Here is a 72,089-nt window from a genome sequence, read left to right as displayed (position 1 = left end):
CATGCCTGTAATCCCACGACTCAGGAATTAGAGTAAAGAGCATCATAATTCATGGCCAGTCTGGGCTACACAGCAAGACATATGATCAAGCTATACCAACCCTGGGTGTGAGCCAAAAAAAAATGAAAGTTAGCATACATTAGAGATGCCTGCACATACATGTTTATTGTGGAACTCCTCACAATAGCCAAGTTATGGAATCAGCCTGTGTGTCCACCAACAGATACGGATAAAATAAACTTGGTTATATATAAACAGTGGAGTGCCATTCAGCCATGAGAATGACAGAAATCACGTCAGTTCCCATAAAGTGCATAGAACTGTAGATTGTGTTAAACCAGGAACAGAAAGACACATATTAAACATTTCCCTCATATACAGAATCTAGACCTTAGCTCCCAAGGGGAGACTGCTTCTGTGAGGGGATGCCCATTGATACGAGACCAGAAAAGAGACTCCATCCAGGTTGCTAGCAGAAGATGCTGTAACTGATGCCATAGAATTGCAGTGATGCTGGGTCACCAAAGAATAAAAACATTTCTCCAAACGGGTTCTTAAAGGCAATTCATTGGGGTTTTTATTTTTCCTTTTGCTCCTAATTTTAGACATGAAGTAATTATAAATTTTTTTCTTTAATACATAAAGCATCAGTGTTTCTGTTTGAGATAAAGTGAGCAAGCAGTACAGTAAGTAGAGATCAGATGTGCTCATGACTCATGTTTTACTTAGCTGAGCACTGCTAATCGCCATATGGTTTTGCTCATAATAGTTTTAGATTGTTTTTCTTCTTAGTCATAGATTGTGTCATTTCTGCTTCTGTGGACTGATGATTATAAGCACAGAGAATGAGGAACACTCATTTTAGAACACAAGAGGGTTAATGAGGAGCATAAAATGAGTATTGGCCCTGAAAATGGTCTGCATGCATCTTGTAACTCACAATCTTCTTATCAGAATGTTTATTTTATAAATGTATCAGTCTCTAGGACTATAAGAGACTATTTAAAAAGCTAACTGCTGGACTCTGTAATAGAGTGCTCAACATACAGAAGATAAACAGATGACAGATCAACAGAGGGATAAAATTAGATGCAGATGATAGATAGATAGATAGATAGATAGATAGATAGATAGATAGATAGATAGATGATAGATAGAGAGAGAGAGAGAGAGAGAGAGAGAGAGAATCAACTTGGCTTTTCATCCTTTGATCTAGCTATACTTCACAATACCATGCAGAGAACTGCACTAATTTTAAAATTCAGAAGGTAATTCTTGATCTTATATATAATTGTGAATGTGGTTTAAGCCAGAAAAGGTAAGGAAATATCACACTGGACAGAAAATGTCACTATTAAATTTTCACTCCTCCCTTTGTGTTAATAAAGAGAACCCCAAACTTTCAATAGTCTTAACCAAAATCCCACTGTGCAGTTTTCAACCCCAAATACTCAAAGCCTCACCTGGGAGCCCTTGAAAAGCACCTGAGTCCTGAAAACCCTAATTCGGTTCCTTTGGGGTAGAGTCTGGGGAGAATATTATTGTCTCATCCAAGGTGATTCTAGTGCACCCATCCTAACTAAGCAACCGCTTCTTTTTTTGATAGGAGAGTTACATATTGACAAACAACATCAACAAAAAATATTTAAATCCAATTTTATTCTGAGAGTATTTAGGAGAAAGAAACATGGGCTCAAGAGCTGAGAGCCAGAGATGCCCTTTTCTGGCTGCCAGCGTTTGAACATCAGCACCTCCCTGTCTTTAACACCAGTGCCAAGTTCTCCCTAGTAACACCAGAGCCCCTTTTCAACATGGTTCAGTTCACTAGTAGACATTACCATGAGTCCTTTACCCAAAGCTTCTGATCATGCAGCAGTCAGAAAAACAGATTAACACTGATAAAAGTAAATGAGGAAAGAAGAGCGGATGGAGGACGAATGGCAGTCTTTGCCACAAGAGTAAAGACAGAAGATGAGGGTCAGGATAAAGACGACTCAGGCCACACGCAGGTAGAAAGTTTCCGCTGGCCTCCTTTCCCCATCAGTAATAGTTGAGATTCCATTTCTGCAGGAATTTGGAGACTACCTATCTCCCTACTTTCCAGCACAAACACAGACTCATTCAAGGCCAAGAAGCCAAGTACTCCTCAAGTTCAGTTGATTATTTCCTTAAACAGAAGGGTTGGTTTTGTTTTTATCGTTTGTTTTAGGCTGTCAAGTGAAAGCTGGGCGTGGTGTTGCACGCTTGCAATCCTAGTGCTGGGAACGCGGAGACAGGAGGATCTTCTGAGCTCCTGGCCAGCTAGTCATGCCGATTAAGAGAGTTCCAGGTGCAGGGAGAGAACCCAAAAATAAGGTGGGGAGAAATAAAGAGAGACACCCAAGGTCAACTCTGGCCTGCCTACCTGTATACACACATACACGCACATTAAAAAAATAATTAGGATCAATTCAGACCAGGCCTATGGCAAATATCTAATAATTATCACCTATGCTTGTTATTAGCACAGCTGCTTCCTGGAGAACCTTTAGAGCTTATGAATTACATAACTTCAGACAGTTTGCATCTTCTCTCATTTCTGCCTCCTCAGCACCTACTATGGTTCTGGGCTCACATCCAGTGCCATTCAACCTAGGTAATTATGCATCCATTATGTGCCGCATGCCAATACGAGTCCTGGGACCCAGTGATGGCTAAATCCTTGATTCTTGCTGAAGACCTTAGAGTTCAGTAGATGCCCCTTAAAGATCAGTAGAAGGGAGGACAAGAGAATGAATGGGGGAGGAACAGAAAGGAGGAAAGGACAGGCTTGGAGTTAGATCCTAACTGCAAAGGCTCTCACAGGCACTGTCTTAGCAAGGGTTTCTACTTCTGTGATAAAATACCATTGATGAAAATCACCTTGGGGAGGAAAAGATTTATTTCAGCTTACAAGTCTTAGATCAGACTTCCCTGAGGGAAGTCAGGGCAGGAGCTGATGCAGAGGCCATGGAAGGGTGCTGCTTACTGGCTTGCTCATCCTAGCTTCCTCGGTTTGTGTTCATCCCTGGATCACCTACCCACAATAGGCGGGGCTCTCCCACATTAATCACCAATCAAGAAAATGCCCTAAAGGGCTGGAGAGACGGCTCACTGGTTAAGCGCACTGGCTGCTCTTCCAGAGGTCCTGAATTCAATTCCCAGCAACCACATGGTGGCTCACAACCATCTATACTGGGTTCTGATGCCCTCTTCTGGCATAAAGTTGTCTATGCAGATAGAACCCTTATACACATAAAATAAACAAATAAATCTTTTAAAAACGAAAGCAGAAAATGCTCTACTCAGAGAGTCTGACAACACATAGAACACCTGCGCAGGTTCAAACCAGATAAAATCCCAGCATGGAGAAGAGGAAGTTAACACAAAGTCCCACTCCTAACTAAGAAGATATTTGCAATTAATAGCTGGTTAGCAAGGGAGAATCGGTTTTCTCCAATAGAGTGTCACTAGGTACCTCAGCCATTCTTCAGAGCAGGCCCGCTGCCCAGGCGCAGTTATTGGTCACCACAAAACACACTCCGTGTTTTTTCTGTGCTTTTTGTTTTTGTTTGGGTTTTTGTTGTTGTTCTTATTGTTGTTGCTTGGTTCTTTGTTTTGTTTTATCTTATTGGATTCCTGTTTGTTTGCTCTATTTTTGGATTTTTGTTGTTGTTATTGAGAGACTGAGAGAGAAAGAGAGGGGGAGGTAGAGAATATGAATTTGGGTGGGTAAGGAAGTGGGATGAGTTAATCTGGGAGGAGTTGAGGAGGGGAAAGAGTATGATCAAAATATACTGTATGGAAAAATTTCATAAAAGAGAATTTTTTTAAAAAGAAAATTAAATTAAAAAGAAAAGAAAATTTCCACAGACTTTAATCCTGTAGGGGCATCTTCTCAATTAAGATTCTTTCTTCCAACTGAAAAAAAAAACTATATGTCTGTCAAGGGATGGCTGGATAAAGAAAATGTGACATATTTATACAATGGGATATCTCTCAGTCATAAAAAATGAAATCATGAAATTTGCAGGTAAATGGATGGAACTAGGAAAAAAATCATCGTAAGTGGGGTAACTCAGACACAGAAAGACAAATATGGTATGTACTTGCTTATATGTGGATGTTAGCTGTTAAGTCATTGATAAGCAAGCTATAATCCATATAACACAGAGGTCGGGTAGAGAAAGGGACTGGGGGAGGGATGAGTCTCCCTAGGAAGGGCAAAGAGAATACATAGCTAGGGAGGTGTGAGGTGGGAAACTGGAATGGGAGGATTCTGCAGGGAATGGGAGAGAAGAGGGGGGCTAGGGAGAGAACATGGGGAGGGATAGCTAAAACTAAGGGCCATCTGAGAGGTCATATGGAAACCTAATATGTTAGAAGCTTCCTATAATATATATGAAGATGATCCAAATGAAATCAACAAATAATGGGGAAGACAGAGCCCCACCTGAACCTCTCATCATCAAATGAAGCTTCCAGTGCCAGGAATGGGCTACATCTAATGGAGATTTGGACAAAGAAAGTCCCATGGGAACCCCCAAACAACTCAGACAAACATTCACCCCTATGGACGAGTGTTCGTAGTACTGGGAGGTACTTAACATGCTACCAAAGGAGAAATAAAACACCAACCCAGCTACAAACCCTTTGATCTACAAGAATAACCTGCCTGCAAGTTGCAATAGTGGCACAAAGCTTACGGGAGTAACCAACAAATGGCCTACTCCTCTGTGAGATGCAATGCTGCTTGGGTGGCCTAGAACCTGAGACCACATAGCCTAGGGACCCACTGGAAAACAAAATGCTACTGCTCAGCTAAAGGAATGTAGCAAGAAAATGACTCCTAGATCTGTCACTGCTCAGCTATCAGAGAAGATTCCTCCAACAGCAGATGGGAACAAATCCATAGAACCACAGCCAGACAATACTCAGAGGGTAAGAGACCTTGGAAGATACATCCCTAAAACAGAGGTCTCCTTCAAATCTCTCCTCTAGGAGCTCAGGGAACTCTGCAGGAAGAGGAGGCAGAAGAGTATAAGAGCCAGAGGGGATGAAAGACCCCGAGGAATCAAGGCTTTCTAGACAACAGGGCTGGCATGCATGAACTCGCAGAGACTGTGGCAGCGTGCATAGGACCTGTGTGAGTCTGCACCAGATTGAGGTCCTAGAGCTGAGAAGAGACGTGAACACACACCCTCATCCCTAACCCAGAAGCGATCTCCAATTGCTGGCCACCTGGAAATGAAAAATAAGTTTCCTCTAAGAGAGTCTCCCTGGGGTAACAAAACACTCTTAAGGGAAGGCCCCATGTGCAGCCGTAGACGGCCAACAGAAAACACACTCAGTGGCATCTTAGTCATGTAATGCTAAATCAGGGCATTTTGTTTCTTTTTTTGACCTTATAGGTCCTCTTAGTATATATTATGTATATTATGGCTTCTGGTTTGGGGTTTTCACAAGATTCCTGAGTGTGTGACCATGTGTGTCTCTGCATCTATATATACATTTCTTGTGCATTTTCTTCTTTTTTTCCTTGTTTGGTTATTTTTTCATTCTGATATGTTTGCTTTTTAGTTATCTTATTTTGATATTTTTCCTTAGATGCCTGATTATTTTCTAATGAGAGACGGGAGAGGTGTGGATCTGGAAGGGAAGAGAGGTGGGGAGGAACTAGGAGGAGTAGAGGGAGGGGAAACCATAAATCAGTATATTTTATATGGGAAAATATCTATTGTCAATAGGAGAAAAAAAATTCCTTCTTCCCAGATGACCCTACCTTGTGTCAAACTGACATAAAAACTATCCGGTACAGGCACTGAGTAAAAGCAAATACTTCGGGAGTGGAAAAAATAAAGATGCATGTTAGCCTCAGGTAATATTGGCTGCAACTCTGAGGAGCCAGCTCAGGCTCGCCCTTCAGCCATGCAGTCTTAGCCATATCTGCTGAACACTGTCCCCTGGGAGCCCAGATGGTATCTGCTGAACCAAAAGTACCTGCGTGAAGATTGGGCACAAACGGCCAGCATCTTGCAGCACACCTTAGCCAAACATTGGTGTATTACTCTAAGAACACGGCTACAGCCCTCTAGCCAAAGTCAGGAGAACATAGATACACAGCAGAAAAAAAAAAAAAAAGATCTACAACTCAGTAAGCGTGACAGAAAGTAGTTTGAATAGGATAGGCCAACTATTATGACAGTCTCAAACCTAGGGTCATGGTCGCAGCCCAAGGCAAGAATGCCCTGTGGTTTTCAGTGATACGGGTACTCCATCTGTCTCTCTGGTCCCTTACATCTCACAGCTCCTGCCAGATCTGGCTGGAAGTCAGGAAAGGGAAAAGAACATGGAGAAGCCTTTCCTGGCCTTCGCTTTCTTAGCTGGAGCCAAACGCCTTTCCTACCCATGATTCGTAGCAACAGGACCACATCCAGATGCAAAAGATGTGGAGAACAAGTTTATCAGTTGTGTTGAAACAGTGGGTTTGAGAAGCATTTAATGAGCTCCTGCCAGAGAGGATTTGAACCGTTTTTAGTGTGGCCGAAATGAAATGAACTCATGGGCCTGTGCAAAAAGGAAGGAAAGGCGCCGTGCGCAGAAATAGCCATGGGTGTCCTAGAACAGGAGCTGTCTGTGAGAAAAGTCCTAGTGAGTGGGCCTCGATCATTCAGAACCTCTCTGAGCACTTACTTCTTGCTATCTCTGTGGAGACAACAGTAGCGCTATGACTCCGGAGAAGTACTTGCGCACAGGTGGAACCCATTGTGACAGGTTCCGATGTGAACACAGATCGCTTCGGTCACGGGGCAGAGCTATCTGGCTCAGCTGGGTAAGTGAGAAAGGTGTATGAACGCTCGGCCGCCCGGCCCCGCCCACAGAGCTCTTACCCGGCATGTTTATGCTGGGCATGGCAAGGTTGAGCAATGCCGAGCTGGGACAATACCATTTCCTGGCAATATAGGAACGCGGATGGAGTCCAGATTCCCCCGGGGTGGCTGAGTCTGCAGTGTGTAAACACTGGAGTGGTTGGAGGCCAGGCTTTACACATTCCAGACTGGAAAAGCCAAAGAACCAAGTGTGAGAAGACGCAAGTGTGAAGCCGCCTTGCTAAAAGTAGGCTGGAGAGTCCCAGTGTTCATTGTGCTGCCTCTGAAGCTAATCAACCTCTCCCTTGAGCTCCATTAACACTGTAGGACCCTTTATAGCAATGACTCCTTCAAAGGTGCTCAGTGTACGTTACTTTACACGGTGCTGCGGTAAAAAGCAAAAGCAACTTCAAGAAGGAGCAGTCTCTTTTTGGCTCACAGACTTATGGTACAATCCATCGTGGTAGGGAAGTCGGGGCAGAGGCTCCAGACAATAGGAAACAGAGGGATGAATGTGGATCTCCGCTGGCCATTTCCTTTTCATTCTGTCTGGGACCCTAGCCCATGGGATGGTACCACCCATGCCAGAATGGGTGTGCCTAACTCCACTAACCTAATCTAGAAACTCCACAGACACTCCCAAAGGTTCGTTTCCATGGTCATTCTCAGGTTGACAATAGGATTAGCCTTCTTCAAAGTTTAGCTGTTTCTCTTGCCTCTAAGCAATCAGGAGTCCTGATAATCATGAATGTTGTCAACCAGCATCTTTCCCAGGCAGGGTGGAAGGGTCAGCAGGAGACAGAAGCCAGTTACAGGGCACATGAGCCTGAAGCATGTCGCTATATGAAAAAAATGTATGCGATGTGCCTTTAATAGGGAAGGAAGCCAGAGGCGCACAGAGACAGTATTTGAAAAGCAAACACACAATTTTGTGTATTCAGGGAACGTTTGTAGGGGACCCACAGGAAACACTACAATGTGGGTCCAGGGAAAGGAGCCAAGCATTGTGTGATGATTTCCCTCTCATATTTTATAGTCTTCTGGTTTTCTTCATGCTAAGCATGTGCATTACTTTGAGGGGTATGGAGGGCAGAAGATCATAACAGCAGAAAGAGCGCATAAAGAACGGAATCCAGGCCAGGTGGCAGTGGCACATGCCTTTAATCCCAGCACTCGGGAGGCAGAGGCAGGTGGATCTCTGTGAATTCGAGGCCTCTGTACACGGAAACCTGAGAAAGCCGGTTCTAACATGAGTGAGAGAAACAGCAAAATAGCAGGATAGAGAGATGAGCTGGCCAGTCAAAGCAAAGGCCTAGTGAGGAGGGGACCTTTCTTTCTTCCATGTCCTTTGGTCTGGGCTACTACCAGGAGGTGCCACCCACAGTTAGAGAGGGTCTTCCCATTCCCATGAGACAAACAAGACAACCCCCCCACCACCTTGTTTTAGCTTGCTCTTTGCTGTTGTGATAAAATATTGGTCAAAACCAACTTTGGAAAGAAATGGTTAATTGATAAGCTCCAGTTGATCGTGAAGGAAGCCAGAGCAAGAACTCAAGGCAGGAACCTGGAGGCAAGAACTGAAGCAGAGACCACAAAATGCCCCCGCTTACTGGCTTGCTCCAGGCTCACAATTACCTTTCTTACACAGCTGAGGCTCGCCTGTCTAAGGACTGTACCACCCACAGTGGGCTGGGCCTTCTCCCGTCAATTCACAGTGAAGAAAATGTCCCGGTAGACATTCCTGTAGTACAATTAATAAAAACACAGAGATAGATACTGCAGTTCAATCTGAAGGTCAGAAAAGCAAAACAGCCAGCCACGGGCTCTTACCTCTACCTCAGTCTGAAATGGCGATCCTGCCTCCAGGAATCTCAGAATGAGACTGACTGAGAGCTGTCTCCTCCTGTTTTATAATCCTCTCTAGGATTGGGATTAAAGGCGCGCACCACTACCGCCCAGTTTCTATGGCAAACTAGTGTGGCTACTGGGGTTAAAGATGTGTGTCACCACTGCCTGGTCTGTAAGGCTAGCCAGTGGGGCTGTTTTATTCTCTGGTCTTCAGGCCAGCTTTATTAAAGTACAAATGAGGTATCATTACATATGCCCACTAGCCACACCAATAGAAACAATTCCTCAAGTGAGGTTCCCTGTTCCCAGGTGTGTCGAGTTGACAACCAAATCTTAACCATGACACTCACAAACACACCCACAGCCCAACACGATGCAGACAATTCCTCACTAGGGCTCTCTTGCCAAGTGAGTCTAGGTTATGTTCAATTGATAATTAAAATTAGCCATCATGACTACAGGGGACAATTGTGTGAGCATAACCTCTCATTTACTGGAGACCTGCCAGGTCGGACTTGAACGAAGTGTGCGTCACCGAGCTCTGCGGGGTTTTCTGAGCTTTAAGACCCATGGCTGGAGTTAGGGAACAAATGAATACAGAGAGGCTGCCACCCATTGGAGGCCTCGTTGTCCCTGTCCCTTTCCTGTCATTTTTAGCCCTCCCCACTGGAAAACAATGTCTGCTACTCCAGACTGACTGGCAACCTCATTGATTGGCTCATTGGTGCCTGAGGTGGTTAATTCTAGCTAGAAAATGGCTGTAATTTTAGGTTCAGAGAACTCTCATTTACATATCTAAAAATGAAGTCTCTTTTTTTTCTTGTTTTCTTTTTAAGCTTCATTTATATAAGGAAGCAACTGTCGGGGGTTACATTATCAAGCAGACAAACTGTTGTTTACTAAAAAAAAAAAAAAAACCTGCAAGACATTGGGCAGGACAGTTTCCAAGGTGACTGCATGCATTCAATCGCCGTGAGAACTGAGGATGGAGACGAGCTCCCTTTGGCTGGGACCTCAGAGCACCCAGATTTTATGCTATTGTTCTCCTCGCTGGTAAGGCTCTGCACACCCCGCTGATTAATGGTTTCTGCAAAGCTTTTGTCAAAGGGGGAAAACTGCAGGCCTTGCAGGATTGCTGTCCAGGTCTAGAGGCCACAACTCAGCCAGGCTCAGGGCCCTCTAGAGCCTGCTGCCAACAGCAGAAACATGACTTCATTAACACACTCAGGTCCCAGGTCCTGGCTTCAGTGGGTTTCTCCTGGCAGCTTTATGCTTCTGTGTCTGTCAGGTTATCTGCAATTACTTTCACAATCCCCAAAGATATTTGGGGCTGTGTTCTACGTGCTCACTTTGCTTAATTAACTAGGAGGTGATGTGGGCTAATAAAACCGGCGGCCCTTTCCCATGACTAGAACTAGAGAGACAGAGACAGTGCTTGCAGAGCCTTGTGAATGTCCTCAAGGTCCCTGAAAAGGATTATGTTTATGTTGACAAAAGTAGATTCATTTTATCTTGTATTTAACAAAATATGAATTACATGCAGCTATCCTGAAATGAAAAAGCAACAGACAAGATGCTCCTTGTCGAGTTTTTTGTTTTTGTTTTTTTATTCTTTTGTTTTGTTTTGTCTTTTTCTGAAAGAAAGAACTGTGTGGCAAAGCACCCAGTAAAAGAAAGTCCCTTGGTTAGCATCTGACTTTGAGGCTATAGACCCAGGTCCTTTGTATTTTCCCAAGATGCAGAAATATGTATTAAAGATGGCTGTCGACTGAATTGTATAACACAGCTCTTGAAGACCTAGACAATCAGGGTTAGACTGAAGTGATGAGGTTGTATCCTTATAGCGCTGGTATCCTAGGAGAGAGGGGAAAGCATGGTCTCATCTGTCTGTCTGTCTGTCTGTCTGTCTGTCTGTCTGTCTGTCTGTCTATCTATCATCTATCTATCTATCTATCATCTATCTATCTATCATCTATCTATCTATCTATCTATCTATCATCTATCTATCTATCTATCTATCTATCATCTATCTATCATCTATCTATCATTTATCATCTATCTATCTATCATCTATCTATCTATCATCTATCTATCATCTATCTATCTATCATTTATCATCTATCTATCTATCATCTATCTATCTATCTATCTATCATCTATCATCTATCTATCATCTATCTATCTATCTATCTATCATCTATCATCTATCTATCATCTATCTATCATCTATCTATCATCTATCTATCTATCTATCTATCTATCATCTATCTATCTATCATCTATCATCTATCTATCATCTATCTATCTATCTATCTATCTATCTATCTATCTATCTATCATCTATCTATCTATCATTTATCATCTATCTATCATCTATCTATCATCTATCATCTATCATCTATCAATTTGTCTATTTATCATCATCTGTCACCTATCATCTATTATTTATCTATCCATCATCTACCTATAACCTATCATCTATCAACCTATCTATCTACCCAATATCTATCTGCAGTCTATACATGTCTATCTTGAAAGTCCTGCGCAGAGACAGTAATAGCATCGGCCTCTATAAACCAGTAGGAGAGCCAGCACTAGCATCACCGTGCTGTTTAAGTTAGGAAGACTGGAGTCTTTTGTTATGACAGCCCTAGCAGACTAACACAAATACAGCATCCACTCCCCTCACCCCACTCCACAGCTACTTAGAATCTTTTAATATTCAAATCATATTCATTTACTGTCTCATTTTGTCACTGATATTTTTCCTCTCTCGGTAATTGTCCTAATGCCACCAATTCCTCATAGGTCAGTTGGCTTTGTGTGGTCCAGCAGGTTCAACAGCACTTGTCATCTACTTCCTGAGGTCAGCCATCTACTTCCTGAGGTCAGCCATCCACTCATTCACTCATGTGAGCGCTAAGCACCAACTATGTGCCAGGCGGGATTTGTGTTTACATTTCACAATAGCTTTTCAATTAAATTGTGGTGTTTTTAACTCAAGTCAATCCTGCACGCAGAACTCCTGCCCACTTCCTCTTTCCCTCTGCTCTTCAGTCCCGCCTGCTCTCACCTTGATCCTGCACCAACTCACTGCTTTACACGCTCAAACACTATCCATGTCCCTTCCTAGCGGAGAAGTCTCTGGGATTCTTGGAGTCAATGCAGCTTTTTTTTCATTTTTATTATGTGATGTATTCAATGCTTTGTCTTATTGTGATGTTCCTGAAACATGCGGACATGATATCTTCATGCTGACAATTCTTCAACAGGTTTTGAACCAATGCATTAACAAATTGATACCAGCAGGTCTATAAAACCGTAAACTCCAACCCAGCAGCACTCACTGCCTGGGACAGACAGTGTTGCTGTGTGGGAAAGACACCGCTGCTCATTCCATGGGGAACGGGAGGGGGGCTCCCTGCCCTTTGGGGTCATTCAGTTCACAGATAGCTGGCTTCCCCACCATTTTCCATGAGCAGATTCCACAGGACCTTTCTGCACAGGCTGCAGCCTGGATGACCTGCTGCTGCCTGGGGACACAGCATTCTGAGTTCACTTGGCTTCTGTTCCTTACGCAATTGCACACTCAGATCAAAAGAGCTGTCACTGACTTGATACCCGCAGGCTTACCACTGAAGTCAAACTCCTATCGAAGGTTATAAAACAAAAGCGGCTGGATATAAATGTTTAGATCGACAGTAAAAACAAAAGCAAAATCAGTGCTTGTTTTTCATGAACCTCAACAGGATGCCCATATCCGCATAAAGATAGCAGCTCTCACACCGAAAGATTCTGTTTGCCGCCCCAGCCCCCAAGTCTCCATTCTGCTTTCTGCAGAAAGCCCTTCAAAGGGTGATATATGCACTAGCTTGTTCCTTGGATAGGAGAAGCAGGGACCCCATGATCCATCCACAGAAGGGGGTGGGAGAGGAACAAATGTTACCAAACCCCAGCAGGGACCGGGGCAGGGATTCTGCTGTGGTGCCAATGGAGTCAGAAGGGTGATTTGAAGTGTGAAAGGACCATAGCATAATTCAAAATGAACCCTTGACCCATGTGGCCTTCGAGCCCGGCTCTCCCTTCCTGGGGTCTCAGTGACATTTAGAGATTTTGCTTTAATCGGTTTTTGTTGCTTGGGTTAGCCAGGTTTGGTCTCTGTCCCTTGTAGATTTAAAGATCCAGATAGATTGGCATCAACCCAAATAAGTCTCCATAGCAACAGGGACAGATGGATTCGGTAACGGAAGGTGAGACGGCTCACCTGACTGTCCATATGCACAGGTGGTCTGAGGATAGGGGCTCACCAGCTGGGCCTTGGGTTTGTGAGATTCAGCAACCCGCCCCACCAACTAGCCACCCCAGAAAGAGATGGACAGGGAGCAGACGCCCTTCCTCATTCTGCCAGTGTCAATCATGACTTAGGTTGGGGACACACATTAATGTACAACACAAAAACCTTCACTGAGAATTCAGACGAGGCACCAGGACAGTGATCCAGGGACCTTAGAAACAAACACTGGAGACCAAAGCACTGGCAGGATATCAGAATACACAGCCCCCTTCTCTGCTTTAATCCCCTTCCTCTCCCCCTTCTTTCTCATTCCCTCCTTTCTGTCCCCCACTCCTTTCCCTTCCTTCTCCTCCCTTCCCTCTCTCCTCCTCTCCCCTCTTTCCTCTCCTCCCCATTTCCTAGACCTGCTCTGAGTGGTTTCACATTCACTCTCTGGGCTTCAAGGCCAAGTCTTTAGATTCTAAAGGATGGTCTTAAATTAATATTCCCTCCACAACATGGGCTCAGGGCCTCAACACACCTTCTATGGCACCCTGAGGTCTCTTGTCTTAGCCTCCAAGTTCATGTGTTTAGCCAGTAACTGTGTTAATGTCAGCTGCCAAGCCCAGGCACTTGCTGTTCCCGGAGTCCAGTCCCACGTGATATGACTGTTTTCCCCTTGCTAGTCAACACTTACAAAGCAGCCGTGTGTCCTGTCCTCCACTGTTTCACCTATTGCCCAGCCCTGCAGGAGGCACAGAGCAGCTGGCAAGACTCGGGGGTCAGCACTGCAGGTCCATCACTGAGAAAAGTGGTCTCTGGGACTGAGAAAAGTGGTCTCTGGGTTTCCTTCCCTGGCTGTGCCTTGGAACTTGAGATCATCACTGTGCACCCTGGGAGCAAAGGGCAAGATCTTCACTGTCTGCCAAGGCCCCTGTAAAATACATAGACTCCCTTGGTGCACAGCCCATCGAGGACTTAGTGAGCTCCTTCTCCAGTTTCGATGACTCTTGCTTGAGCTACAGAGGATTCAGTTTGTTTTTTTTTTTGCTTCCAATAGTCCCACAGAAAGAGCCGGTGGGGATTGGAAAGATGGTCCAGCAGTTAGTGCTTGCTGCCCAATCTTAAAGGCTGATTGTCAGGATTCCAGTGGCTACATAACAAGCCAGGCATCCTGCAAACACCACTCCAGTTCCAAGGTATATGGCGCCATCTTCTGGACCCTATAGGCACATGCACCCGTCCCCCACCACATGCATACTTTAACACACACACACACCTGTGAAAGAGGTTTTTCTTTATTTTTTTAATAAAAAAAAATTCCATTGGTCTGACATATCTGTCCATTGTAGGGCCACATGACTCAGGATAACCAATCAGATCACCTCATCACTCTGCCCAAAGTTCAGGTACAGAGGCCCAAACTAACTTCTTCACTGGGGCTTCTAGGAAAGCAGACTTGGTCTTTGGGAAGAGAGAACAACATGGACACAGAAGATGAAGTAGGTGGGGAGAAAGAACAGGATTTCTATCACTTGTCCCCAAAAGTTGCCAGTTGCCTAGCACGAGGCTATGGGTACAAGAGTCAGACCACAAAGAGAGTCAACCTGCAGGCCAGCCCAGCACACACACACATCCAGGACCATGAAAACCACAGCATGTCTATCCTCTACCATATGCCTGCACCCCAGCACCCTTCCTATTCCTATGACCCACCCAAAAGTCACCTGCAGCTCTATGTGCCTGTGACCCTACTGTGACCTCTCCTCTGGCTAGGAAGGATGCTCAGCCTGCTGGCAGGACTGGTAAAAATGCTACCGTTAACACCTGCTGGAGCAACTCAGCCACAAAGAGGGGGTGAAGGTAAGGAAGAAACTGCCAGTTCCTTACTACTCAGAGGGGCAAAGCTCAGGTGACCCTGAAACTTCCTAGGGGAGCATTTGGGGACCCTCTTCCTTATCCACTCTTAACGGTGTTTCTCCCCTCCCTTCCCCCACTCAACATTCATCATAAAGACACCTCCATAATGAACTATCTGCACCCAGTCCTTGGCATCTGGGTCTCTTTTGCACATACCCCCCACCCCCAGCACCAAAGTACATCTTCAAATTCTAAGTAAAACATAAGATGTCAATTTGAGGTGGCTCATCCACTCCACCTCACGCAGACTCACAGAAGGAAGAAACAACTCTCATCACGTAACCTGAGCTGAGGACAAGAGGATGGAACCCCGGAGCACACGTGGGAGCAATAGGAAGCAGGCTTGCGAGGAGGCCCCAAGAGTGTGAGTCACCTCCATCACTGCCACCCAAACACATTCCAGCCACCTTCTGAGAAGGCTGTATTGTCTTCCATACTGGAACCTTGACTCTCGGAAACGTATTCAGAAGCAGCCTAGGCTATGAATCCTGAGGCTCTCAATGTTGTTTTCCAAGTAAACCCAACAAAAGTTAACAGCAGTAGGGATGGGGAACCAAAGAGAAGTGTGACTGAACCCTGCTTATCCTTTTTAAAAGAGAACATAGGCGATTTCCTACTAGGAACAAGGATAGGAAAAGCGAAACAGTGGCACCCGCGGGGAGAGAAGAGGGTGTCTTAGAAGGCGCGGCCTGGAGAACTCTCCAAGCCTCCCAAGCTCACAGCAGCTCAGGGACACAGTGCCAGGGAGCAGGACAAAGGCCTTTTACAACCCAGCTGTCCAACATTGAGAGATGAAGTAAAAGAAACGTTTCCCTGGGTTGCCATGCCCTTCTGGCGTCTGGTTTTCCTGCAGTGAGGTTCAAAGGACAGAGAGCCAACACTGCACAAACAGCTGTTGGGGATTCTGCCCGGGGGCTGAGTAGAAGCCTGTTTGGAAAATGAAAAGTACTCGTGGTTTCTGCTGGGCAAAACAAACAAAAGCCACAAGACACGTGAAAAGGACTCCTAACAGGTTATGAAGCTCTGATCTTTTCTCACGCGCTAAGAGAAAAACCACAGCCGTGATGACTGGCTTCATCAACTCAACCCAATCTAGAGTCACTTGAGAAGCTCAATGCACTGTTGTCTAGATCCGGTCGGTCTGGGAGAGTATCTGTGGATGACTGTCTTGATTGTATTAACTGACATAGAAGACCCCACCCACCGTGGGCGGCCCCATTCCCTGGCTTTGCATCCTGCAATTGGGTCATTCTCACACTCTAAAGCCTGAGGCAGGAGGCCAGCCTGGACTACACAACAAGACCTTGAATCAGAAAGAAAGAAATATTCAAACTACAGCTGATCCTAATTTCATCCGGTGGTTTGATTTGAGCCATTCGCCTGTGAGCTGAATTTCTTAACAAGCAACTTTTGGTTTATTCCATTGGTATTGGTGTGTCACTAAAGACTTTTATCAAGATCTTTTGAGACAATGTATTTGCCTGACGCTCACCAACTACACAGGGAAATGATTAAATTTCCTGATGATGTTTAAAGTGCATTTTCAGAGCACATATTAAACATATGAAAACATTTCTTAAGTCTTTTGAACTGCATCCTTTAATTCTGCAAAATGAAGACCAGCTTGAGCCCAAGCTTACACAAACTAAAATGCTGAGCTGTGCCCATGTTGTGTAAGTGTGTGGAAAATGAGTGGGAAAGCCTACCAGGAAAGCCCTCTATTTTATCTCTGAGCAGATACATTTGCTTGACATCTTCTTCCTCTTTTTTTCTTCCATTAGTTTCCAGTTGACTACACTGAATGTCAGGGAAGAAAAGAAAGACTAATTCAAAACTATTTCCTAAAATAGAAATGCTTTAAATGGTTATACAGGCTACTGCTGGTGGCACTTTTTAAACATGTATCTCCCTAATCACACTTAGGAAGGTTGGTAGTCAGTTCTCAAGCTCAGAGAGCTTTAAATACATTGTTCTGGCAAGATAGCTGGGTGGTAAAGGTGCCTGCTGCCAAGCCTGACAACCTAAGCCCAACGCCCAGGACCCACGTGGTGAAAAGAACTGAACCTTGGATGTTGTCCTAAGACCTCCACACAAGGACACACACACACACACACACACACACACATACACGCACACACACACATTTCTGAAAATGTTAAGGAGTTTTTAAATGTATTACATTTATTGATATTGACTGCATTGGAGAATAAAAATGAAGAAAAGTAAATGTCTGCTTATTAGTTCAGCTCAAATTACAACAACCTTACTGCATGTGAACATATTTTACAAAAAAATAGCTACCTTTGCCCCACACAAAGGAAACTGGCTGCAAGGAGCAGCATTGCTCTCCGTGTTCGTGGTCAGCCGAGTTCTCATCCACATCTTCAATCTGTCGGTTGTGCTACCCTATTTCATATGAGGCCCACTATAGATACATGTCCATCACGGACCAGGGGAAGGTAGGCCTAGTCATTGCAGGCACTCAGGGTGATGGAGGCCCCCATCTTAAATGTTAGCTGCTTCACTAGAAAACGGGAGATGTAGATAGATCTTTCCAGAATGGATACCATTAAATCTATCGACCCTTGGCCAGATGAATCATAGGACCCAGTTCAATCACATGATGGTAGACCATGTGATTCTCCCATGGTCTAGGAAGGACAGCAACTGGAAATAGTTGGCAGCTAGCCTTATGGCCTACCACAGGAGTTAGAGAGATGACTCCATGGTTAAGAGCACTTGCTGCTTTTACAGACGACCCAAATTCAGTTTGCAGCACCCACACTGGGTAGCTTACAACTGCCTGTAACTCCAATTCAAGGGATCCAATGCCTTCTGGCCTCCATGAACACTGTACACGTAGGGAAGACACAAATATACTCAGGCGTACATATATACACATGCAATAAAAAAACATTTAAAGAGAAAGACTAGAAGAGAGGACATTGAAAGTTTGCACCATGTCGGGGTGTCCCAGAGACCAAGCCCACCCACCCCCATTCCATACCTGCTGCCCAAACAGCACAGCCTATTTTGCCATTGCTCTTGGTTGTCTACCAGAACATGATGGTAAGATCCTATTGCTGAAAACATCATACCAGAAGTGTTATGTAGACTACTGGGGGTGAAATGCCATCAGCAGTCTTACCCCGCTGTGAACATGTGAGCTACAATAAAAACCAGCCTGACACAGACAAACACATGGAAGCAATAGTGGCAGAGACCTTATGGAGATAATAAACCATGCTGTGGTTGCATTTAAGGCCCACTCCGTAGGAGCAAACTCATATTCGATGCTGTAAATCTGACCAAAAATCCATGGCTAGGGAACTCATATGCCCCAGGGATGAACTATTATTTTGTTAAGTGATCATGGTATCTAGCTATCCTCTAAGTATGTATCTCTGTACCATAGATTGATGCATCTCTCAGAAGTTATCAGAGATGCTTCTCTGTGAGTGGATGGTGATTAACACAAACTCACTTGTCCAAGTGCAGAAAATAAATGTCTGTGGAGTGCTCATCTGTAAATAGAACATCTGTATCACACATGCACACACGCCCACACAAAGGTTCACACACACACACACACACACACACACACACACACAGGTTCACACACATTAAGGGTCACACACACACACCTCATGGGACATTATGGAAGAAGGTGGTGGAAAGATTCTAAGATCCAGAGGAAGAACAGGACCAAACAGTGTCTTCTGGACATGACAGGACCACTGCACCCCTGAATTCACAATGGCTGTCTGTCTAAGACCAGCACAGGATCAGGGCAGTCAGCATTCCAGCATAGCCCCTACCCCCAGCTGAGAGTTAATGACAGTTGAGGGTTGGCTGCTGAGGGAAGGACAGTCCATTTTCTTAGGGTTACAGTAGAGGATATCAGTTATGCATCAATGGATGGCCGCACACCCGCGAGTGACGAGCAACACAAACGGAGCTCGGTAGGGAATTTTAAAAGACAGTAGGGTGCTAGAGGGTGGGGAGTAGGAAGTACCTATGAACAAAGTACATTGTATGTATAAAATTTTCAAAGAATTTAAAAGATATTTTTAAAAACACCTCTGAACAGCCTCTTCCCCAAAAGTTTTTCCCATGATGCTTAAGACTGATGTTAGTCAGACATAGGTATTGGGTACTGCCCACAAATATCAACACTAAATAAATGAGATTCTATTAATATGTATGTTTTACATTTCATGTGTCAACTAAAGGTCTAAAAAATAATTTAGAATTCTTTTCTCATGATATTCATAATAAAACAAGTTGTAAGTCATTCCAGTCTTATTTCTAATCTTGTTTCATTCATCTTTGCATTTTTAGTACACAAACATATCTGATAGTTTAAATGTCTTCCCATCCCTTTAAACGTGACTATCTCTTATTTGATGCTTTAGACTAATTTTTGACAGATTTTAATTCTATTGTTATGTCAGTAGTGGTGGTTTAAGTGGGGGTACATGTGCCATTTCTAGCTGTGGGAAATATTGCATCCAGTAATTCAGTAATAGTCTAAATTATGGAATAGATTCTATAGTATCCAGGTTTTACCTTATAATCTATTGGTAGGGGACAGAGCTATGTATGCTCATGCATATATAAATAATATATATGCTTTGTCTGCATTAACCAGGAGGGCTAAACACTGACCACGGTCAAAGCAGAATGAGCATTCTCTCTACTTTGTGTATGCACCTTAATAAAATACAAGGCTGTAAGAGTTCTGATTGGAGAACAATGAATTTTTGCTCACGGCAGGAAGCCACTAAAATCACAGAGATGAGAAACAAATAATCCATGAAAAAACTAAGAGGCTTGCAACCCAAATCACTGGACATGAAGATGAAAGATTATCCGCAACTGGCAGGTGGCTTTGCAGAGCAGAGGAATCTGGTAGTAAGAGAAGAAAGCAAACCCAACCACCCCATCATCTCGCTGGGATACTGTAGAGAAACTGAACCAGAGGCAGGAGTATGACAGGGAACCTATGCTCTATGCAAACTTTTTTCTTTCTTTTCTTTTTTTTTTTAATTTTAAACATTTTTATCACCTGAAAATCTCATGTGTTTTATGGTACTCAATCCCCCAACTCTTCTCAGATCTTTGGTATAGAAAGCAGGCTGAGTAAGCTTCTAGGAGCAGGCCAGTAAGCAGCACTCCACCAGCCCTGCATTAGCTCCTGCCTTGTAAGAGTTCCTTCCCTGCCTCCCGCAGCAATGGCCTGTGTTGTCACAGCAAGGACCACCAGGCCAGGGTGGCACCACCCACAGTAAGCTGGGCCCACCTACATCAATCACTAATTAGAAAATGTTCCCACAGATGTGCCCACAGGCCAATCCAGTGGAGGCATTTTCTCAACTGAGGTTTCCCTTTCTCAAATGACTCTAGCTCATCAAGCTGACACAAAACTAGCCAGCACAGAGACATGAACATCCATGGCCTGGCAATTTCCCTGGAAATCTGATATTAGAACATTTAAAAGTTAGTTGAAAAAGTACAGGAAAGTCAGGCTGAAAAGCACAGGTGTATTTAATATTAAGAACAAAAGTCTCCAAAAATTAGACACTCTCCATGATAACTTGATCAACACCACAGTTTATTTGTAAACATGTTATTTGTGTCAATAATCAAATTGACAAGACTTTATATACAATTTTATTGTATAATATTAACATCATAACAGAAAACAATCCACTGTATTGAGTTACAGTTTTGGTACTTTAAAATCCTTTAATACAAAGTGTATTTGAAACACTGAACATAAAAACTGAAGGTGAATGGCAGAGAAAACAAAACACCCAGGAAGAGAGATTCACTTCCCTCAAACAAACACAAACCATCTGGTTACATATTTTAAACAAGAAAGGCTTTAAGGCAGTGGCTCTCAACCTTCCTAATGTTGTGACCCTTTAATACAGTTCCTCATGTTGTAGTGATCCACAACTATACAATTACTCTTGTTGCTACTTCAGAACTGTAATTTTGCTACTGTTATAAAGCTGTAATGTAAATATTGGATATGTGACCTCTGGGAAGGGGTTATGACCCACAGGTTGAGAACCGCTGTTCTTAAAATTAACTGCCCCTAACTTCTTCAGACACATCTGTGAGGTGAAACTGGGCCCCACTAAACTGTATGCCCTTTATGATATTAGCAGCTCTTTTCTCTGGGTTTCTAAATGTTTGCTTGCTTCGTTCAAGTTACAGTAAGGGTGAGGGATGGAAAGGAGGGGTGCAGAGCAAATGAAATTAAACATTTGCAAAGTAACAAGATACAACCTCTATCCATTTTCTTTGGCAAAGAACAAAGTCTATGTATATTTATTTATTTTTAATCAACTTCACAGAGGTATCTCTGCACGAGCTAACATGAGTAGAACAGGTCATATTCATAAAGCAAAGCACAAACACTCACAGCATCTTAGCTGCTCTAAAAATGCAAAGAATCCCCTCACGAGAGAGGGGACATCAGCTGGGAACCTGACGGTTTCACTCTCTCCACTCACACAAGAGACTAGAGATGAAACGTATCTTTTTAGAACTGTCCCTGAAGTTCATGATCATGGTTAGGTTCCATCTCTTCCTTCAGTGTTTCGCAAAGGAATTATAGCAGCAAATCACTCCCATATTTTAAGCTATAAACTCAGCAATAACTGGACTCATTGTCGTAACTACAACTGTTCAATTCTTTATTAGTGTACATGTCATTGGAGTTGGCGTTCGGCTGCTAATACAAGGATAAATACCTACAGGAAACTCAAACAAAGCAAATGAGATTACAAAGCCCTGATCAAAAGAAATACTCTCACCTTTCAGTTGAAGCGGCAAAGTCACACACACATAACCAGCAGCACTAGGAATGTACAGTATTAGTTACTGGAAAAATAAACGAGTGATTCACAGTCGTAGAAATCATTTTAATATTACTATGTATTTTTCCTTCTACAGACAAACATGACACACATACACAGTTCTACCTTATACAAGACAAAGTAGAAAACTAAACATTACTGCATTTACCCCAAACACAGCACTAACTGTGTTACAAGTAACCTGGTCCAGAATATTCAATTCTACAGATAGGTATTAAATACATGGCCACTTTAACAGTTTCAAGAAAGGCATATACTTCCAGAAGTTGTTAAATACACAAAGTTCAGTTGCATAAATAACAAAAGCCATCAGCAAAACTGTCAGGCTCAAACATTCTCGAACAGTCTAATGCTTCGAGTGTTCCAAGTACACTGTTGACCAGTTAGCTTGGTTAGTTAGTTTCACACCAGCAAGCTAACAGGCACCCTCTAGGGGGAGTTCAATTAACACTGCACAACCCAAGGAAGGTGACCTGAAAAGTCACATAGTCTGACATCTGAGACACTGAAAGAACTAACTCCTAAAGAAGCACGTGAAGTGCTTCCCCACTGTCCCCAGAACTGTGTCCCAGGCTGTGGGTCCAGGTCTATGGATGCAGAATCGCCTTCCCATGGAGCTGAGCTGTGCTGCTACTGCGCAATTCTCAATCCCACCCCTTGCTTTGAAATCAGTCAAGTGTCCTAACAGTTCATTAGTAAAGCTACAAGACAAAATGAGACATGCAACAGCTTCAACTACAAGTGGAAAATAAATTCTATTTTTCCATAAAGACTCCAAGAAAATATAAAGCCCAAAGTTGAGTGCCAACAGAAGTCCACATACAAACATCATTTAAAAATAGAATGTTTTTCAAAGCTTTTCATGAGATGTCAATGAATAGTCAGTTAAGTTCACACCACTATGCTGACCAGGAGTCACTATGCATGACTCAATCATGTTCACTTGGCATACATGATTTATAGACATCCACAGGAACCCTTAATGCCCTGGTATAGACCTCTCACTGCTGGATGCTTGCCACTTTCTAGCGTGACTACCTCAAGAACCAAGAAGCCTGTCAGAAGAAGAGTTCTATCTCCTCCTGTGATCCCCTTAGTGTAGGTAACAAAATATAAAATTAAACCAGGTTTATGTCTGAGAAACTAACATATAAAACTACCACTGCAATATTCATAATGACTGCTTATAAACATAACAGTCATCTAAAGCCTATATAAAGTATATCCTTAGTTTTATAAAAGAAATGTAGATTGTCTCAAGGTAAAAATACAGAGCTGGCTGCTGAAAAGCACTTTGCTGCAGTGAGGTGTGCAACACCGCGGCTTCAGAAAACAGGCACACATTCTGAGCACTTCCTACCAGTGACCACAGCCTGCACTGCAGCAGCAGGACGCTCTTGGTGGCTGACACTGTAAAGCCAAGATTAAGAAAGGAAAAAGGCAGAACGTGTGAGCAGTAAATGGTGTGATCAAATTATTGCAGATGGAGATTAGCGATGAGAAGGGAGGAAGGTGAGCGTCCACTCCACTCCGATAAGATGCCATCCTTAAAGATTAAGTTTTTGGCGGGAAGTGGAACTCCCGTATCAGCACAGGATGACTGTGAAAGCACACTTGGGAAGCCGGGCTCCGAGTGAAGATCCAGAGCTGAAGCACCTTCCTAAAATCCAAGGAACAAGAGAACTAGTTCACATTTAGTTTCAGCAAAGAGACAGAACAGATGAAAAATACATGGACCCAATTACCTGAGAAATGTTCATAGCATGTAAAGTACTATGGAAGGCAAAGAGAACAACCAAAAACAATGGCAGATATTAATATGTGCAAAAATGACAAGCACTTACAATAAGTGCTTTTAAAACAATCAGAAACGGCTTATGAGATGATGGGGGAAAATTAGTTCTCAGCAACTGGACCTAGACCAAAGTACCGAACAGGAGGCCAATAAAAATGCTGTCACCATACTCCACACCTGAACAGGCTTCCCAGATGAACATGTTCAGAGCCACGTTCCCAAGCACGCCTAGTGTCTGACCACAGTTCTAACGTGTCCTCCCTGCACACTCTTACCAGACCCACCCCCACTTCTTCCCCAGCCTTCCCCATTCAACTCCTCTGGCTAAACAAGCATGAGAATCAGTCTTGACTCTTTCCTACTACACCCTCATTATTTCCTTTATTTAATTCATCAAGTTTTACAAATCTATCTTCAGAACATAGTTCAATGATTCAGCATTCACCACAGCCAAGGCTAGTGGATCCCAAAGTGGTGCACAGTATGGAGAATCTCAGAACGGCACCACTGTCCTATGGATCCTTACGTTACACTTCCGTATTACAGTTCACTGGTGTGATGGTCCATGTACAGTACACAGCCCTTCACTAGGAGTAACGCACTTTTTAGTGAAAAGCAGGCTCAGTCACAGCACGTCTTCCTCAGGCATCTGACTGACCCTGCCTCTAGCCTGGGCCTCCCCAATGCTAACACACAGTTACAAGCCTGCCCAAACAGTCTCCCTCCTTCACCAGCCTTCGGCCATGGCTCTCGGCATTTGATATAAACACAAGCTCTTCCACAAGCTCAGGAAGGCCCGCCCCTCTTCAACCTCACCTGCTGTCACTTTCCTTTTTTAGGGTGCTTCTACCATCCGGTTGCCTTTTGCTCCTGTGTGCCAGCGTGTTCCTGACACTAGGATCTCTGCACCTCCTGTCTGTCTGTAACATTCTCTTCTGCCCTACATACAGGCTTCAGTTTACATACTGATCTTTTAAGGTAAGGGCCTCCTGCAGACCCTATCAGAGTACAGCTCCCTCAAAGCACTGACTAAAATCTATAATTACTTACAAACATTAATGTTTGACTTAGTCTACACAATACCACATGCTTCACTAATGTCTTCCACATCAGATTCCTTGACACTTGGTAAAGGGCCTGGCATAGGATAGACTCAAGTATTTATTGAATGAATGAAAAAAAACTCTAAAATACTGTGGTGTGGGACAATGGTCTGTATTCTGTCCATTATATTTTAAATAAATGCCGATTGGTCAGTAACCAGGCAGGAAATATAGGTGGGACAACCAGACAGAAAGTAGAGGCGGGTCAATGAGAACAGGAGAATTCTGGGAAGAGGAAAGCTCTTTCTGCACTCCTTTATCCAGCCAAAGAAGAAGCAAGATGTGACTGCCTCGCTGAATAAGGTACCGAGCCACATGGCTAACATAGAAAGAATAATGGGCTAGTATATGTTATAAGAGTTAATAAAAAGACTGAGCTAATGGGCCAATCAGTCTATAACTAGTGTAGACCTCTGTGTGATTTCTTTGGTACTTAACGACTGTGAGAATCAGGCAGGACCGAAAACTGCAGTCAACAATATTGACTTCAAACTGTTGAATCAGATATTCTAAACAGAAATATTCTATTCTCCAATTTTATTTATGAATCTATAAAGTCTAGGATATCCTTTTTCTCCATACCATTGACCTTAACTTGCACACTGCCCCTCCTGGCAGTGAAGCAGGATCTCGTTTTATTGCATCAGGCAGAAACTTATATGAGGCTGAGATGGGGGGTGGGAGTCTTGGGATGGGGAGAGGTGGAGTAAGGAATAATGGCCAACACAATGTCCTGCCACGTTAGCAGTGGCTGGGCAGAGGTGGGTTTAGGTCGGGCTGTGCTGAGCCACTTATATGTAGAAGTTAAGGCCAGAGAAGGGTCACCAAACTCGAGCTAGGCTCGGGAAGTTACACTGGGCCTCACACGGGACCTCTTGAGGCCCCAAATCTCCCTCTTTTGTTTTTATTAGAACAATGGAAAACATGGTCCATCTTAGTTAACATATTAAATCATGCTGATTACATATCTTGCTACTGAGGGGACTCAAAATCAAACAACCAAAAACAAAACAAAACACTTTCCACATGTTACAAAGGTCTATATAAGCACTGTTTGCATGTTTTGGACTGTGTTACCTGGAATGAATGAACAAAGTTAAGGACTTGTAGAGAGAGCTTTCTACTGGAATGCAAGAGACTTTGAAGGCTGGAAAAAAAAAGAAAATATTTTTAACTAAATGTAATGATGAAAAGTAAACTTTTACAAGTTAAATTTTATCATTTTAAGTAATTTATGTATGAATATGCAATGCAATAAAACCACAAAGTTCTTTAAGTAACTGTGATGCGTTATATCAAAAATGTTTACGTTTTAATAGGAGCTAGCTCTATATAAAAAGGAGGCCATTCTGAAATAAAATATCATACTTTAAATCTAAGTTAAAATATAAGTTTATGTGGTGGTTTGAGTAAGAATGGCCTCATATCATTCATATACTTAAATAGTCACCAGGGGAGTGGTATTATTTGTGCCAGAACAAGGTCCAAGAATGAAATCTCAGTCCAAGGAGTCACGTGAGCAGAATTCTGAGTGCTTGTGAGAAAACTCCATGAAAACAAACAAAAGTCTTGTGACTTCAGTTTCCTTAAAACACAGACTTGTTCTTGGAATGTGCTTTTGTGCCCCACCCAGGTGTGGCCAATAGGAATGAGTTTACTGTAGATAACTTATTATAGCTGGCTAATGCTATTTGTTTATACGCCTCTATGGAAAAACATGTTTTGCCACATGCAGCTTGTCCTTATGATTGTATACAGCTTGAACTCATGAAAACTTTACGTGTGTGATTCTTAACCTCAGAGCACAAACTGTCTGATGCTCTGAATAAAGCTGGCTATTGCATGAGACTTCTGTCCACCTTCCAGGTTCATACCATCTATTAGAATGGTAAGCAATGTTGAAGTGTGTCACTGCGGGTGGGTTCACCAGGATGCTGCTCCTGTCTACTTCTCCAGCACTGTGACTGAGACCGAGCTCCCTGCCATGAGCACAATGGACTGAGCCTCTGAAACTGTAAGCCAGCCCTCAATTAAATGTTTTCCTTTATAAGAGCTGCTGTGCTCAGTGCCTCTTTACAGCAAACACAACAGTGACCAAGACAGAAGTTGGTACCAGGAAGTTATTTTTTCCAAAAGAACTATTTAAACTGTTAAAACATTTAAGCTATTTACACATACAAATATTAAATAAAACAAGCTTAAGTCTCTGACACATTTAACACAACTTACCCATACATAACTTTCCAGATATGTGAATTAGTACAAATTATAGTGATAATCTTTGAAGTTTCATACTTAAAAAGTACTTACGCTTTTAGAAACATGGTTGCTATTGGAATATATATAGATATGCATTCTGGTTACTCTCTACCCATACCTTCCTCCCCCATCACCCTTACCTCCTTACCTCCTTTCCATCCTCTCTCAATCCCTACTGTTCCTTTCCCAACTTCATGACTTTGGTGACTCATTAAGTTTACCTAAGGCCATCTGTGTAACCACTGAATTGTAACTAAACGCTGGAGACTGGAGGGGCCACCAGTTGGTACACAACGAAGGCAATGCTTTCCCTCTCCATGGATCTATCAGCAGTAAACAGTCCAAAAGTGAAGGGTGGGATCTTCTCTGCTTCTCTTCCATCTATGCTTGACTGTTGATGGGTTCATCCTTTTACAAAAACAGTGCAGATATCTAAAATGATCTGCCATCAGTTGTGATTACAATGGCTGTGTCTCGCCCAAGAGATGACATTTTATATTCAGTTCTCTTCTTCAACATTCCTTGACCCTTCGGAGCTATAAATCTGGTTACTATAAATCTGATCAAAACCACAGCAGAAGAAAGAATAGGTCTCAGAGAAGAATGACCACTGCTTAGCGAACAGGCAGTGTCAAGATGCTCTTATACCCACAGGCATATGCTGCACCCAGCCTTAAAATCGCAGAAGTTTCTCTTCCCAGAAATAGTAGTGCATGCCAAAATTCGTGGGTGCAGAGAATAAATAACGGGTCTCAGCCCCAAACTAGTATTTATACTTTTATTTTTACATGCTATTTTAGAGAACGGTTGTTGACATTATCAGTTGAACACTCTTTTACTTTATAAGTCAACTTATAAAGATAAACTTAAGTTTATCTGCTGGCCAACTTTGTTTTCCTAAGTTTAAAAAAAAAAAGAGGACTCTATGAGTATCTCTTCTAAACCACCCTTTGGTGACAACTGGGCTCAGTGACTCTTTCTTCCATTGCCTCAGAAGCTACTCCCTAAGAACTGGAGCTGCCATGAGGTAAAACCTGCCTACCATCTCTGAAAGGCAAAACATGAATTTCAAAATAATATATATAAAAAAAATTAGAAAGTCACCAGAATTCTAACTTAAGTTAGATGGAGTAGGTGTGGCCTTATTGGAGGAAGTATGTCACTGTGGGGGTGGTCTTTGAGGTCTTCTATGCTCAAGCTATATCCACTGAGTCAGACCACTTCCTGTTACCCACATATAAAGATATAGAACTCTCAGTTCCTTCCCCAGCACCATGTCTACCTGCATGCTGCCATGTCCCACCATGATGATAATGGACTGAACCTGTGAACGGTAAGTTACCCAATTAAATAAATGTTTTCCTTTGGAAAAGTTGGCGTGGTCATGGTGTCTCTTCACAGCAATTGAAATCCTAAGACAATGTGTGGATTAACAAAAATTCAAGCTAGAGAAACAGAGATGGCAGCCTAAAATCTGAGATGGAGAAGACGAGCCCTTACCTCTCTTTTCTGCAAAGGCCATGTGTTGCTATTTTCTGACAAACTTTTCGGTTTAATTCAGAACTGAACAACGGAATCCCAAAACACAGCTCAAGAGGAACCCAATCTGCTTCAGTTGTGGTTCCTAAAAACAACACAGACAGACTGAAAATTATATACTCATATTCTGTATGAGCAGCAGGTCTTCTAAACTGAGCCCCCTAGAGCCCTCCCGCCCTCGTGGCACCCACTAGTGAATTCAACCAGGGATGGACTTAAACAGGGTCATCCATCTCAAAGTGGAAGAGAATATCTTTTGATTATGTACATATGTCTGAGAAAAGATACATAGCTTTTCATTAAATGTTCCAGACAATCATTTGCTCAAAAGGGATATAAGAGGACATCTGCAAGATGATAAAATGAATCTGAGTATTTATCATACAAATAATGAAACTGAAGTCACTGTTCTCAGCTATAACTGTTATATATTATTTCAATTATTCTAAATGTATGAACATGTTTCTTAGAAGTACCACATTAACACAAAACTCCACTAAAAATAAAACAACATGCAAATAGTTTAGCAGAAAAGCCCCAGAAAGACACCTAATAAAGTTGCAGAAGATTTTTAACATCTTACCAGAGTTTTGTTTTATTGCTGAATCTGTAGTAGCTTCCTCGATGACCATTTCAAATGACTCTGTACTCCCATTTACATCTGAACCAGAAGCCAAATCAGGTTCGCCTGGTAATTTAAAGGATATAACACTCTGAGGATTCTAGTACTCAGCAGAAGTCAATACAAAGAGAACTTCAAGAAATAATGACAGAAAAATAAAAAAAAAATCAATTATCAAACAATAAAAACGTAAAATTAAAAGAAGAAAAAGAAAAATCTGTTAAGGGCAGTCTAAGACACAACAGCTCTCCACAGTCAGCCACATAATTCTATATAGAGTTGCGACCAAATGTTATGTTACACAGATACCATTTACTCTTTCTCCCTTCTCATTAAATGACTTTAAAAATGGGAAATAGGTTAAAAAGATGATTCATCTTTGGCTTAAGCAGTAGACATCTCATAAAGGTCTAGAGAGAGTTTGTGAGTGTGAAAAGGATGTGACTGATACCCATTGCCACTCCTGATAGCCACCAATATTAAGTATCTTACCCAGTGACACTCTTGATAGCCATCAATACTAAGTATCTTACCACGTGTATAAAATTTCCCAAGGGTCTGCCGGGCAGTGGTGGCGCATGCCTTTAATCCCAGCATTTGGGAGGCAGAGGCAGGCGGATCTCTGTTAGTTCAAGACCAGCCTGGTCTACAAGAGCTAGCTCCAGGACAGGCTCTAAAGCTGCAGAGAAACCCTGTCTCGAAAAACCAAAAATATAAAAATAAAAAAAATAAAAAAAATTTCCCAAGGGTAAAATCAACCATGACCTGAAAAATCCAAAGTCACGAAGCAGAACACAAGTTCAGACTTCCACTTCCTTTATCCCTAAAGCCATGCCCAGAAACACACAGTCTAAATATCCTTCAAACTTCCTTTCTGAACCCCTCTATCCTTCAGCAATGAGATCCCTAGCGACCTCCTGTACTCATCTATTCACCAACAACTCCCCTCTTAGGCTAAAAGGAGCCACACTATTTTCTGCTTCCTAATTCCCTTAAAACAACAACAAACAAACAAACAAACAAAAAACCCAGCAATCACCTTTTGACTAACTTCTTCTCACTTTTTAAAGTTCAGTTCAAACTCTGCCTTCTCTAAGATGCATTCCCCATGGCTCCCAAGGGTGAGATAGCCTCCTCTGTCTCCCATGTGTACGCCAAGCAGTCCCACCCCTCTCAGCTTTTAACTATGCAGTACAGGCAGATTCATTAATTTTCCCTAGTCAGGTTTTACTCTTTGAACTAAAATTAAAACTTAAAAATTAAATGATTTCAGAACTTAAGACAGTTAATTGCTGTTTAAACATCTGTGGAATAAAAGACTTTAAAAACTGAACTGCAATACACCCACCCGAAACTCAAAAGGAGACACTGGCTAACCACTAACCACACATCCTTGGGATTTTAAACTGAAAGAATCATGAATATAGTCAACCAGTGACAGTCACTTGATACTTCCAGGGTCGCTAATGAGAGCTGGCACCATGGCAAGCAAAGCTATACACACACCACCATGCCAGAGCAGAAACAACTGCTAAGCAACAGCTGATCTGCTATGGACATGCAGAACGATCTAGAGAGAGAAGAAAGAAGAAAGACTACACGAGGAATGGTTGCAATGTGTGCTTTAAGGTATCAAGATTCAGACTAAACTAAGAACTAAAAAAGGAAAAGGGACTGAATAGAAAGGTAAGTGAACCCAGGTACATAGTCACAAGAAAAATGGCAACTACTAGGATCTGACCTGGGTTCGAGTCCCAGCACCTACACAGACTCACAATTGCCTTCAACTCTGATTCCACAGGAACCAACAGTCTCTTCTAGTTTCCCCCAGCACCCAGCTATAGTACACACATATTTGCACACATAACTTGTTTTCAAAAACAAAGGAGACAAGAATGAATATAAGAGTCATTTCCAAAGTTTAATTTGTGGAATCTGTAAATTATTAAGCCTATTTTGGAAATGTTTTAAAATCATCACTCCCTAAAGCTAATTTGATTCAAAGTCTATGAACATAGAGGCAATGGTAAAAGGCTAGCCAATAGCCATTCTGTATCCCATACAAGGTCATATTCTATCTCCTTATGAAAACTATTAAGTAACTCAACATTTCCACAGAGGTTTGCTGTGGTTCACACATAAAGACTGTGTAAACTCAAACCCAGTTGTTTTATCCAGAGACCCAAACAGTGACTGACCTCTCTCATCAGAAGCGTCACTGAGCTTTCTACTTGTGAGCTGGCTAGAAGCATTCAACATGGTGACATAGCCACAGAAATGTTGCAAGTCCACTTTGTTCCTCAAAATCTGCAGTGCTTTATGAACACCCATACTGGCACGGGTAAACTCTGGGAACAAACCAACAACAACACATTAATGAAGCTTTATCATACAACATAACACCAAAAACTAATGCATATTTTACTATTTTGAACTACTTTTAAACATTAAATAAGACCAATTCCAATGAAGAAACATAAGATAGCTCTTTTCTGTAAACATTTCATCAAGATGCCACACAAGCTCCCACTTATTAGTTCTTGAGTTTTTGTAAAACGGAAGATCCTGATGTCAGTGTCTGGCATCTTCAAGACTAAAATTTAGAGAACTAGAGGACTAGAGAACAAGGTTATCTGTGCTCACTCACACACACACACACACACACACACACACACACACACAATCACACATGTAGAACCATGTGCACACAGCATAATAAACTTTGCCTCGAGTACTCTGAAAAAGAGTGTGTTAAACTCTCCAAGCATAAATAAATTGTTCCTGGTAGCTTGTCTTCCCTCCCCGTCTCTAAATAAACCAACAGCAAAAGGGAACGACTAAAAGGCTCCACATAGAGAAAATCTCGTGCTCACTCTCTTCCTCTCTAAGGCACACGGCCTTTCCAAGGTTCTAACCGGCTAAAAGTTCACTGGCAGAAACTCACACAACTGAAAACTACCTTCTGCCAACTCTTTAATTCTGGTAAAAACACAGAATTTAAAAAAATTTAAGAACACACTTCCTGTCAGTTTCCACCAATTATTGTCAGGAATAATGATAAAGTCAAATGGATAGAATTCAAAAGGTACCTCCTTGCAGCTCTGCTTCATCAAATGGAAACGGTATATGGACAATTTCTCCTACCCCATGCAAACCATGTCCCTACAAACAGAAAGAAATACATGTGGAAAGGTGTATGAGAAACCAACATTTCTAATAAATGAAGACAATAAATAAAGTTGTGCCACATCATGGCACATTCTACAATGATATTGCATCGAGATGCCTTTGGCAATCTTGTATTTTTCACTTCTTAGACAGTATTTTTCAAACAGAACATGAAAAGGAATTAGAAGGCTAACTAACTAACTAACTAACTAACTAACTAACTAACAGGCAAACCAGACAGGCCTGAGCCAAGTGAGAAATGAAGTGCATGCTCACAGCTCAGTCACAGTTCTGAGGAAAACAGGAAGGCAAAGACTCTAACTCCTACAAGGAAAGGATAGGCTTCCAGAGATACTTGCTAATAATTACATATACCAGAGCAACCAAAATGCCTCACAACAGATGATTGGTTAAAATTATGGTATATATTTTCAGTTCAGCTGCACAAAGGAAAGGAGAACACTCTACAATCTCAACTGGATCTCAAATCACCAAAGAAGTACAGGGAACATCCAGCTTGCATCCGCACATCGGATACAGCTGAAGATAAAGGAAACTAGGTAGAGAGGGTGAAAAGGAAAGTGACTTTTCTCTGTGCATCTTTCATGCTTTATCACTGAACTGTGTGAGTGACTCAAAACATTTAAAACTCATTTCCTCTGTTGGGGTACGGTTTGTCCCTCATCTCCAGAACCAGTAATGAGTTACTTCTTTCTGAGTTCTTGGCTAATGGAGTCCCACAGATACCCAAATATAACAAGTTACCACCACTGCTCTTGGTTTCCCTCTGGAAACTGACGTGAGACCCTACTGCTGAAGATACTACTTACTTCAATCATAGAGCATTGAAAAACCAAGTGGGTACAGACCCAGAAGTTTCAGCTCTATTGAAAAGGGCTATACACCAAAACATCCTCACCCAGATGTGAATATTGTGAGTTACAGTAATGACTTGCCAGGCATGACATGCCCACTGGTCCAACAGTGTCACAAATGTTAGGGCGTAACCAACCATTTTCTGATTGAATTTAAGTCCTGCTTCATGAAATGGAACCTATACTTGGCACTGTTAATGTGGTCAAGAGGCCAATGTCACAGACTTTAGGAGAGAACTATCACTCTGCTAAATGATTACTAGTAACAAAACAACTCCTTTGACTTTAATGCATATCCATACAAATCAGTGCATCTCTCAACCCTCAGAAACAACTTCTTGCAGTAGATGGCAGTAACACGGAGACTCTCAACTAGCCAATGTGAGAGAATAAAGACTTTGGATTGCTCAGCGCTAAGTGGGACATACATATTACACACCTCCCTTCATGATTCAGGGATCTATGTGAAAAAAGGAGGTTGGTAAGAGCTAGAGATGGTGAATGACTTCAAGCAAACAGTGTTTTCCTTACACAACTGGGCAGTTGCAGATATGAAAGCAAAGCAATTGTTACAGCATGCAAGAAACCTAATCACACTCAAGGAAGACAAAAATCCTAGCATGAAAGAAGGTAACTGGGCATGAAGTCCCTCCCCTAGGTGAAGGGCTATTAGCATTTACTGCTGCTAAGGGAGAGAGAGTTAGCTTCATGGTGTGACACTGACCATACTCCAGAGCAGGCCCCATACCTGGGAGTAGTCGGTTTGGGAGAGAGCGAGAATGAATATGGAGTGGGTGGGTAGGGAGGCGGGTGGATCTAGGAGGAGGTGCAGGAGGAGATGAATCTCCTCAAATACATTATATGAGATTCTCAAAGAATAAAAATATTATTTAAAAATGCATTTGGGCTGCAGAGATGGCTTAGTGGTTAAGAGCATTGCCTGCTCTTCCAAAGGTCCTGAGTTCAATTCCCAGCAACCACATGGTGGCTCACAACCATCTGTAATGAGGTCTGGTGCCCTCTTCTGGCTTGCAGGCATACATGTAGACAGGATATTGTATAAATAATAAATAAATGATAAAAAATTATTTAGAAATACATTCCCTCACATTACAAATTATTCATCTATCACATTCAATTAATCTTCATTTGTTTCAAAATTTTGTCTTGAGTTCCCAGAGTTTAAAGTGGCATAAAAATAATCATGAAAAATTTAATTTTATATCAACATATATCCAGCATTATTATAATGGAGAATTTAAGTAAATATTCGGGATATATAATTTTTTTTTTACCCTCAAAGGAGACCTATTATTTAAACTAAAGAAACACTGATGAGTGTGGTGTTGGATCGGTTTGTTTTTTACTATCAACTTGACACAACATAAAGTCACCTTGGAAAAGGAAACCTCAAGTGAAGGACAGCCTCCACCAGACTGGAGCATTATCTTGACTGCTAATTGATGTAGGCAGGCCTGGCCCACTGTGGGTGAATGGGCTGTGTAAGAAAGCTTGCTAAGCACAAGACAGTGAGCAAGTCAGCACTCAGTGTTCCTCTATGGTTCCTCAGTGTAACCAAATAAACCCTTGCCTCCCCAAGTTGCTTTTGGTCAGTGTGTTTTATCACAGCAACAGAAAGGCAACTAAAACAGATGCAGACACCTGGAATCCCAGATTTGGGAGGCAGAGAAAAAGAGGTGCACATCAAGTTAAAAAGGCAACCCCAGGCTATGTAAGTGAGACCCTGTCAAAATGGCACACAAAAGAAGAGTGAAGAAAAGGAAGTGGGAGGTAGAGGGAAAGTCTACAGAGAGGAAGGGGGATAGGGCCGGTACATCCAAGAAATCACACTCCATATGCAAGCACACTAAGTATGAAAGGCACTCATTTAGACAATTTATAACGTGATTCTGACAGAGGTCTCATCTGTTCCACAGATATTTATGATTTAACTCAAAACTACAAAGCTGTAAATAAAATTGTAGTTTTATTAAAAATCTTAATTGTAGTATTTTTCAAATTTCAACAAGGGAAATTTTTCTGTAAAGGAGGTGTTCTTTTCTAGTAAGAGCAAAACTTGTGAACAGACACTTTACCAGCTAGTGGTTTACCTATAGCAACAGATTCTATCACCAGTCTGACAGGACCAAGGAGACGACCTTGGGAGCAGGTCAGTGAGGTTAACTGGGATGGGAAGCCACGCCCCATGAGAACAAGCACTCACCTCCCACTAGGGGTGGTGTGATCAACCTCCTGCAACCACAGCTCCCTGCAGAGTACTTCCCTTCAAGCTGTGCTCTACAACAAACATTTTCAGGTTGCTTTGGCCTGGCACTTCATTGCAGCAAAGAGGAAAGTAACTAGCAAACCCATCTTTTCCTATTCATATTCTATGACACCAAAACAACAGCAGCAAAATATCTATTATTTGCCCTGACTTATTATATATTACATGTATAATGGACCTTGGCAATCATGCTTACTTCATAGATAGGAAAACAACACTCAAAGAAGTGAGTGGTAAGTCACAACGGTAACAAAAGAGGAAGCAATGCCCACAGCTGCCTCACCTCACCACCACCAAACATGACATCCCCACAGACTGCCCTGTGTCAGGCACAGTGCAAAGCACTTTATGCCAATTATCCATCTCAGGCAATTTCTTCAATAACTTGAGAAAGACAGGGGTTTCTATTACCTCCAGCTGACAGCTACATATCGGAATTCAAAGAGGTCATTTGCCATGTTGAGATAGCAATCAGCAGTGGAGCCGAGATGTGAATTTGGACAGTCTCACTTAAGTCCATGTCCAGCACATCCCACCGTTTGTCACCTTCTCTCACCATCCCTACCACACATTTTCCCTAATTTTATTTTCTCAAGGATTCAACTACCACCTATATGCCAAGGCTAATACATCAGTCACCTCTCTCCTGCAGCCTCTCATTTGAATTTCAGAATATTTTCAATGGCCTGATCCCCAACATGTCCAAAATCCACACATCATGGGCCATATATGTAAAATGTCCAGAATAAGCTATGCAAATGTAGAGACAGCAATGTTATTTAGGTTTAGGAAGAATGGGGGACAGGGGTCAGAGTGAAAAGCAGATGACCAGAACAGGGTTCATCTCTGAATGGATAAAAATACTCTAAAGTTGAGTTGACAGCTACACAAATCTACAAATAAACTAAAAACCACTGAACTGTACAATTTAAACTGCTTAATTATACCATGTGAAATACACATCAATAAAGTATTTTTAAAAAAACAAAAGATAGCTGTACAACAATGAAGCTTCAATTAAAGTGTGGGTTCAGATTCACTGTCCACTTTGCTCTGCTACCTCCACAAAAATGGTCCTGCACACATGAGTCCTTGCAACTCAACTTTGAAGTAAATGTCATCTAACTACAATTTAGCTGCACACGGATTGTGTGATATAAATGATAAAAACCTAAATTTATTTTGTTGCAAACGAGACAAAACATACCTGAATTAGCACTGCAGAATGTGTTAAAGCATCATTCAGCATCGTGAGCACGTTTGATGTAGGAACTACCCCGGGATCATGGCCCCAAGAAGTTATAAGTAACCGATCATAACCCTATAATGTAAGAAATGGCACTTTAAAAGAAGGGGAAAATTAAGAAAGTGACCCAATACTGCCCAGCAATTTCTACTTTCTATTAACACAGCTCACAGTGCCTTCCCAACATGCATGAGGCCCTGGGTTCAATCCTCAACAGAACAGAATGGAACACAAGAGGAGGAGAAAAACCTCACACACATACCTGGAATATATCTGGCAGTTTCCGAAGTCTTGTACCTTTGGACAATAAGAGAGATGGTGGTCCTTGCCCAGTGACATGGTAAATATACAACTTAAACCAGACAGAACTCACTTCTGGGATAGCTGGTCCAATATGCTATAATCATAAAATAGGTAAGATAAAGCTGTAATACTTATCAAAAGAGTCAAATTTCAAAAATGACCAAGTATAATCTTTTAAGTAACAAATGCTTCATACATATTTTAATTGATAATTTTCTTATGAAGATAAATGCTACTTAACCCAGTAAAATAGATTTTTCTTCATACTGGTATTACGAAGACACACCACATATCACTGCACTGTTGAGGGACTGAACTTTGGATTGGCCTGCCTCAGGCTGAGGCTAGGCGTCATCCCTCCAGCCACAACACCTTAGTGAAGTTCCTTGCACTCTGAAAGCGCCTCACTTGCTCCATCTACAAAGGCACAAGAGAGAAGCTACCACATGAAGATGCTGTGCAGCTGCTTAAAATAGTGCCTGGTAAATAAGCTCCGCATCACATAAGTAGTTATCATCATCATCAAACACATGGTGTTTTTTAGAAGCAGGATGATGTCCCCTCCATCTATTTTCCCATTTGTGCCAACAGTTCACAGACTTCTACTGTGTGAACACACTGAGTTAATAGAAGGGAGTGTAAAGAATTATATAAAAGGTGGGTTAAAAGCAAATCCAGAACCATTGCTGTTAACACAAGAACAAAATTTTGGCATGGAGTGAATGATCTGTGGCAGCTAGAGCACACAGGTTCCAAAAACAAATTTGGTACCAAAACTCTTTCCTCCCTTCTCTATCACCAAGCCCTGACCATTGAGGAATCCAGGCAGGATGGACCACTGCAGAGTAGTATGACCTCCACTCTCTGAAAATGTTACAAGTACATCTTCCTTGCTGAGCATATAAAGACACACATCTTCAAAAGCAAAGACCAGAGGGCTGGAGAGATGGCTCAGTGGTTAAGAGCGCTGCCTGCTCTTCCAAAGGTCCTGAGTTCGATTCCCAGCAACCACATGGTGGCTCACAACCATCTGTAATGGGGTCTGGTGCCCTCTTCTGGCCTGCAGGCACACGCACAGACAGAATATTGTATACATAATAAATAAATATTAAAAAAAAAAAAAAGCAAAGACCAGTAGTCATTCTGACGAGTTCTATGGTTAACTACAAAAGTTTAGCTTGCAAGGTCTGTCTTTTCTTCTCAGCTAACTTAAGCATCACAACTCTATTATTCTGAAATAGCTGATTATTTTCCTAATTAAATTCATGCAAGCTTTCTGGAGCATTCAGAATGTTCTCTTAAAATACTTCACATGGACACATTTTTAATCTAATGTGTCACAAGTCAATTAGTGATACACAAGCTAAATATACCAATTACACTTCACAATTTGACTATGGCAGCATCTTAACAACACAAAACTGACCTGTTTCCTTATTAAATAATGGCCATTCCCATCTGGGTCCTCAAGTGAGTCATTACCTGAGGGGTGCAGCTGCTGACTGGCCGGATCTCATTGGTAAGAGGAGCCATGGAAACAAGTAGTGAGTAATTTTTGTTTAGAACTCTGCTGCAAGTCGCTGGGTCCAAACCAAGAAGGCTTTCGCAGCGTAAGAGATCCAGGGGAAAACCTGAGTTGTGAGACACAGGGAATAAAGATCTGACCGTGTGAAACAAAACTGCTGGCGATCAACTGCTGGTCACTGCTTAAGACTTAGGTTTTTCCTTTTTATTGAAAACAGATTATTTCCTCACATAGTATTAGTGCCCACTCCTTCTGCTGCTCCCAGTTTCTCCCCAAATCTCCTCCCATCCAGATCCACTCCCTTTCTGTCTCTCAGTAGAAGAATGAGCTTCTAAGAGATAATAATAAAACATAACAAAATAAAATATAATAAGATAAAACAAAACCTATCACATCAGAATTGAACGAGACGAAAAGAACAAAGAGAGTCCAAAAGAAGGCATAAGAATCAAAGGCTCATCCAGGTGGTGGTGGCGCAAGCTTTTAATCCCAGCACTCAGGAGGCAAAGGTAGATGGGTCTTTGTGAGTTTGAGACCAGCCTGGTCTACAAGAGCTAGTTCCAGGACAGGCTCCAAAACTACAGAGAAACCCTGCCTAAAGAAAACAAAAGAGCATTAAAGACCCACTCATTTGCACACTCGGAAATCCCATAAAAACACTATGAAAGCCATGATATTTATACAGAAGACCTAACATAGACTTCTGCAGGCCCTGTGCATGCTGCTTCAATACTTACAATTTTTTAAAGGTACAATAACTACCATAAAGAACCAAGTTTCCAACAAGACCACCAAGACATTTTTAAGATTTAAAGCTAAAGTTTTTGGTCTAGAAAGATGGCTGTCTTCTAGTAGAGCTTCTTCAGACTCCTTTAAGGAACCGTGCTGTTCATTCCAGTCCCACCCCAAGTGCTCTGCAGTATATTCTGAGAGCCAAAGTGCCAAGGAATGCTGGGTCTTCTCTCTCCCAGACTGCAATCTCTAGAGCCGTGGTTCTCAACCCTTTCACAGGACTGCCTACGACCATCAGAAAACACAGATATTTACTAACAGTAGCAAAACTACAGTTATGAAGTAGCTATGAAAATGATATTCTGGTGGGGTCACCACAAGAAAAATTGATTACAAGGTTGCAGCATTAGGAAGGTTGAGAACCGCTGCTCTAGAGAGACTCACAGCTCGGGTCCGATCCTATCATGAAGTAAAGCATCCTCCAGTTAGAAACTTGTGCTCAAATTGCTGGTCCATAAAGCAAGGGCTCAGCATGCATCTTAAGCAACCACTGCCTGTAGTCCTCTGGAAGAAACAGCACACCCTATTGCTCTCTAGGGCTAGAAGCCAGCTATGCAGGTAATGAACAGTACCTGCTGCATAAGCCTGATTACCTGAGTCTGATCCCAAAGCCCACAAAGGAGGACTCCTGAAAAAGTTGTCTTCTGACAGACACATTTAAAAAAAAAAAAATCCTACTGCTCTCTGAAGGACGTATTTTAAGAGTGAAACTAACTTCAGAGGCTCAGTCAGCCACTTCCCCTTCAAATAAGAATGCTTCTAAAGAAGTGTAGAGCCAACTGAAAGTACAAAGATGCTCCAAGCGTAGCTAGTACCAGGACCCTGGTCTCTCACACACTGGAATGTTTTTTTTAATAGTTTTTGTTTATATAATATGTTCTGATTACAGTTTGCTCTCAACTCTCTACCCACCCAAATCTACATCCTGTATGTAAACAAGCATCTTAAAATAATAATAAAATAAGATAAAAACTGGAATAGGACAAAACAAACTAAAAGAAGAAAAAGCACAAGAAACATATAGACACAAAGAAACACGTTAACACACACAGAAATCCCGTAACAATGTAACATCGGAAACCATAATATATACGCAGAAGACTTGTAAGAAAAAAATATATAAAAATAACGTCCAGACAAAGCATTATGAGCTGAGGAAGCTTCAAAAAACACTGAGCTTGTTTTGTGTCGGTCAACTAGTGAAGTTTAAAGTCCAACAGCTTCTTGAATGAACACTAAGCCCAAGCAGATTCAAATACAACAGGTTAGTAATTAGAAGAAAGCAAAAGGAGGACAGAGACCCAAGGGCACCAGAGAGCAAGCTCTAGCTACAGTCCTGTCTGCTAGCCACAAAATGTCTGAAACGTGCTGACGAGCTGAGGAGCACGGTCTGCTAACGTCTGGGAAAGATGCTCGTGGTTGTGTCTTCACAATCAAGTTGATTTTCATACCGTAACTGGGCTGGTCGGGCTGAGAAGTCTGAGGAACCAGATCTTTATTATGACGCAGAAAGAGGATTGTGTTCCTCAGAGTAAGCGCATGATCGAAGTATCTCTGCGCTTCTCCTTCACCAGTACTCTGAACCTAAGCCAAGAGAAAATAGAATTTTTATAAAAATACCACTCTCATGCCATCTACCCTAATAATCATGTAACATATGTATAAAGATACTACAAAAACAAAACACAACAAAAATCCCAAACAAAAAAGTAATTAAACTTACCCAGGAAATACTGAAACAAATCACCTTAGCCAATTTTGCCTAAGTTCCTGTGGTAGTTTGAACATAACTGGCTCCTCACAATCTCACAGGGAGCGGCACTATTGGAGGTGTGACTTTCTGGAGTGGATATGGCCTTGTTGAAGGAAGTGTGTCACTGTGGCGGTGAGGGCTTTGAGGTTTCCTATGCTCGGGATACTGTCCAGTATCTCAGGCGACTGCCTGTTGCCTCAGCTACTTCTCCAGCACCACATCTGCCTGCATGCCACCATGCTCCCTGCCATGATGATAAAGGACTGAACCTCTGAACTGCAAACAGTCCCCTCAATTAAATATTTCCTTATAAGGGTTGCCATGGTCAGAGTGTCTCTTCACTGTGACAGAAAACCTAACTAAGACAGTTCCTCACATAGTTCATCTATGAAGGTGATGGGAAGGATGCTAAGGACAACAATTTTAACAATTAAATAAACTGCTAAACAGCACATTTATAATCTCTACATCCCCTGTATGATTCAAAGAGGGAAAAGTTCTAAAGCTAGCTCTGCTTCATCCAAAACATGTACAAGAGTAATCAAGAGATCAGAACATAAAATGTACAGTGAGGCAATAAAACAGTAACTAGCAGCACATCTGGAGGAATAAGAAATAAAGACTGAAAACATGAAACCAATTGGTAAGGATTAGTTCATATTTCTTTGCAGTAATGAATGCAAAAATCCTATAGGATAGTAAAAAAAAACTATGACATAAAGAAATTATAAAATCACTACAAATCCTATAAATAGAACATTTAATATACAAAATGCTTAACTAAATCATAAAAACCTACCAAAACTATTAGCCAGGAACGGATCTGATAACACATCATGCAAAGAACAGAGGACAGAATAAAACATTCAGTGAGAAGAAGAACCAACAAAACATGTGAGGCTGGGCTTACTAGCAGGGAGAAGAGGGTTAAATACAGCTGATGTCTTCAAGACACTAACAGGAGCCGGGCGGCGGTGGCGCACGCCTTTAATCCCAGCACTCGGGAGGCAGAGGCAGGCGGATCTCTGTGAGTTCGAGACCAGCCTGGTCTACAAGAGCTAGTTCCAGGACAGGCTCCAAAGCTACAGAGAAACCCTGTCTCGAAAAACCAAAAAAAAAAAAAAAAAAAAAAAAAAAGACACTAACAGGGACAGTGACAGTAGATACAGATATGATACTCAGGAACACTGTTCTAGATTGAAGACATCAGGAACAAAACTTAAATAAAACTGCCTCAGAGTTTACTTACCTCAGTCATACCAAATTTAAAAAAATGAAAGATTAGAAAAAAAAATAAAGATACTACACATACTAAGATATCTGCTGTGGGACAATGGTCTTATACCTGTCCCTTGTATTGTTTTGATAAAAGACTGATAGGCCAGCAGCCAGGCAGGAAGTACAGGTGGGGCAACGAGAACAGGAAAATTCTAGGAAGAAGACTCATACAGTCATCACCCAGACAAAGAGGAAGCAAGAAGAACATGCCTCACTGATAAAGGGTACCAAGCCATGAGTTAACACAGACAAGAATTATGAGTTAATATATGATGTAGGAGTTAACAAGGAGTCTGAGCTAATAGGCCAGCCAGTTTATAACTAATAGAGACCTCTGTGTACTTCTTTGAGACAACAGGCTGCAGGACGAGGCGCGACAGAAACTACTGCCAACAGATATCCACACCCATTTCTCAATATATCAAAACATATTAAGAGTTAGTCAGTCACCTTACAAATCCCAGAACTCATTCACTCCTTCACTGTGTTGAAGTCTAGTGAGCACCACAGGATAAGATGGGGTAGAGACAGGAAAAGTGGGATATTCCAGAGACCCACGACAAGGGGCAGATGAGCAGAGCTGCCACCACAGCAGCAGGAAAGTGCAGACATGCCACCCTGGTGCACTGACCTTCTCTAGCTCTATAAGGAAGCTGTCCAGAGACTCATCCGAGAGTTTGCCTACTTCAAACATGGTGACTGCATGGCTTTTCAAGTTCTGCAAAAAGAAGCACAATAGTAAAGCTCTGGTTCTTCTTCTGTATGTTAATAACATTTCTTATGCTTTCTGATTTATTTAAACTGAAAGAGACAACATGTGCAGCTGGTTCTTCCTACAACAGCAGTCCTCACTGGAAAATCCCTCTGTTCGAATGAAATCTAAGACACAGTTGGTTGCTTTCAGGAGAGCTCTGAACTTAAAGACAGCTTTAAAAAGCACTGAATTATTTTATATCTCATCTCTACTTTAAACATCATTCTACTAAAACAAGCATTTGACTTACTGGTGAAAGATTTCCCATCATTAAAAACGCAGTAAGAGTGGAGTCAAATAAGAATGCAATACGCTTTGTATATCCAGTGGACAGACTCAAACTGCTTATACTGGCTGTGTCAGCTGAAAAAAAAAAGAATACAAATCAAGTCAATGAATGCTTTGTTTAGCTTATCATCTAAAATAAGTTTTTGCTTCAGGTTTATCTGATAGCCAAATAAACTTAATTAAATATATATTTTAGTCTTAAGACATTCAAGTTTTTTTTTTTTTTTTGAGTAAATGTGGTTTATTTGGGAAACAATCCCTGACAACACAGACAGTGTTCTCAGTAGAACAGTTTGTCAATTTTCTAACTTTCTTTAGCATGTAGAGGGCTGGCAGACCACTGCACCCAAGCATCTCACAAAGTAGGTGGGTTGCCTTGGGGGTAACCTTTACCTGATCAAAAATTCTTTTCACATTAGCAGTGAGGACTTGGGCGTCACCCCAAATCTATGTAGCACAAACTGGCCTTGAATTGCAATCCTCCTGGATCCAGCTTCCCAGTACTATGATTACAGGTATGTACTAACGTCTGATAAGGGGAAATTATTTTAATTTTAAAGTCATTTAAATTTGTGTTAATGTCCTAAGTTAGTCAACTTGACACAACCAGAATCATTGGGGAAAGAGAAACCTCAACTGAGAAAACGTCTCCATTAGACTGACAAATCTGGGGGCATATTTTCTTGATTAATGACTGATGTGGCAGGTGGTTCAGGGAAGTCTAAGAAAGGTAGCTGAACATAAGCCTGAGGAGTAAACCAGTAAGCAGCATTCCTCCATGGTCTCTGCTTGAATTCCAGTCTGCAGATTTCTGCTTGAGTTCCTGTCTTCACTTGTTACAGAATATTAATTTAAGATGTGTTACATTTGTTTATGCTGTGGAACAATTGTTTTAATGATGTAAAGATGTGTTGCATTCCTTTATGTTGAATCTATTTAACTCTGTGAAGCTGTGTTTACTGTGCCTGTCTAAAACACCTGATTGATCTAAAAAAAGAGCTGAACAGCCAATAACACAACAGGAGAAAGGATAGGTGGAGCTGGCAGGCAGAGAGAATAAATAAAGGAGAAATCTGGGAAGAAAGGAGGTGCAAGAGAAAGAGAGGAGGACATCAGGGGTTGGCTACCCAGCTACACAGCAAGCCACAGAGTAAGAGAAGTAAAGAACGATATGCAGAAATAGAGAAAGGTAAAAGTCCACAGGCAAAAGATAGATAGAAAAACTTAAGTTAAGAAAAGCTTGCTAGAAACAAGCCATGCTAAGGCCAGGCATTTATACAAAAGAATAAGCCTCTGTGTGTATTTATTTGGGAGGTGGGTGACAGGTCTCCCTCCCAAAGAGTAAAGAGTAACAAAATAATCAACTACGCTGGATTCCCTTCTTGATGAATTATAAGTTATAAGTGAAAATAAACCCTTTCCCTCCTCAAATTGCTTTTAATCATGGTATTTTATCACAACAAAAGAGCAAACTAGTAACAGCTAATTTCCTTGAAAACCAGGAATTAAAATTCTTGACAATAGCCAAATCAATAAGTGTGAGTCTTGGGTAACAAGCAAAACAGGAGAAAAGATACCCCAGGTTCCTCTTCCCTCAACTTTAGAGCCTGTGTGTCTCCCTTTGGGCTTGGCCTGCACCTTTCCCTTGCACTAACGCGGCCTTCCCTAACTGGCCAGTGGACTTGCAGTCACTTGAATCCATGGCCTCTTACTGAAGATAAAGGAATTTGGGGTTTTTGTGGGGGTTCTATTTGTTGTGGGTTTTTTTCTTCTGCTTTTTATTTTTTGTTGTTTCTTTGTAGCCCCAAACACCACAACTGCTTGTTTTGGGAGCTATGCTCACCTCCTCCCCCCTTAACTTAATTTCTAGAAGGCAAGTGCCATATTCTTATTATCTTATCCCTTCAAGACTTAATAGTGTTCCCAATATCGGTAAGGACTCAGACTACACACTAAATAAGAAATCTAGCACAGAGCTATAAAGGAGACAGAGGGCTGTGTCTGGAAATATGGCAGACCTACAGATAAGCTCTAAGTTAAACTGAGTTGCTGCTAACCTGGGTCTTCTTGACTATTTGTATCAGTGTCAGTAGCCGAAGAAGCTTCTTGCACAGGACTCCTACTTTCCCCGCCATCCCATGATAAAAGCATCTTTTGTGGGTCTAAAGTGCTCCTATTAATGAAGAATACATTCACTTTTTAAAAATCACACAAATGATCTCACATGAACATAGCTACTGAAGTTGGTATTTATAACTATGAACAATCCACCGAACAGAGGCCAATACACAAGTGTGAAGCCGAGATGAGCTCTCAAATTGCTTTATAATTAGAGCTCAAGCATAGGCTTCAGGGAATCTAAGCTCTCCTAACTTACACATTTTATAAAATATCATATGTACTATTGTCCTAAACAAAGCGTTTTTGATTTTCATCAGATTATACAGAAGGTCCATCACACTGAGAAGACTGAGAGTCACCTCAATGGCATAGTGAATAAGTAAACTTCCTGCATGCAAAAATTCTTTTCAAAAGGAAACTATCATATTGAATAAATGAATTACTTTAATCTGTTCACAGATGGAACATTCTTCCATGATGAATGAAGTTGATCCAGATTTATTACTTGTCCTTTCTTATGGGCAAAACCCAATCGACAATACATTGAAACAGCATTCTGAAAGGAATATAAGGAAAATTAGCATTAAAACAAACATCAGAACATCTGTAGAGAAAAAATACACTGTAAGAGACTATGCCTCTGGTGACATGCAAGCATTTCCGTATCTTACCTGCAGAGCAGTCTGACCAGGACCGCCATCCCTAAACCCTCTTCTAATGAGGACAGAGGTGCAGTATGGCCACTGACCGGGCTGCCTCCTACTGACCACATTAATGTAAGGACTCTATTCTACCTGGTGGAAAACAGACTTAGGGCTTCTCATCTCCCTCTTTCTTTCTGCAACCATCTTTACCATGCAGATTTCCTCATGCAGCCAATAAGGATCAGTAATGTACCATGGTAAAAAAAAAAACCAACTAGCAAAATCCACCCAGTACTCCCACTATGAATAAAAGGTAAAAAAAATAACATACCTTCACCAGTGATAAGTCTATCTCAAGGACATTTGCAAGCTAGGAAACAAAACTGAAAATTACTGTTCCATTCTCAAGAATTATCTGCATATCCTTTCAAAAATGTTTTTGCCACACTTACCTCTGCAACATTAGTGTGCTCATCTATTGACACAAATATCTTATAGAGTAGAGTTTCAAAATAATCCCCTTGTACCCGATTCATTACAAAACCTTCCAGAGGAGGAACTGAAATAAATGAAACAGACTTTTCTCAGGCACTAGTTTCCATAAAACAGAAAGTGTAACTCAAATGCCTATGCAAAGAGAGAAATCATTCAGACAGAACAGAGCTTTTCTGCACTTCTTCCGCTCCATAGCAACCTTTCCAAAGTTCCCAGGCAAGGCCACACACACCATCTACACAGAGCTGTCTAAAGGGTTCACATGGAACTCTCAGAATTACTGAGGAAGGAAATACTAGACAGTGCAAGCCTGGTGAAAACAGATGGGAGCAGAAGCCTACAAAAGGCTTGTGACATCTGTGCTTTTGATGCCTCACAGGCCAAGAAAGTGAGCAGCAGAAGACTGTTGGAAAGAGTTTATATTCCTTAGAAACAGAAGTCACTTACATCTGCTCCTCCTCAGTGGCCAGAGGTCAATCCTTTCTTTAGCACACAAAGCGGCCAACCATGGTGGAATGCTCACCCACTCAAGCTATCTCTCATCTAGACGCTTTCATCTGACTTACCAGCAAGCTCTGCCTAGTTAACAGTCAAGGAGCACGCTTTTGTTCGTTCACACACTTCCCCTCTAAAATATCCTGGAGAACAGGCTGGCAAAATAGCTCACTGGGTGAAGGCACTTGGTGCCAAGCCCAACAACCCCTAAGTTTAATCACCCCCACGGCAGAAGACTGCACTGTGACCTCCACAGCATGCACCTGCGGCACGTGCACTCGCGAACATAAAATAAAATGTAAAAAAATAAAACCTCATGGGAAAGTGGGGTGCATGGGGCACTAAATTATTCCCAACAATAAACACTAAAGGTTTCTTCTTAGAAATATTTTAGCAATTTCCTATTTGACAACTTAATTCTTATCCTACAATACCACTATGTGCAAGCATTTACTGAATGAATGCTTGCTAGGTGCTAAGACCCGCCAGGTAGACATACACCATTTTGTCTTCTAGCCCTGCAAGTTGTACAGTTTTATAATCATCCCTTCCTTGGAGATACCAAGGTACTGAGAAGTTAGGAATTTCAATATATAATTTACATCTAGGATAACAGGATGAGACAACTCTTTATAGATATATAAATCCATTTCTAACATGCATTACATTAAAATAAAAAGTATGAACCAAAGCCCAACTTCTTAAACTATGGGTCAGAATCCGGGGTTGTATTTTTTTTAAGATATTGGTCATCCAAAGAGAATGGAAGCATTATTTCATATCAAGTATAAAAATATGTTCCAGACAGACTACAGATGTGACAAATTATTACGAATTTCTAGTGTGCATATATAATTTTTCGATATTATTTAAGAACTTCGTTAAAGAATTACAGAACACAGGCCCTGAAGCATAAAATACACACGTAGAGAAAAGACTAAGAGCCAAAGAACCAGGACATCTGCTGTGAGACAGCATCTTCTTTAAAAAAGACAGACAGACAGACAAGAAGTGGGGGAAAGGGAGATGATCTGGGAAGACTTAAGGGGTGAATGTGATCAAGTAAAACTGTACAAAATTCCCTGAGACTAAAACAATATTTTATTTTATTCTGGTATTTTGAGATAGGGTTTCTCTGTAGGTTTGGAGCCTATCCTAAAACTAGCTCTGTAGACCAGCTGGTCTCGAACTCACAGAGATCCACCTGCCTCTGCCTCCTGAGTGCTGGGATTAAAGGTGTGTGCCCCCACCACCCGGCTGTAAAAGTGTTCCTTTAAAGCAGAATAAATGTGTTGACACTGGAGTCTTCCACAATCACCCCTCTAATAGTGTTCATTCCTCTGTACTTGACTGTCCACCACCACAGTGCCAGATCTTTGTGGACCATCTGGAATGCCTCTTCTGAAATAGCTTGCGAATGTTTCATGCTGAATTTGATGGCTTTGCCCAACTTTACCTTTGTGGGTTATTCCAAGGAAAGGACCAGACTAGAGAGGTGGTATGCAAGCTGAGTCAAGCATCTGCCTGCACCAGCTAACTGCCAACTACTGAGTGAAGCAGAGCAGAATACGCCGCTGCAGTGAAGAAGCCGTCCAGTCAACCCTCCTCTGCTCTCTCCAATGAACTGAAAGCTACTATACAGTCCAGTGTCATGGCACACAGGAGGCAGAGGCAGGAGGATGAGTAATTTAAAGCCAGCCTCAGATACATCCAAGTACGAGGCTATGGCTTTGTTAGAACCTCAAAACAAAAAGGTGCTAATGGGAGTCAGTGTTAAAACTGTAAAGTCAATATTAAATCGTCAGCAGTTAAAACAGACTGAACGAACAAATCCACTAATACAACTTCTGAGTGAATCTCAAGTCAAATCAACTTTATCGGGTAAGAATAGGGACTAGAATAAATCTTGCACACATTTCCAACAGTGAGAAAAGTTCTACCACCACTTCTGTCTCCAAGAACTCATTTCCTTGTTACAGTCTTCAAGTTCAAACCTTACTCCACTTGATACATCACCAACTTCAAACCTCAATTAACTAAGCTAGTGTGCCACTTCCTTTTAACTGTCTCTCCAAGCTTCAACAGAATTCACAGAAGCATACGGTCTATAACGCATTACTGGGCTGAGGATGAATCTCCTAACATGCTAACTCAAATAAAGATCAAGATGTGCCCCAGCCTGAAAAACAAGAGGAAATATTTTTGGGACCAGCCCAATTACCATCTGTTTCTCCACATGGAGTCATTCTCTGGAGTCTGACCCTTCACTTTCTTTCTCACTAATATTAATCATAAACAGTGACAATAGCTGAATGACACTAGAAAACATACTGACTACAAACACCTAACTATAAGTTAGTACTTCTACAAAATTTAAAATTTTAAAAATTTTATTTGGGATTGTAGAAAATTTATTTTGAAGTTCTACTATTTTAATACTATATATATATATAAATATATATATATATAAATAATGTGAGAAATAAGATATTATAATAAAACCACAATGGGTTAAATATAAAAATAAAAATCTTCTTTAAAAAGTCTAAATATCTAAAATTACAGAATGATTTGTGTTAAACTTATTAGGTGATACATAGCATTTGACTTCAAGCAGTCATTCAAAATAGAGTACAAAATGGTAGCCCAGACTTACCAGCTATACAACTGTCATCTGATATGGGCACATCCAGATAAATAAAGCCTTTGTTATACAAACCTACAAAAACAAAAGCACCTTATTTTAGATGAGACACTATACAATAGCGTTTTTTCCTACAAGCCTGACTGCTGGTTTTCTATGTCTTAAACTGAACACTACATAAAGAAAAAGAAAATAGTATAAGAGAAAACTAACTAGATTTTCTAAATCTTGATTTCTTACATGGTTTCTGAACTACATATCTCTTACTATTCATTTGTGTAAGACTGTAATTAGTCACACCAGAAAATAAAGGACTAAGATCACATTTCAAGTAACATGACTTAGGAACAGACTCAATTTGGACTAGTGCGGTAATTGGTATAAATTATCAACTGTTTTTTTTTTTATAAAGACTTGCACTTTCTTTTTTTCTTATTTATTTCATGTGCATTGGTGTTTTGCCTGCATATAGTTGTCAGATCCTCCAAAGCAGGAGTTACAGACAGTTATGAGCTGCCATGTGGGTGATGGGAACTGAACCCAGGTCTTCTGAAAGAGCAGTCAGTGCTCTTTAACCACTAAGCCATCATCTCCTCAGCCCAATTATCAACTGTTTAAAACAAGTTTTTGCATTGACGAAGACCATGCCTACTAAGCACTTACTGTGCACTACGTTGTAATCTAGTGACCCAGCAAGCTGAGGGCCTGAGTCGATGATCTTATCAATAGCGCCTTTCTCAGGAAAAGTGCATATCTAAGAAAAAAATAATAATTTCAATTAACTTCTGTAATCACATTGGAACCCATGACTGACTACATGTATGGAATGAACCTTATTGCCATTTATCACCTTAGAATTTAAACAATAAAACTGTTGCCAACAGCTTAGATAACAAAATCACCATAAATACCAACATCTGCTAGTTAGTAGTAAATGCTCGCTGATAAACCAATGTTTATTCTTTTTCTTTAAAATGGAATCAGATACATGAATGCAAATCCTTATCAAAAGTTCACTGAGAAAAACTACCTGGACAACAATGGTGCAGTTAGGACAGATTATGACAGGCTGACAGCTCCGTTAGGAAGAGCTTCCAGTGAAGCAAAATACCTAAAGCTTCCCACTTTAAAATGCCCTCCAGAAGCGCAGAGACAAATAAATAGGAGTGAAAAGGTCACATATATCCTTCAACCACACACAGATAGATATTCCATGGTCGCTACCCTTTCTTCAATTAGCTTGGATGAACTTCTGGAAAATATCACTGCTCTTGATCTTGATACTACTACCCCATCAAGGTACCCACCCTATCTCTGTGTAATTCAACAGGGACTGGACTACCTGAGTATCTATCAACTTGGGCCCTTTCTGTCCCTATAACTGGAGTCATTTAGTTAGCAGCTTTGTGTTCACTTTCCTCATCTGCAAACTGGGGTACAAACAGTACTTTCTCCTGGGGTTGTCATGAGCCTTAAAGGAGACAAGAACATAGTTACATTAGTGTGCAGCACATGTGCACACAGTCAGAGCTCAGAGTTACCCATTTTATTGTGGCTGCTAGGTATGACATCATGTGTCCCTTTACACAAGACCACTAATTAAATAGACCATTAATTAAGAACCCAAATTACTGTATATGAAACAAATAATGCCTCCTGCACCATTAAAGAAGATTTTGCAAACTCCATCTAACCTACTAAGATCATTTTGAATTAGTTTGATTTTCTGCAGGAAAATCAAATGTTACCTTTTAAAACATTATGTAAGCCGGGCGATGGTGGCGCACGCCTTTAATCCCAGCACTCGGGAGGCAGAGGCAGGTGGATCTCTGTGAGTTCGAGACCAGCCTGGTCTACAGAGCTAGTTCCAGGACAGGCTCCAAAGCCACAGAGAAACCCTGTCTCGAAAAACCAATAAAATAAAATAAAATAAAATAAAATAAAATAAAATAAAATAAAACAAAACATTATGTAATTAAAAATTATAAAAGTAAGTTTAAAAATAAATATTCTGGTTTTAATCTTTTCTTTTTCCTCTGTTTTTAGTCTATAAGGATCTCTACCTTGATGTCATCTTCTGTGATATAGCCAGCCTGCACCACCCACCATGCCTCGATGGCTATTTCCACTGGCTTTATTGGCAGAAGATCGCGGGCAGTTTTCCTTCTGAAAAATTTCTGCAATAGTACAATATTTAGGTATTTACAACCAATCCAAATTACCACTTTTTTCTACTATCATAAGACATTATAACAGGCTAAATCTTTTCAAATTTTCATGTTTAAATTGCTAACTCATCTATATACTGTAGAATCAATCTTAATTTATTTTAAAATAGTCACTTAAACCTAGACTTCAATCCAAAAACAAATAAAATGAAACCCCAGAGGCTAAAACTGCATTTGAAAATGAGAACTTATTTTACCCATTAAATGAATCCTGGAGCTAAAATGGACAAATAAAAACACAAGCAAAGAGACATTAACTTCTAAAAATAAATGTAACATGTTATAACTCACTAGCTGCTTAAGCTACAACCTGGTGAACACTGAAAATCTGTGCACTGCTCCTATGAGATGCACGCTAACTGGTTCAAGTTAGAGTCTGTTAATTCTACCACTCTAAACCAAACTCTGGGTATCTAGTTCTGACAAGGAAGCTGTAAGAACAGAGGGGATGACCTACCTTTGAAGATCTACACTGGTTCATCAGGTCAATATACTGGTTTCTTCCTATGCCAAGAAGCCGCAGACCTGAAAGTAAGTCTTTCCTTTAATACACCTTGAAATGTGAGTATACACTCAATGACACTAGGAAAACTTCCCTGTTTATAGTCTTTTAATAGCTGACTGGCATGATCCATCAATATCAAAAAGAATTCATCACACAATACAGATGAAACCTCAATTTGGGAGAGGTGAATCCAAGTTGTCATGTTTGACAATGCTAACGAGGACATGTTGAAAAGCAGAAGTCCTCCCAGTTTTAAGAAGTAAAATTATGCTTTTCTGCAGAAGTTTCTTGCGTACAGAACTACATCACGTGTCACATATAAATTTCACTAAGATAAGCATAGTGAAAGACAGCAGAGCATGTCTGTGGAACTCTACGAGCTACTGTAAGATTCCTGTGAGCAGGCTGTCCTCCTTCCATCAGCTATAGAATAGCAAGAATTTCATTCTCTAGAATAAAGGTTAGTGTGGAGCCTATTCTATCTTGACTAATGGTCAGAGAGTTGGAACTCACTTCAAGGTTATTGTCTGTTTCTACCTCAAACAAAGGTTCCACCTTGACTGAGACCAGAAAGTTCTGCTCTCTCAAGGTTGTTGTCAACAGGTGTGGCTAATATCCAGACCTGGTATTTCAGGTATTAAGAAGTAGATCTGTTTCTACCTCAAACAAAAGACTAAGGATCCAACTAAGTCTCTACTCCCTTAGGGAGATGACTAGGGAATCCCACCCAGGGAGTGGTTTGCCTACAATTCTGTTTTGGTCTAGGGTGTGAGCATTAGTCTCATTCTGGCAATAAAATGTTTCACTGAGAATGTATTCCTTCAACTGGTCTGTTCATTTCCTTGTATCATATTAACAAAGTTTTTATCTTACTCCTACCTTTTGGGGGTCAGGGTATTTTAAGCAAATGGAAATTAAACACCAGTGATTTCAGTATTCACTGGAGCTCCCTCCCGGTGCCGTCCTATGTTTCTGTTTTATTACTTTCACTCGCTTCTTCATTCTCTGTACTTATTATTCCAACCCTCATGCCCCAACCCTCGTAAGAGGTGCACTTGTCGAAGCTGGTCTCTGACAGGTTAGTCCTAACTTTGACTCCAAACTATTCTTCCCATTGATATTGGGCTAAATATCACATCTGATTTTTTTTTTTTTTTTTTTTTTTGAGACCAGGTTTCTCTGTAGCTTTGGAGCCCGCCCAGGAACTCACTGTCGACCAGGCTGACCTTGAACTCACAGAGATCCACCTGCCTCTGCCTCCTGAGTGCTGGGATTAAAGGCGTGCGCCACCACCACCTGGCACCTGCATCTGATTTATATTGTGCAATAAAGTTCTCATTAATAATGATGCTCTCAACCTTTATTCGGGTCAGAAGCACAAAATCCTAATAGACAGCATACATCCACAAAGTCATAATCTAAATGTCACTCCTTAACAAGTGGTACTCACAGTCAGCAGCAGTGAAATTAGGCAACGAATCATAACTTTTCTCACTGTTCATAATGTCCTTTGAAAAAGAAAAAATATAAAATATGAAAGGTAACTTTTTTACAATTTAAAGGAAAAAAAAAAGAAAGGTAACTTTCCTAGATAAAAGAATATATATTGCTACAGCCGAACAGAACGACAACTATTATAACAGGAAACAGTTGAGTCACAGCTGACACCCTAAAACACGCATGCACCACTGTGGTACTAAGCCTGTGGCCTCAACACAGTAAATGAAGGGTGTACTTTTCAGTCTAGGTTTCTTAGAGTATTCTCTGAGTCCCAGACAGCTGCCCTGTAGTCTCTATCAGAGCTCAGGGTTCCAGTTTTTCCACACTTCATATCTGATCCTACATTCCTACCTTGAGAGAAGGCCAACAGTGTGTCAACTCTATCAACATGTATCCAAAATACACATTTCCAACCAAGATTCAAAGTTACCTCCAAGTCTTTGCTCCTATCTCAATTAGTATCAAGTTAAACTTAGTATCTGGCTTTTTTTAAACTCCAATCTTCTCCAACAACACCCAACTATTGGTTGTTGATAAGACCCATTTTCAACCCAGTTCTTGACAATTAAGAACAAAGCCCAGAGAACAGTGAGCAGGTGAATGTAACTGAGACGAAAGCTGGTAAATGTGAAGGATTCTATCTGCTCTACCCCGAACCTGGTGGAAAGTGGAAATAAGAATCAAAGAGACAGGGAAGGAACTCATCAGCTACTATTTCATTACACTCCATACTACTTCACCATGCTACAGGGACCATCACAACGCCAATCGAGAACCTGAGACCAGACTGTACGGAGGACCAGCGTATAGACCTAATGAAGGGAGCTCAAGTCAAGGGCACCAGGCACTCACACGAGGGCACTAGCCTCCTCGCTACTGCAGGTGCTTAGCGTGTCTGAGTATATGCTTTTCTCTGCTCTTCCAGTGTCCAGAGAGCCCAAAAGCAGCACTCAAATATAAACAGTCAATAAATACTGCAGATATATGTCCATCTTTATAGAAAGTTCACTTTTTAAAAAAAGTGTTATTCAACAAGAACCAAGTACAAACGAGCTAAAAGTTAATAACAGACTAACGCCAGGACAGTGGAAACAACTCTCCTTCCTGACATGTATTATGTCTATAAAGCTGGGTCTGCACTGTCACTTTTTTAGACAAGGTGGACAGTTAAATACTATTTCCCTGATCTTACTGGCCAAGTCTGCAACCCATATTTTCAATCTTATAGATTACAAGCAATAAGTGTACCAACTGCTGGTGTAAATAGCTAATTAGTGGCATAGCTGCACCAAGGGTGAACACCTTCAGAAACATAGAACACAAGCAGCCTCCCTTCCAACACAAACATCAACAATGGCAACCCTGTGTACATGTGTGCCTCAGCCACCTTGTGACTAGCCATCCTTGATACACGCTAACTGGACAGGCAACATCCATGGTAGCTGAGAACGGGGAAGCTGCCAGTCTACTGTAAGGTGTCCCCAACCTGGAGTCCCACCCCACTGTTAACTGTCACTCACACTAGAAACTAACCTCCATGATCCCAGTGTAGTATGCAAACGGTGTTATCCTCAGGCCCTTCACCATGATGTCGGATAAGTGGTAAGGGTACAGCATGAGGTGCTCGCGGCTGTACTTCAGCAGCTCTTCATAGTATTTGCGTTCATCTTTCTTGACATGTTTAACTGCAAGGAAAGGAAAATGTCCAGTTTTCTCAGGTTTCTTACTGTTTCACTATAAATATAGTGGGAAACACAACTTTTTAACTTTTGAAACAGTATACAAACTAGACAAGAATAAACTGCTCTAATAAAACAACAATTTTATCACAAAAAAAAAATAGTCTTCATAGTACATGTAAGTAAAATATAAAAACATGTAAGTAGAGAAAAGAATTCTTACCAAATCAAGAAACAAGCACAGAATCAAACATAAGCTGTACGCCTCATACCCTTGAGCTTATCACTTCATGGGATAGTCAGACCACACACTAGCTTTCAATAAAGTCCGTTTTTAAAAAGCATTTTCTTTTTTGTTTGTTTGTTTTGTTTTTGTTTTGTGTTAGGGATTGAAACCAGGGCATATATCCACCATTACTGAGCTGTAACAAAACTAGCTTTGAATTCACTCTATAGGCCAGGTAACCATCAACTTGCAATTCTCCCATGTCAGCCTCCAAAGGAGCTGAAATTACAGGCCCATGCCAACAGGTTCCCTTATTTATCTGTACACGCATACATGTAAGGTTGTGTGTGTGTGTGTGTGTGTGTGTGTGTGTGTGTGTGTGTGTGTGTAGGCCAGAGGTCAGCCCCATGTATTATTCCTCAGCAATATTAACCGTGTTCATCTTTAAAATGCATTTGTGCGCACACACACAAATGGAGTCAAAGCATAACTCGAGGGAGCAACTTCTCCTAGTGGTGTGGGACAATGGTCTGTACCCTATCAATTATACTTTAAATAAACGCTGGTTGGTCTGAAGCCAGGCAGGAAGTATAGGCAAGGTGACCAGGTAGGAAGTAGAGACAGGGCAACGAGAATTCTGGGAAGAAGGAAGTCCTAGTCTGCGGTCGTGACCCAGCCACAGAAGAAGCAAGATGTGACTGCTTTGCCATATGAGGTACCGAGCCACATGGCTAGCATAGACAAGAATAATGGGCTAATAAAATTAAGAGTTAATAAGAAGTCTGAGCTACTAGGTCAATCAGTTTATAACTAATGTAAACCTCTGTATGATTTCTTTGGGATTTACTGACTGCAGGAACCGGGCAGGACAGAAAACTCAGACAACATCCTAGGAATCGAATTCTGATGGTGAGGCTCAGCAACAGCTGTCTTTCCCAACAGAGCAATGAATCTATCCTGTAGGCCCTTTCCTAGCAGGATTTCTCAATGGGACCTTAGGCTAGGCAAGCTGTTCAGAGGGTCACCAGATCTGTCTGTCTCTGCCTCCTCAGGGCAAAAAGTTGAAGCATGCTACCACCTCTACACTGAACTCAGGTACTCAGGTGGTTAAATCCTTTACCAAACTAAACTATCTCCCTTGTCCCTCCCTGTGTTCTGTTTTTCAAATGTAGAAAGCCCTCTGACTTCAACAGAGTATGTCTATATAGTAACACTCTGGAGTATTATGCTTAAAATAAAATACATACTATCATGACAGAAAATAACCGAACTAATTTGACAAAAAATAAATAAGCTCGCTGGGCGGTGGTGGCACATGCCTTTAATTCCAGCATCAGGAGGCAGAGGCAGATGGATCTCTGTGAGTTCAAGGCCAACCTGGTCTATAAGAGCTGGTTCCAGGACAGGCACCAAAGCTACACAGAGAAACTCAAAACCCTGTCTAGAAAAACCTAAATCAATCAATAAGCTCTTTAAATGGAGAAAGACAAACAAACAAAAACCCTACAGCACTAACTATACTTAAGCCTTGTTCCAGTCACAGAGTTTTCATTAAAGTTACAGGACTCAGGAAAGTTCTGGTGACAAAACAAAACTGAGTCTGAAAATGGCCAAGAGCCAGTGTCTTTTTCCTCCTTTGGCATTCTCTCACTCAGATAGAAAAGACAGTGGATCAAGACTAAGATATTATAGAGAAAACAGACCTATAAACAGCAATCTAAAAATGGATTTTGATCACAATTAGAAAACTCCACAATATGAGTTGTTATTATGTGGAATCAGTACAAATGTTCTTAAAGCCGTACAGTACACACAGAAAACCAAAATGACAGAACAGCAGCGGTCATCTCCACCCGGCACCAGAACATCTCCACTTACCTAGGTTATTTCTGTAGCGCAACTGGTTGCGGATGCTGTATAAGACAACCTGCTTTTCATATTCTCGCTGTGAGTTTCCAAGACTCTAGAAGGAATTACACATGGCTATTAAGCAGTTTCCAGATGAACAACAGTACTCCGTCTGCCATAAAATTACACATAAACAAAAAACATGACCCCTATTTTACCCTGGCATTTCTAATGGCCAGAGCTGAATAAGGAATACTTTCTTAAGTTTTATTATGTTAACTTTACTACTATGATATTAAAACAAAATCCCACATGTTCTTTGTAGTGTTCCTTTTTAGAATGATTTACTTAAATTACTCAAAATAGTTACATAAAATAAAAAAGCAGTATAAGAATACAACTACACTGGTTAGCAAGGCTGTTAACAAAGATTTCCTTCCAGAATATCCCAGACTGAAGTGGGACGGAAAGATGGATAGATGGACCGATGAGTGGATGGTAGGGGCTTCTCACACCTACACCTATGTGAATTTAAGAATATAACTAAGGAAGAACAGATTGACATCGCAGTCATTTTGAAATGAACCGTGATTACCAGAGATAAAGATTTCTACAGAATGTCCATTGCGAATGTGCTAAAACTGCGTCTGTAAATGCTCTTCCCTTACTCCTGCTCCAGAAAGCATCTGGGCCGTCCTGCCATTCTCGCACACAGCTCCTCACAGCACTGACGCTCCAACCCTAAGAATACCAAAACCCAGACACGATCCAGTCCTTACATCAAATGGCGTCTGCACACACCACATTTTCCTGCATAGTTTTAACCATTTTGAGATTACTTCTAACATCTATTAACAAGCTGACTGACTCTATTGGCTATGGAGTAATAGTAAGAAATAAGTCTGTACACATTTGGGATAAACCATCTCTTTTGATGTCAGTGGTCATTGAATCAGCAATATATATCCTACAGATAGAAACACAGAACTGCACAGTAATAAACAAAATACTTTCTAGCTGTGCCCACAGTGTTTTAAGTTCAAAGTTGAAACTATGAAAGCAAAGACTAAACATGCTTAATCATAGTTAACATTACATTCATGTGTGGCCATAAAGTTAATTTAGTATCTGACTGCTCTCTCACTTCTAATTACTGGGTACAGTTCTTTTCCTAGCACACTATAAACCTAAACTAGACCTCTTTAATGATAAAGTGATTAGAGGATTCAGCTGGTTATTTTTTATAGGTTCTTAAAAGCCAAAGTAAATGTCCATACACCTACATTTTGCAATCAGATAAAAAAAAAAATAAAACCTCTAACTTTAATAAACTGTTCCATAATTGGTGAGGCTGCAGTGACATGATGTGAAAATTGCATTAGTCTATCACAGCTGGAGGGGCTCCAGCTATTTCCACCTGTAACACCCCAAGTGTTGAAGGAAAGTACACTGTGGAGAGACTACCCCATCACCCTGTACACAGAAGCAAGGCTGTCGTACTGAAGCTCACTTAGGGTTCAGAAGGATCTGCCAAGGTTCCTGCAGCTCTGATGCCAGGTCAAAACCTCTTCAGGAGACACCACACACGCTTGCTGTACACAAGCGTGACATCCCGCTACAATCACAGCAAGTTCCAAACTGTGAAGCTTTGATATTCTGGTTCAAAGACAGTCTTAAGTCTTTAAACTCATTTTTTTAAGTTTTTAAACTCATTCCCTAGAACTGGGACTCAAACCACAACAATCATAAAACCATTACCACTACTATTCCATACTTTCCAAAACCACATCTGCTGCCCATCACCAAGTGGAAACAGAAATCAATGGAACTGAGAGAAACGGCGGCCAGCGACAGTGCCTCCCTTACAGGTGGCACATCCGTTCTGAAGACTTTCAGCCACCTGTCGTGTTTTGTACTCATTCATCAGTCCATTTACTGGCTGGCCTGGCTAAAACTAGTACACTCTGTGGGGAGGCAGGCTCCTTGGCTGCTGCAAACTCTCTGTACCCCAAAGCAGGCATAACATCTAGGAGGTGCTCAATAAATACCCGTTAAACAGCTGAGCAAAACTGCTAGTCAACGTAAACGTTAGACTTCAAAAGTCTCAGGTCATGCTCCCGTCGACACATTCCTTATAAAGCCGGTCTGTCTAAAGGACAAAGTCCACCAACACAAAGCACACATACCCTTCCAAATCAGATCCTGACTGCCCCTGGCAGCCTTACCCGCTACCACCCTCACACATTCAACAAACGCCTCCCGATGCATCAACACACACACACACACACACACACACACACACACACACACCCCTCCAAACTTTGATGACTCGCTACTTGGTGGAGACCTGTTCTTCCCTCTCTCTGGGAGAGGGGGGTCTTCGTTCCTTATCTTGCACGGGCCAATTTAAACGCTTCCGGTTACGCATCCAACTATAGAAGGGCACCCTAACTCCCACTCACGCTACAGAGGAGTTTGAACTGTCACCCTGCGTTAAAAGCACCGTTCCCATCTTTCTTCCGCCACCCTTACAATTTTGGAGCCCAGGGGCTTTTTCTGAGATCTCAGAAGCGCAGGTCCCTTCCTGGGTTATAAAGTCTGCGAGCCGAGGTAACCGGGAGAGTCCGGAGGGGACATCACTCAAGCCTTCCTGACGACCGAGCACTCCGAGCCCCGGTTTTCCCGAGCCCCGGACGGTCCTCAGGGCAGGAGACAGCGGGGCGGGGCGGGGCCGAGCCGTACCTGTCTCACGTTAGCTGGCAACTTGCTCCAGGGGTAGTTGTGTCGGATGTGGAACTCAACGTCGATGTTCATGATGCCGGAGCCCAGGCCAGCGGTGGCCGCGGCTCTCACGCCGCCTCCCGTCCGCACGCACCCGGCCCGTCCACGGAGACCGTACGCCTAGGCTGTGCGAGCCCGGCGCCGCCCCATGGCCAGGCCTCCACAGCTCCGCGCGGCGCCGGCCACGGGGCACGGTGGCGGCGACTACGACCCGCAGCTAAGCGACTCTAAGTTTCTTCCTAGTTTCGGTCTGCCGGAAATGGCTTTGCGCCGACGTCACTTCCTCTCGCAAGCGCGATGCCGAGGGGCGGAGCTCCGGGTGGGCCTGTCCCGCCCCCTGCAAGTGGTTGAGCCGGGCGTGGAAGGCGGGGTTCAGAGACCCCGGGAGTGTCCGCCGGCTGCTCCTGCTCCGGTTCGGGAACGAGCAGAGCCGCGGCGATCGCTGAGCTTCTGTGACTCGGTTTCCCAAATGTGCGTTCCAGGTGGCTCTGGATAGGCGGCTGAAGGTACTGCTGTCGGTTGTCCGAGCAGCAGGGCTGCTGGGGGAAGACTACTTTTGCCACCCCGCCGAGCAGGACAGGGTCACCGGGAGCACCGAGTGTGACAGGGCGCTTACCCATTGGGCGAGCGTCGCCAGCGGCGTCATCCCTTCCAAGCATTGGCTGTATCCTGGGGATGGCATTGGCTGTATCCTGGGGATGGAGAACGTTGGAGTCCTTCCAAGATCCAAATTCTTAAGATGTGGGGATGTGGAGAGTAGAAATTTTAGCTAGCTTCGATCGCTTTTTAAAAAGGCGGAACTCAAGCAGGGCGGTGGTGGCGTACGCCTTTAATCCCAGCACTCGGGAGGCAGAGGCAGGCGGATCTCTGTGAGTTCGAGACCAGCCTGGTCTACAAGAGCTAGTTCCAGGACAGGCTCCAAAGCTACAGAGAAACCCTGTCTCGAAAAACCAAAAAAAAAAAAAAAAAAAGGCGGAACTCGGGTGTTATTGTTATCGCTTCAGCTCTCCTTAAATCTTTGGGGATGGTTTCTTCCAGAGCATATGGTACTTCCTAAGCAAGCGCATTGATGGTCCTGCCAACAAGAAGACCCAAGTTCAATGTTTTTATTTTAAAGCAATGTTTTTAGGTCATGTTTCGTTATACACTACAGCTACGAACTGAGAACATTTAAGACACCTAATCCATACCTCAACAGCTGGCAGGTCTGAGGCATAGTAATTAATTGAAACTTGGGGTACACACTGCTCTTACGTGGGCGCATTGGTCTCTGGTTATACGATTGTAGTAGCTTCATGACCTGTTGTGACCCTCCTCAGCATAACTAAAATTTACTGAACTCTTTCAACGGGTCAGTATACAAAAGTACAGCCTGCCTGCAGGGTATCAATTCCTTAACCTTGCAATAGACGGCCATCTCTCAGGATGCCGTGAAAGATTGCCGCAGCTACTAGCCCTATTAGAAGAATATAGTGCGGGCTGGCAGGTTACACGCCTAGTTCACAAGATTGCTGTGTGTAACAGAGCCCAAGGGGGTTTGATATTATTTTATATAAAAGAGTGTTTTGTCTGCATGTATGTATGTGCTCCACCTGTGTGCCTTTACCTTCAGAAGCCAGAAGAGGACAGAGATATCAGTTTCCCCTAGATCTGGGTTGCAGACAGAGGTGAGCCTCCACCTGGGTGCTGTGAGCTAAACCGAAGTCCTTCACAAAAGTAGCAGGTGATCTTAGCCACTGAGCCCTCTCTCCAGGCCCAGTCCAAGGCTGTTTAGTAGAACCACCCTTGAATTTCCCAGGGACAGCCTTCCCAGAAGTATTCCTCCTCCTACTCTAGCTTAGGAAGTTCACTTAGAGTCAGTGACATAAATTCCCCTCTACATCTTTAAGGATTCTACGTGTGGACCAAACAGTGTTCTTCAAAATCTATGTATCTAGTACAGTGTAAGTAACAAGAACATTAAAGACATCTTTGTCTTCAAATCCCTACAAATCTTTATTTCAGCTGCTGGTGCCAGTTAAGCTAGCGTGAACTTATGAAGTTCATTTTTGTTTGTCAAGTTATATTAAATCTAGCTGGGACTCAGCAGAAGCTGGTTATGGTGAACGAATGCCTGCTAAATCAGTAAGGTACAGACCCACAAAAAGCAGAAGGAGGAAATAATAGTAGGTCGAAGCTGTGTGGACAGGAAGGAGACAAACAGCAATTCCATCAGAGTCGGAACTGGCAGCAGTGCAACTGGTGAACACACAAGATGCTAGTGGAAGGACTGGACTTGCTCCGTTTCCCTCATGGGGACTGGGAAACTAAGCTATTCTGGTTGTTCTTAAACTAACCCACAAGGTCCAGTGACTGCTATGTGGGAACTCCAGGAACAAGACAGCTCCCTAGGCATCAGGAAGGAGGGAAGGGAAAAAAAAAAAAACAGCTGCTAATTGGGTTCCATGAACAGCACTGGTGACTTCATTTGTCCTTTTTGGAAAACAAAAATATCCATTCCTTTAAGTTTTTTTTGTTTTGTTTTGTTTTTTTAATTGGTTTTTCGAGACAGGGTTTCTCAGTAGCTATGGGGCCAGTCCTGGAACTCTGCGTCGGCCTCCCGAGTGCTGGGATTAAATGTATGCACCACCACCACCTGGTTTTTTAAGTTCTTGACTGGGGCCTCTGCCTCCTCACTTGGCCTCTGCCTTTCAAATTTTAAAGAGATTGAAACTCTGTGAGTGTTGTCGCCAGAGCCCTTTCACAAGGACACCCTCTAAGTAAACAATAGATTCAGACACGCAATCGAGTAAAATTCCTTCTCAGCCCGCTAGATAAGATCTGATTAAGGAAAATTACCCAGTTGGTTTGTGCAACCTGAGATTGTTTTTAAAAAGTAATGGCACAAGCCTGAGGCAGGAGGATCTCTGTGAGTTCAAGGCCAGCCTGGTCTACTGTGCTAGTTTCAAGACAGCCAGGACTGTTACACAGAAAAACTCTACAAACAACAAAAAAGTAAATAAATAGTGATAGGCCTCAAGAGGTTCAGGCTGGCCTTGAACTCACCGTAACTAAGGTCTTTGGATTTCTGCCTCGCCTGCTTTTACCTCCCTAGCATTGGGATTATAGGTTTGTGACTCCATACCTGGTCTGGTAGTCCACTCCTTAGAAAGACTATCAAATTATGGTATTCCCAAAATTTCGAGAGAAATAGTGAGACACGGTAAATTTTAACCAAGGAGCTGTTGGAGAGCTGGACTCACAGAGGTCAGGTTAACACGCCCCATGGAGGGAAGAATGATGGCTCCTGAGGATGCCCACATCTAGAACCTAGAAGTGTTTGTGACAATGTGATTAAATTAAGATACGCTTAAGATGGGAAGATTGTCTGGGGCTGGCTAAATGGGCATAGGGTAACCGCAGAGCTCTTAACTAGGGAAGCAGAGAGTCTGGGTTCAAGAAGGGATGGAAGCGAAGTCGTGATTTGGAATCACAGCCAAGGCTGTGGAAAGCTACTGGGAGCCGAAAAAGGAAATGAATTCTCCCCTAAACCTCAAGAAACACCCCTGCCAAGACATCTGAGTTCCCAGTCTCCTAGACTTGGAATTAAGATAAATTCTTAATTCCAAGCTTTTAGTGTGGGGATTTGTTAGGAGAGCAATAAGACATTACTATAATCTCCCAATAGAATCTTGTTAGCTGCGTTCCTCGGCCTCCAATCTGCCAAGGTGCTCTTAGGTTTGCTAAACCCTAACAATACTCCCATACCCAAACAAGTGATGTGTACAGTTTTATAATCACAGTCTTCCAGTTCCATATGCAAATGCCCTCTGGAGGAATCATCCTTTCTTCGCATTAATATTTGAGGAACAGATGAGTTATATCCTTTTCAGAGAATATTTTGATAGAAAAAGAACTACTCGGGGATTAAATGGGGATCAAGAAATAGTTTCTAAAATGAAAAGAAGGAAGCCGCTGTATGTATTTTAAATCTCACATCTTTCCTGGGCCTACCGTCTGTTAGAACAGAAGCCTCCCGAAGTCAGGGGCTTTAGTCTGCTTCAAGTTCAAGCTTACATTAGCTGATATTAGGCACTCAATAAACACTGAAGGAATGGGCACATGGAGCAAAATACTAATTAAAATCAGATTAGAGGACTCTCTTGAAAAGTCCTCAGCATTTCCCACACCAGCCAGTGGCACTGAACAAAGGCTAACCTTTTAAGACATGTGGACCAGAAACACCCCTCAACCCCCACCACCCCGTGGTTCCTACTACCCTCTGCTATGGTGGCTGTTCATGGTGGAAATCATCTACACTCTGTGCTGAAGTGAAGAAATGCTTCTGAACCTTTATCTGTATTTAAAAGAGAAGACAGTGTCAACTAGACAGGACATCCCAGCCATCCTCTCCTGCCTCCCCTACATACCCTCTTTGGAAATATTAATACAGCTGCGACCCCCTTTACCGGTCCCACTGTTTATTTCCTTTGGGGTCTGGAGCATGGAGTGCCCATCTCTGTGATGCTCGTTCCCATTTCTTTACCTGGAAAACTGCATAGTGGCACCAAATGAAATTCTAAAGAAACCAAATACAACATTGGAGAAGGTAGAGAAGGCAGAGTAATGTTTCCTTTGCATTTTGAAGTTTCTGTGAATAGCGGGGTGTTGTGGGTCACTTCTGTAATCCTAGCACTCCAGGGGCTGAGACAGAATGATTGCTGAAAATTCTAGGCCAGCTTGAACTACATCGTGAGTTCAAGGCTCACCTGGGCTAACAACAAGACCCTGTCTCCAAAGAAACAAGCAAAGGGGTTTCTGGGCTATTTCCTTTTGCAAATAATGGTCACAGCTAAGGAGATATAATTTATTTTAGGGAGAAGCGGGTAGGTGCTCTGCCATTACAGCCTTTTTAAGAAGTCCATACTTCATATCTATGTATAATCAGGGAATGTTCTATTTCTGCCATCTGGAGTCAGTTTATGTTCCAAATATTCTCAATCTGACGTGAAAAGGGAGGCTCAGGGCTCATGTGCCAAACCAAAAGGCTTCCTCCCCAAAGCAGGACAATTGCAGTAGTGAAGGTGGCCACCAGGGGCTGATCTCATACAGCGTTTCTACATTTAAAACCCCTGACTTCTGCTTTCATCTGTCACATTCTGATAGGCCTGGCAGTCCTGAAACTCCTCCTCTAATTCATCTTCAGTAATCATTAGCACCAAATACTGTTGACTGTCTTCAAAATCATGTCACCTGGGCTCCCTGGGGGGTGATCCAGCTGAAGTCAGTCTGGTCTCAAGATCGCCATGCATGCCTTTAAGTAGCTCCCGTCCACAGGACAAGCTAGCCAGCTATAAAGCTCACGTTATTCTTAGCTGAACATGTTTTCATAGTATCCACGATGAAAAGTGAAGTCACATTGAGAATGAATGGATATTCTGTGATGATTTTGGCTTTTTGTGTATGTGCGTTTTAATGTTGCTTTGGTTTTGGGTCCTGGGTTAGCTTTGAACTTGCAGCAATCCTTCTGCTCTGTCTTTCGAGGGCTGGGGTCATGGTGTGAGCCCTCATACCTGCTTGGGAAAATGGAGACAAAAGAGATGAGGTGTTGGAAGCAGTGACAGTGGCGTAGTATTGGGGAAGCTCCCCTATTCTGTCACCATCCCTTCAGCAAATTAACTCATTTAAATAAGTAGATAATGTCAGGGGCATAAAACACAGAATTTTTAAATGTTCATACTATTTTTAAATACAGAGGTAGTCCTAATAACACTGGAAGCACTTGGGAAATTTGTTTTGTTTTTCTTTTTTTTTTTTTTTTTTTTTTTTTTTGGTTTTTCGAGACAGGGTTTCTCTGCAGCTTTAGAGCCTGTCCTGGAACTAGCTCTTGTAGACCAGGCTGGTCTCGAACTCACAGAGATCCGCCTGCCTCTGCCTCCCGAGTGCTGGGATTAAAGGCTTGCGCCACCACCGCCCGGCCTTGTTTTGTTTTTCATTACCAGCGTTCAGACCTCACACCAGATCAACCAGACTTCAAACCAGAAGGCAGCTGTCAGAATCCCCGAGGTTGGAAGCCAGGAGCTGCATGTTTATAAAGTAGCCCCGGGATTTCTGGTGCTCAGGAAGGGTTGGCAACCACTCGTAAACATCTTTGAGCCTTTGTTACATGAATTTGTAAAATGAGGAGAGACTGGACAAAAATTAATAAGATCCAATTCTAATTCTCTAAGTCAGTAATTCTATTGATCAGATATAATAATCAAATCTGTCATATAATGCGCAATAAGAAATTAATATCCTCAACGCAACTCATTGTTCAGCATCCTGTGGAGAGCAAGGAAATACTTTTCCATCCTTTGATAGCAATCAGGAGAGACATAAGTCGTAAGTGTACACTTTTGAGCCAATATGGAAGCCACCTGAGTTTGTTTTATTTACACACTGGTCCGTTTTGTTTTGTTTTGTTTGCCTTATTTGGATGTTCTGCCGCAGTGGCTTAGGGCTTGGTGGAAATATATTTTGTTTCCTTCTACTTTATGTCACTCAAAGTTTATCTTTATCACTAAAGTCGCCTTTAGCAACAGGTGAATCTCCACGAAGTGCAAGCTTGTCTACTAATGTGAGCTGCGATCAGAGATCAAGTTCACGCAGAGCAGGATGGGCCTGTGATCTTGCTAAAGGAGATGTGGAGGACGGAAAGGGAACGCTATGGCTGTGATGACGGACTCTGGGAAAATGGCAGTGGCTGCTTCTTGTATGGAAACATCTGCTCCCCACTTCACAGAAATGTGAAACTCTCTTTCCTGTAGGTTCAATTAGTGACTATGTCTTTTAAGGAATTATACAACCATAATAGACAATAATTTTTGTTCTTTTCTTTTTCTCTTTTTTTCTATTATAGGAAGTCTTTTGAATCACATACCTAGTAAAAATACGCTCAGGGGAGCAAAACTATCAGCTAAAAAAATAATTTAAAAGTCCAGAGATACTTATATTGCCTTTGAAAAAAATGAATTGTTATAAAGACATCCAAGGTTAACTTTTGAACATGAAATAGAGTTTTTGAGTCTAGGCCAGTCAGTCATGTTGAAAGTTGGGCTTGGCTAGCAGGGGGCTTTCAGAATTCATTTAGCTCCCCTGTCAGATCTTGAGAGGAAGCAGGGACAAGCATGAAGCCTTCAGGGCTTCCCAAAACTTCCCAGCAGAAGTCACTACCCCAAAGAGATGACAGCATTTCAACAGAAGGGGCCAAATCCAGTCTTTCCATTAGTAGGGTTAAGTCATACACAAACACACACATGCTCATGTACACCCACTCAGCCCACTGCCCTGTGGGGTGAGGGCACAAGGAGAGTTATGTCAGCCCCAGTGAAGCAGCAGCAAACATTCTTGTGTGTGGAAATAGTCACATGTGGCCGTCGTCAAATCCCAAATAATGGCCTGGTTTGATCTGAACGAAGCCTGTTTTCTGCACAGGAGATAAAGGGTGAGATTGAACCAAAATGGCAGTCCTATTGCTATCTGTGTTCTGAGACATCAGTACCGTGAGGCAAGACCTCAGGAACATCAGGGCCTGCCAGAGTTGAACAAGGAAGGTTTGCATGGATACATGGAAGAAAGACTAACTCAGAGGACCCCCCAAGTGTGATTTCTAAATGAGAGGATTTCACATTTCTAAATCTAAAGAGTTCATGTGGCTCCTTCAGGCAGATAATTCTGACCCATCCTGGGAAGAGGCTAAGGATCAAGGCCATTTCATGGACACCATCAGTGAGATTGATGTGAAATATGTGATTAATTTCCAAGTGTAAGAGAAGCACATTTATTATATTTAGGGATAAAAAGGGAAATATCTCATTCCACAAACAGGGGAAGTAAATAAAAAGCTCTTATATCAGAATTCTGTGTGAACCCCAAGCTTCACAGAGCAGTAATAGAGTATTAACAACTGATTCTTCTCTGCTAGCAAATACTAACTTGAGTCTAGAAATGAAACTCAGCTAAGAAGCATCAACTTAATTAATATAGTTTTTCAGCCAATGTGGTCCAAGTAGTTTGAATATGCCAAGCACTATGTTATGAATTTAGGTAGGTCACAGAGCTGAGCAAGACAGGATGCTACTTTCTTTTTTAATATTTATTTATTTATTATGTATACAATATTCTGTCTGTGTGTATGTCTATAGGCCAGAAGAGGGCACCAGACCTCATTACAGATGGTTGTGAGCCACCATGTGGTTGCCGGGAATTGAACTCAGGACCTTTGGAAGAGCAGTCAATGCTCTTAACCTCTGAGCCATCTCTCCAGCCCCCATGATGCTACTTTCAACTAAGGAACAACCTAGTAGGGTTGAGAATCTGGGTGCACAATTTAATATACTGTAAAGTATAATGTAGGAGTGAGTCTAAGCCACTAGAGCAAGGAAATAAATCTCATTAAAGACTTAGAGAAATCCTTTTCTGATAAATATCAATGCTGGGATAGACCAGAATCATATATCAAAGGATGTTTTGTAGCCAGGAATTATATAAAAGATATCATGAAAGACAATAGTACATAAACAAATTTTTTAAATATCCAAGGGTGGTAGTACATGCCCATAATCACACAACTAAAGAGGCTGAAGCAGGAAGATTATATGAGATGCTGTGTCAGGAAGAAACAGGGTGATGCCGCTGCTAGACTCAGATCAGTGTTTTTAGGAACAGAGCTCACCTGGAGATAATTTGTTGTTTATTTTTGACAGAGGTTCACGTAGCCCTGGTTAGCCTTGAACCACTAACCCTTCTGCTCCCACGTCTCAAGTGAAGGGATTAGAAGCTTACTACTAAGCTCAGCTAAGTCTTTCCTTTAGTAATTCAACTGTATGTACACACACACATACAGACACATATATACACACACACAGGCATGCACGCACACTGATTTTGCTTTCCTTTAAAAACCTAGGAACATATTCAAATAGAACAAATCTAGTTTATAACCAGTCCTATATTACATGGAGCTAACAGCAACAACAATAAAAGCCCTTGATATGTCCACAAACCAAGAAAGAAACACACTGCCTTTTACAAAAATTGATGATACTGACAGTTTCTTGCCAAGCTATAAATGCCAAATAGTCTTGCTTCTAGTGTGGCCACTGGGTTCTAGAATAACAAGGAGCTGACATTTCGGTTTATAAGTAAGCCAAAGTTAAAGATTGACTGCATATTGCATGAAAACCCAGTAGCTGGTACAAGCTGGTACCATCATCTATTTATTACTGATATGAGAAACTAGACACGCCTACTGTGGGCAGATAATGGCACGACACTGTGGGCGTATACCTGCGCTGGTTGGCCATGTTGCTTCATCACGACAATTGCTGATGATAGCTTCCTCACTACGAGACCGCAGCATTCTCTAGACTGGTATTTCTTCACAGGTGGAGGTTTTGTTCCCAGGACACATTTGACAATATCTGAATATGTTCTCTGTTGTCAAAACAAAGAAGATGACCCTGTCCTGTAGCACACATCTGTAACCTCAGCACTTGGAGAGGGGTAGAGGAAGAAGGATCGTGAGTTCAAAGTCATCCCTGGTTACATAATAAATTCAAGTTCTCTGTAAAGCATTAAGTGCTATTAGCTGTTGAATTACCTCTGCAGACTGCCCCCCCCCCAACCTTAGTTTTTGAGACAGAATCTCTCCCTGGGACCTGGAAGTCACCAAGTAGGCTGAGCTGGCTTACCAGTGAGCCCCATAGATCTGCTCACCTCTCCAGCGTCAGCACCAAGCTTTTAAGCACACACCACCATGGCAAATTCTTTAAAGCCTGCGCTCTGGAGGATCAAACGGGTTACCATGACTGCAAGGTAAACATTTTACTGACTGAGCCACCACCCCAGCCCAAACTTCAGATCTTCAACCGCCTCCTCTCTCACCCCTTGTCGCTGGGAGGCTTGTTTGAAAGAGAGGGTAGAGCAGCCTCTGCCTGCCCCCATGTGACAGTAGCCAGACTTCAAGACACTCTCTTCTGCTAGCTTCCCAAGAGGCAGCCTTATTCCCTGATTACAGCAAGCTATCTCAGTTAAATATTTTTGCTTGTGTTGTTTCATCTTTTAAGGTTTTTAAAATTTTATTTCTTTATGTATGACTGTTTTGCCTGCATGTAAGTATATGTACTACATCCATGACTGGTGGTGCCCCTGGAGATCAGAAGAGGGCATCAGATCCCCTGAAATTGGAGTTATGGATGGTTGTGAGCCACTATGTGGGTGCTAGAATACAACCTGGGCTCTCTGAAAAAGCAACAATTGCTCTTAACCACTGAGTCATCTCTCGGTGGTTTTATCAACCCTTGATGTGGGATTTCCCCTTTGTATGCTGTGAATATGTTTTATTACCATTGGTTAATAAAGAATCTGCTTTGGGCTTATGACAGCACAGAATAGAGAGAGGCAGGAATGCCAAGCAGAGATAGAGGAGAAAAGACAGAATTAGGGAGACGCCATGTAGCTGCCGAAGGAGAAAGGTGTCAGCAGTCAGACAAAACTTTACTGGTAGACCACAAATCTTGTGGTGGTACATAAAATTATAGAAATGGGTTTATTTAAGATATAAGAGCTAGCTAGGGGCTAGAGAGATGGCTCAGAGTTAAGAGCATTGACTGCTCTTCCAGAGGTCCTGAGTTCAATTCCCAGCAACCACATGGTGGCTCACAACCATCTGTAATGAGATCTGGCGCCCTCTTCTGGCCGGCAGGCATACATGGAGGCTGAACACTGTGTACATAATAAATAAATAAATCTTTAAAAAAAAAAGAGCTAGCTAAAAATATATTTGAGCTATTAGTCAAACAGTGTTGTAATTAATATAGTTTCTGTGTGATTATTCGGGTCTGAGCAGTTGGGAAAACGAATGAGCAGTCTCCGATTATGAAATGATGTTAACGTGAGGCAGCTACATCCACATAAAACCTGAGAGAGTTTAAAAAGAAATTCTAGACACAAAAGAACAGAGTTAAGCATGACTTCTTGGTAGCTGCATTTTTTTCCCCCAGATTGGCTTTGCTGGTGGCAAGCAGAGGCACCGCAACTCCTTTAAGAGAGGTCTTAGCAAAGGCTTCAGAACGTCTTTAGGCGAGGGCTTCCTGATTTATACTAGTTGCACAAATAGCTCTGGCTCTTTCAGGAGGCCGAGCACTTAAATGGAATCTGTGAGAAGCGTGTTACAATTTGCTTAATGGTGACATAGACCCTTTGCAACCCTGGAGCTGGGGCAATGTGCATGGCTCTCAGAGGCAGTGAACATGCCTCCACCATGTTGGACTGGGAGGAACAAGCAGGCGGAGCTGCAGAGTTGGTCCTAGTCATGCCCACTTAGCAATTAAAAAAAAAAAAGCTAATAGGCCAAGCAGTGTTTTAATTAATACAGTTTCTGTGTGATTATTTCGGGTCTGGGCAGCTGGGAACAAATAAGCAGCCTCCACCTACAAATCCTGTATTGTCTGACTATTTTCTACTTCTCCTTCTAGATCTTACCATAAGGTCATCT

The 72,089-nt window shown here is 41.9% G+C and overlaps 1 protein-coding gene and 1 non-coding gene across 2 annotated transcripts; both read right to left on the bottom strand.

Moving 5' to 3' along the window:
* Window positions 1-20,521: 20,521 nt before the first annotated feature.
* Window positions 20,522-60,820, bottom strand: Fam91a1 (family with sequence similarity 91 member A1). The gene is made up of 24 exons (XM_038342380.2): window positions 60,533-60,820; window positions 57,821-57,905; window positions 55,571-55,722; window positions 53,988-54,045; window positions 52,490-52,557; window positions 51,868-51,981; window positions 50,468-50,558; window positions 49,817-49,879; window positions 46,623-46,729; window positions 46,502-46,540; window positions 45,970-46,082; window positions 45,463-45,578; window positions 43,368-43,480; window positions 42,995-43,081; window positions 40,784-40,916; window positions 38,498-38,646; window positions 36,975-37,109; window positions 36,674-36,787; window positions 32,226-32,298; window positions 31,335-31,484; window positions 29,098-29,202; window positions 28,476-28,599; window positions 25,794-25,863; window positions 20,522-23,478 (listed from the first exon to the last, which is right to left on the bottom strand). Exons 1-24 carry the CDS (start codon window positions 60,602-60,604, stop codon window positions 23,293-23,295), a joined length of 2,517 nt encoding a protein of 838 aa, XP_038198308.1. The 5' UTR covers window positions 60,605-60,820; the 3' UTR covers window positions 20,522-23,292.
* On the bottom strand, window positions 43,735-43,863 carry LOC119824146. Its single transcript, XR_005287067.1, has one exon. It is a non-coding gene; the product is annotated as a U12 minor spliceosomal RNA (small nuclear RNA).
* Window positions 60,821-72,089: the final 11,269 nt, after the last annotated feature.

This window comes from Arvicola amphibius, chromosome 9 (genome assembly GCF_903992535.2).
Source record: "Arvicola amphibius chromosome 9, mArvAmp1.2, whole genome shotgun sequence".
In the NCBI taxonomy this organism is placed as follows: domain Eukaryota; kingdom Metazoa; phylum Chordata; class Mammalia; order Rodentia; family Cricetidae; genus Arvicola; species Arvicola amphibius.
This window is presented reverse-complemented; position numbering and strand designations above follow the sequence as displayed.

Excerpts from the sequence above, each read along its gene's own strand:
- Fam91a1 (XM_038342380.2), bottom strand. The coding sequence starts at position 60,604 with ATGAACATCGACGTTGAGTTCCACATCCGACACAACTACCCCTGGAGC. Across the intron at positions 51,982-52,489 it reads ACCAGTGTAGATCTTCAAAG|AAATTTTTCAGAAGGAAAAC; the intron begins GTAGGTCATCCC and ends GTACTATTGCAG. Across the intron at positions 32,299-36,673 it reads ATTCTGCAGTGCTAATTCAG|GGACATGGTTTGCATGGGGT; the intron begins GTATGTTTTGTC and ends TTCTGTTTGTAG.